At 38.1% G+C, this 72,089-nt stretch overlaps 3 protein-coding genes and 1 long non-coding RNA gene across 4 annotated transcripts; 2 read left to right on the forward strand and 2 right to left on the reverse strand.

The window, feature by feature from the left end:
- Positions 1-1,825: 1,825 nt before the first annotated feature.
- LOC135154867 (uncharacterized) lies at positions 1,826-3,701 on the reverse strand. Its single transcript, XR_010294284.1, has 3 exons — positions 3,611-3,701; positions 2,850-3,047; positions 1,826-2,271 (listed from the first exon to the last, which is right to left on the reverse strand). It is a non-coding gene; the product is annotated as an uncharacterized LOC135154867 (long non-coding RNA).
- A 28,225-nt stretch (positions 3,702-31,926) lies between these two features.
- LOC135155211 (mucin-2-like) lies at positions 31,927-36,029 on the forward strand. Its single transcript, XM_064104108.1, has 5 exons — positions 31,927-31,932; positions 32,510-32,638; positions 32,982-33,768; positions 34,077-34,825; positions 34,923-36,029. The coding sequence occupies exons 1-5, from the start codon at positions 31,927-31,929 to the stop codon at positions 36,027-36,029; spliced, it is 2,778 nt and encodes a 925-aa protein (XP_063960178.1).
- A 1,858-nt stretch (positions 36,030-37,887) lies between these two features.
- On the forward strand, positions 37,888-41,007 carry LOC135155212 (uncharacterized). Its single transcript, XM_064104109.1, has 3 exons — positions 37,888-38,353; positions 38,871-39,082; positions 40,171-41,007. Exons 1-3 carry the CDS (start codon positions 37,888-37,890, stop codon positions 41,005-41,007), a joined length of 1,515 nt encoding a protein of 504 aa, XP_063960179.1.
- Positions 41,008-41,740: 733 nt separating this feature from the next.
- On the reverse strand, positions 41,741-57,103 carry LOC129266316 (intraflagellar transport protein 57 homolog). Its single transcript, XM_054904160.2, has 11 exons — positions 57,002-57,103; positions 54,092-54,506; positions 52,559-52,723; positions 51,327-51,499; positions 50,194-50,284; positions 49,061-49,132; positions 47,677-47,775; positions 46,355-46,450; positions 44,885-45,016; positions 44,340-44,469; positions 41,741-42,704 (listed from the first exon to the last, which is right to left on the reverse strand). Exons 2-11 carry the CDS (start codon positions 54,188-54,190, stop codon positions 42,529-42,531), a joined length of 1,233 nt encoding a protein of 410 aa, XP_054760135.1. The 5' UTR covers positions 54,191-54,506; positions 57,002-57,103; the 3' UTR covers positions 41,741-42,528.
- Between the last annotated feature and the right edge of the window lie 14,986 nt (positions 57,104-72,089).

Here is a 72,089-nt window from a genome sequence, read left to right on the forward strand (position 1 = left end):
ACCATCATCACCACCACCACTCGTCACCACCAACTTCATCATCACACCATCAGCAGCAACAACACCATTAAAATCCTCATCACCACCAAAGTCATCTTGATCATCTTCATGATTATTTCGTCCAAATCAGGAAAAGGGAATTAAGACTACTCTTGTATCTTTTCTGTATATCTTTAATTTGCATGAAATCACCTGGTACCTTGGAAAATCACATCAGGAAATTACATAAAAATATAACACACTGAAAATCTAATACTCGATTGGCATTTTATAACATATTGTAAAATTACAAATATTTGTGAAATAAATAAATACTTATTCCAGGTTTTGATATCTTGCCACATTCTTGTATTACAATACAATAATGGCCTATATGAATAATCATTAGTGTTCATTATTAGCTGGTGTTTTTCTGGTTGACCGAGTCAAGCTCTACTCGTTAGGCTGCCCGGTTTCCTCAACTAGGCCATCAGGTTATCCTTGGGGGGTCAATTGAAATTATATTTTTTCCAAGGAAATACATTAATTGCCCTTTTGTTTCATTCATGCCCCCTAAATGTGCATGTGCCAGGCCAAGCTAGTGTTTTCCCAGTTGCCCGAGTCGAGCTCTATTCATAAGGCTCAGATAGGCTGTTGCCCTGTGGACACATGAAAAGAATACATTTCAACAAAAAACAAGGTGAACCACGTGTCTCGCCTGATATCACGATCAATAAACTATGCAATATGATCTTTTGACCTTATCATCCTCTTGGACATACATGTACATGTGGTATTTAATACCCAATGGTTATCTGTGCAAAATGTAAACACAACTAATACAAAAACAAAGAAATTAGAGCAATTTAAATTGATGACCCTTGACCTCATCATCCTCATGGACACATATGCATATTTTGGAGCATGCAATAAACTAAGTTCTAAACATTTGAAAAATACAATTTGAAATATGTGAGAATATTTTACATGAAAAAGTAAATGAGAAATTTACATTTGATGCTTCGTGATTAAATAGTGTTTTTTTTAACAAACTGTTTAAATTTAAAAATCATTGAAGATACATGTAGTCTGTAAAAGAAACTAAATCTGATAAAAGTTAATTTCAAATACTTAAAAAAGAAATGGATTAGATAATTTCCTTTGTATTCATGTGAAATTCTCAAAAATCATGTGCTATTTCAACCCTAAAACCGCGGGGGGGGGGTTGAATCAACCCCCCCCCCCCACCCTCGACATTTTACACGACCATTCCACTGTGAGAAATTATACGACCGTGCCGCTCGCCAACATTTTATTTTGAAGTCTTGCACATCTTTTGAGACCAAATTTACGATGCCTGGTATGCACATCAAGATATGAAATATATTATAAAACTTGAATTTTTACAGAATTCACAATTATAAGTCTTCATTGAATTGAGTTCAGGTTGCCACAATGGTTTTTTACACAAATTTCAGGGAGAAATCAAAGCATACCGGTACACCTGTATTACACATTATGAGGCGAAAAAAAATCATATTTAATGATATATTTCAAAAGAAACGGTGAATGGAGAACGTCACTTGGTCGCTCATTTGCATAATGACCAGGATGTGCACAGATGTTTTGTGAAAATAACTTATAAGCAAAACTTCAAAATGTCAGAACTTTCTCATTTTACATCAAATTTTAATGAAAGTTTCAGTGTTATGCTCATTGGACTTTTCTCTATTATATCAAAGAAACTCTTTGTTGGGGTGGACTTGCCCTTCAAAAAAGTACAAAGCTTGTGTTCCTCCAGGAATTCTTATTATCTTATATAGACATGGGTCCCAAAACTCCCATCGATCACACCTATGACTATTGAATTCCTGTAGTACTGGTACTCAAAATAATAATATAGGGTATTTATATTGCGCACATATCCACCTTATTAGGTGCTCAAGGCGCTCCTATATTACCCGGCTAAGCTAGGCGTTCACAGCTTCTTGAGGAATTACTTCCTACCGGTACCCATTTACCTCACCTAGGTTGAGTGCAGCACCGTGTGGATCAGTTTCTTGTTGAAGGAAATTACGCCATGGCTGTGATTCGAACCCACGACCCTCTGTTTCAAGGTCCGGGAGACTAATCCACTGGGCCACAACGCTCATACAGTTGTTGTTGGGTAGCCTCAATCTCATCTCTGGTTGTTGAGGTTCTCACAAAACCTTTCTTCTTGCTATGGCTTGCGAAACATCTTTGATCACTCAACAGCTGATGTCTCATCACCATGTATTCCCTGAAATTATCCTGTAAATGAAGATATATTGCCAGAAGTTGCACATTACTCTGTGATTTTATTTTTTCAGATGACAAAGAGAAAACAAGAAATAACTATTTCATTGTCTTTACATTTAAAGATTAAAAAAAAAATCATTTTTGATCCCATATGGAATCCTTTAAATATCATAGAACTCAGTTTAACATTACTTTACTGGTCTAAAGGCTAAACTTTTCCCAACCCCATAAACAATTGTGTGACAAACATACATTGAGCAAATCAGATGCAATACTTTTTTTCAAATAACCAAGATAATTATACAACCTAAATGTAGAGTATGGATTTTGGAAGAATCTGTCGACAATGGATGACAAAACTTCTAGTTTTAATTTACATTTCTGATTGTATTTTCTATTTTTTTCAAAAATATAAAATAATAATCATAGGCTCAGTTCATTGTGAATTAAAAACAGGCAGTTGCCAAAACTTATTATCACTTTTTACATTGAGTTCGATTTCTTTTTACAGCAACATCACTAATATTTGCATACACTAGGCTTGTCTTGAGATGTTTATGTCATAACTTTCTTATAAAAGAAATACTTACAGCATACAAACGCAGAATTGTCGATATTTGCAGATACAAAGGTAGTCGATCACTAGGCCCTTTGTCCCTCCTCAGGCTCAGATCATCTTCAAGCATGTTGATAAGGTAGCGTGTGGTGCTTGAAAGCTTCATCCTCGTACAAGTCACAAAGGTTCCTCCTGTCAATGACTCCTAATTGCAGTTCTGGTTGGCATATTCCTAGTGAGTTTAGAATAGAGTAAGAAGCAAAAGAAAATATTTTAACAACATTGAATAAACAACAACTATGTATTTACTACCTTTACTGCATATTGTCGAAATTTATTGGCCTACCTTTTGAGAAATCTGCATATTTGGTCAGTTGACTTATGAATTCCTTATTTTGCCAACCTAATCACATTGTCATTCTCATAGATTTAAATTGATCAACTGGATCTACAAAAATTTTGACATTTAGGCATGTACTCTATTAGACAGGAATAACCGTCGTTTCTGGGGATTTCCTTAGCAATTTCTGACATTTCACTATAATCCTTTACGCAGTTCAGCGGAATAACCAAGCGGAGACTGAAGCCTTTGGTCTATTACTCTATGACCATTGATCATGTGACACAGAATTAAGATTAGTTCAGTAACTGTCAGATGTGTACGTCAACCAAGTTTGAAATTGATCAAAATACATGCTTCTTTATCATGAAACCAATTTTATGATTAATTTTTTTAGATGGTGACAAAGAAAAAAAAAATAGACAATAGTCCACATAGAAAAAAAATAAACATACCTCTCTAACAATCCTCCTTCATTCTTCAGGACAGCCTGCACATGTTGTAAGATGTTTTCATCCATTCGAAAATTTACTGCGGAAATTAAAAAAAAGTACAGACCTGTAGATCTACATGAAATTACTTTTTTTTTTAATATAATGGACATAATTCAACATCTCTCAAATCTGCCAGATTAAATGATAGTATTTCCAACCAAAATGTAAATTCATAATATCATTTGCTAAAATAATTTATTCAATGAATTGTTCTATAGAATGGCGCTTCATAACGTAGCTCATCGTATTGTAGCAACATCATATAAACTAACTGAGTCAAGATCAATCCTATGTATTATGCAGGGTGAGCAAGGGATGGCAAGATTTTGTAATGGCCACTAGTCACTAGATCGGTCTGGTAAGAAACCTCTAATTTGTCATGTTTTCATTATTTAGGCCCTACATAATATTTGTTATTCCTTTTATATGCTTTAGTTTAGGTGGTAAAAAGGTATAAAATTTAAATTAATTCCATTCAGTGTATTCTAACCAATTTCGAAGGGGATTCCATCATTGACAATTTTACCAACTTCTTCGACACACACCGACACAGCCCTACGCAGGCCTGCCCTAGCCTAGGCCTAGCGCGTGCTCCGGCTCCATAATGATAAGACACTGTCAACTCAAAATTTTAAAAATATCATCACAGAGTCCTCGTCCTCGAGCCGAGGCTAGATCTAGTTCCAACATTTCTCCAGTTGGATCTGAATAAGTAAATTTTGAAGAAAAAAAATTGCGAAAACTATTATTATAGACAGGATCTACAAACAATTAACAATGACTAGATACAGTTTATAGGAAGTGTTTTCCCATTCACTAAATTTACCCAACAAGGCAATAACAACACAGCCTCACAGGCAACATGCCCATTATTAAGTGATGCTGTTTGTGCAGTTACTTTAATTTATACTAAAAAAATCATATCAAACTAAGGTATAAATAAAGAATAAAATTTTCTTGAATTTTGCACAATTGTGGTTGAAAGTCTGACTACTACGGGGAGGCAGTGTAGCTCAGTGGGGAGGCAGTGTAGCTCAGTCGGTTAGAGCGCCTGTTCTGGATAAGATCGTACTTTCGTAGATCTCAACGTGCGTGGGTTCGAGTCCCGCAGCATGCCGGAAGACGTCTAACAAAAAAACTGATGCTAGCGTTGTGTGTTAATAACGTGCCTCACCGCTGTGTTCAGTGCGGGTGTGAATGCAGTTGGAAAACACTCCGTCCATCGGAAAGGACGCAAATGTTGGTCCCGTGTATAGGAGAGTCACAACCTATGCACGTTAAAACCAATACACTATTCGTCAAAGAGTAGGGTGTTCACCCGGTGTATTGCACCTGCCGGTCCCCGGTACTACAATACTGCAAGAATCTTCAGGATTGAAGGGGGCAGTGTAGCTTGAAGAAGAAGAAGAGTACTTTGGCGGCTTTGTCATGCATCGCTTCTCCAGAGCTGAGCTAACCAAGGGAGCTCCGGCCATGTTACTTCCTCTTTTCTTTTCGTGTCTTCACCGGGTTAAGACATACGAAGCTAAGTCTCTCTCCAACATTAAAATTGTTATGTTTGGAGACTTCTTGCTTATGGCTTCTTGTTTTTTATTTGGCTCATTTTTGTCGTATATCAATTTGAGTCTAGGTTGAACACACTAGCGCGAGTTTTCGTGTATTTTTAGAGCATTTTGGGGTCTTCTACTTTTGAGCTTTTTTTACCGTCACAGGTCGCTCGTATGGATCGAGAGCTCAAGAGAGCTTCTCCCCCGCACCTCTCGCGCGCCTATTACCTTGTGTTGGTAATCCTTTGTGCGGCGCTGGACTTGAAATGTTTTCTTGCTTCACCTTGAATTCTTTTCTGCGTCTTGTCTTGAATTAATTCTCGTTCTGACTTCTCCTCCGTATTTAGGTGGAGTTGCCTTGCGTCGCCATTTTTAGGTGATCTGTCAATCGACAGATCAACTATTAATTTCGTACGAATTTTCTTTTTTATTTATTTATTTATTATTTTTCCGCCCTTTTCTTGTTAGCAGAAAATCTCCAAATCTACATCATCAATTATCTTCAAAATATCATCAGATATGGGGACTTATCATGTGATGTGAATAAAACAAGTTCAAGGTCAAAAGGTCATCATGACGTCATCTAGACGCCATTTTGTAAAATCACGTTATCAATCATATTATCAGAAATTATGAGTATTTACATCATATTAACTTCAGGTCAAGGGTCAACTGTACATGTCATCAAAGGTCATGTAAAGGTCACGACGTGCGCGTACGCGCGCGTCAAAATTTTAAAATGCTCAAAATCACTTTTTGACCAAATTAAAGTACGAATCGGGTCATTTTAAGCATTTGAAAATTTTGATAAGGCATGAGACTTGCTTTCTTAAGGTCAAGGGTTCGAGCCCAGCGGGCAGGGGTGAACATGAGAATTTTTTTTTCTTTTTTTTTTCTTTTCAACATTTCACAAATGGTCCTTTATGACCATTACAATGTATATGAAATAAAACATTGGACAATAAAAGATATTAAAATCCCTTTTAATGTACAATGTTCCTGTACAATATGTGTATGACCTACACTTTTTAATTTCCCTCTTTTTCAAGAGTATTCAACACGTTCTTTTCGTGAGAGAAGTTCAGTTTTCATCATGATGATCATGTTGATCTCAATAAACATGCTGATTGTCTTCGTGATCATGAAATCAGAGACAGATCACCTAATTCGTCCTCATGGCGAATTAAAGTTCTAGTTATCATTATTGTTAGAGACTCTCGGTCTCTCTTCTATAGAGTGACTGTCTGATTCCTTGCTAGGGTGTTAATACTATCGTATTGTTTTAACTGTCCTTTGTTTACAATTAATTCATTTGAATTGTATAACTTCTTAATTCATCCGTGTGATTGATTTTTGTTTTGTCACTGTCTTAGACATTTTTCTTCTTTTCTCAGACGGTCTCTATTGTTCTTCGGTTGGCTATCGGACCTTTGTTCTTCGAAGCCACCTATTGTTCAATTAGCGATAATTATCTCGTCTTAGTTGTTGATTTTTACGGAGCCTTGTTTTGATTAATTAAACGTCCTGTTTCGTGTAATTAAAAAAATCAGGTGAGCTTCCTTGTTTTGTTGATTTTTGCGGAGCCTTGTTCTAATTAATTAACGTCTGATGTAATCAATTGATATTTTTTTTTTATCACTTGATCTTATTTTTTGTCTTCGGACTCGATGTTTTAGAAGTTGGTCCTGCTTATTAATTACCTGAATTATTAATGTTATTATAAATAATTTCTAGAAAGGACCATGTTTTGTCTACCTTTCTAGAGACGCGTGAATACGACCCCATCAAACTCACGATAATCTGGTCAGGATGGAACCGCGTCCATGTGCCTGAACGGCTTGATCAGATTCGGGTGACGTTTCTCATACGAGATATCACGCCCCCCCCCCCCCCCCCCCCCCGACGCCCGCAAAGAAGAGGAAAAAGAAGAAGGAAATCTAGGGAAGACTTTCTGATTCTTGTGCCGATGGCTAGGCGTCGGAACTTACATGTTACACCAGAACGCCTCCGAGCAGATTTCTATCATTGTGCTCCCCATCAGCTAAAGCCGCCATGTCAAGCACCAGGCAGGTCAAGCAGGCACTTACCATCTCACACCTCGGAGAGCCGCCGGCAATTTCATTCAATCGCCGGCTCACTCACCTGCAAGGTGTTACCGACATACTGACGTCGCCTCCATTATGTCACCAGACTCCCGATAACTATAATGTTGCTTCAAACGCCCACGAGCGGGTCATTTCCCCCACGCTCCCTGTCGGCTTCAGCCAACGTGCCAAGCACCGTGCGGTTCAAGCAGACACCTGCCATCTCCCGTCGGCCCTTTATTGAATCACTGGCCCGCTCACCTGCACTATGCAGGTGCTCCCGACTTACGGTTCTCAACCCCAGCATGTCGGCAAGCTCCCGGTAACCGATTGCTGGGCGTTGCATCCTTACAGGTTGCATCAATACATCCCTGAGCATGACGGGTTCTTATCCTCATGTTCTCGGTCATTTTAGACCGCTGCTACGTGACGGCCGTGCTTATCAGCAGTCTCACACCAGCCACCGGCTTTCTCTAGGACATTTCTCTATGAAATTCACCTGCACGGGTGATCTCTCGCAATGTACAAGTGCCGCCGACATATGGGTCTCATCCCCAGCAAGTTGGCAAGCCCCCGATTGTCGCTGGTTGGACGTTGCAGCCGATTTTGTTGCTTTACCACGCCTGTGAGCAGAGCAGGCTTGTACCCCCATGTTTTCTATCATTCTATTCGCTGGTGTCGGGCAATGAGCGGATCGAGATTTCTCCCGCCAGCCCGCACTCTGGGGAGCCGTCGGCGATTCATCTGAATTTTTCAGCCTGCTCACCTGCATTGGTATCCCAAATTAATATGCAGGTGCTTCCAATTTTCTGGATTCGCTCTAGTCTACGTCCACGATCGCTCTTTCAGCGGTAACTCCCTCTAATCTACCCACGGGCGGGCCCGTAGATTGGAGGGGAAAAAAATTTACATACCGCATGACATCCTCCTCTCGTGAGAATTTTTGGCTGCCTTCGAGTGGGCAACCTTTCACGCCAGCGTACCCTCCGCCAAGGCGACGGGACCGTCAGCTTTTGGCTTGAACCTCACTTTCTATATGAAAGTTATGGTGCTCTCTCTTTGTATTAATTCCTACACTTTCCATCTAAGGTTAGAGTCAAGGCTGGTACAGGAACCTATCCATGGAGGATAAGTCTATTGTTATAATAACAATAGATAGTAACAATAGATAATCCATGAACATGTCCATGGGCTAGTATAGATACCCGGTCTCCAGCGGCCACCGCTGTAGAGAAGGCGACTCTCCGATATGAACGCCAATACCGCTCAGCGGCATGGCTCATTATTTCTCTTGTAGCTCTGCCGAGCTTATGAGCTCAAATATCGGAGTTGAATGTCACGGCGATTGATAGCTCTCCTATACTTAGTAATCGCTATGCTACCACTGTCCGGTGCGCTATGGTTGTGATTAACCTCCTTGTCTGCAGCCGCACCGAACACCCAGAGGGAATCGGCTATTTCAATGCTAGATACCCCTCCCGTTGTCATTCACAGCTTTTTCCCGGTTGTGTAAGCACCACCGCGGATGAGAGTAACGGCCGCATATCTCATTTAGAATGTCGGCTGTGTACGTACGTGCGTTCAGGCGTGTTTCAAGGCCCAGGTTTTTCCTCCGTCGGCATTTCTATGCCTGCCTCCTGGGCGCACCTACCCCATTGGGTCGGCGAGTTCACACGAGACCAACGGTTAATTTTCCCGTGGCGGCAAATGCAGAAGTGAGCTGTCCGCCGCCAGGCCTTCGGCCAAGTTCAACAGTCTATCTGATAAACTGCTTTCTGTGTGGGTCAAGCTTGCGGGCGTCTCCGCCGCTTCCTCTTCGTGTGGGAGTGAGTTATAGGTCCATGGTTACGGTTGACGCATTCAACGTGCCCGTCGGGCGAGTTGTCTTCTTATTTTAGAAGCTTCTTCACTCTGCACAATTGAGTCGATTCGCAGGCCGCCTTCATCCTCCATCCATTCTACGATTGTGGCCATGGCCACTGCAAGCCGGGGAGGATGTGATCGTGGAGAGAAATATATGTATATATATATATATATATATATATATATATATGTGTGTGTGTGTGTGTGTGTGTGTGCGTGTGTGTGTGTGTTTATCTGTCTACCCCCCCCCCCCCCCCCCCCCCCCATCGCCGTGACCCGCTATCTCTCGGGCGACTGGACGATCGAGTCCCTCCGTTAAAATGATCCACTTCACCAGAGCTCTTCTTATTGAAAATGTAGATTCTCATCCCACGTTTCTAGAGGCGTCGGTTTTGCCGCACCCCCCCCCCCCCTCCCGCGACTTTCGTAACTCCGCAACTGGCGCCGTGGATGTTCACCCTTGCGATCACCACTTTGGCGACCTACTGGATTAACCAAGTCTTGTGGCTGGTGTTTTTTTTTGGTAAACAACTGCTTTTCGTCGTAGACTTCGGGAAATAAGATGATTATTTCCCTCACATTGTTCTACTCCTTCGCTTTTTTTCAGGCGAGGACACTGTTAGCCTATTGTCTGTTGCTTTGTTAGCATAGGCCTATTATCAGGCAAATTTTGCTTGACCATGTTTCATTCATATTTTACGCATAAGATCTCATATGGAAGAAGAAAAGATAGTCATTCAAGTTATGAACTTTTCTCCGAATAGATAGCGGTAAAAGTCAGAACAATCTACTCAAACTCGTAATTTTGATTGTTCGCCGCTTTCCATTGTGCTAAGTCATGTGTGCATTATGAACATTGAGGTTAACTGTAAATGAAAAGGGGAGATGCATATATTTTTATTGATGTACACCTTTTAAATGATATTAATTATTATGATGACAAAAAATACACTTAATTACAGTTTCTATTTTTCTGTATATGCAACCAACGCTGGTTGAAACTTCATGTCTAACAGCTTTGTTACAGCCAGGTTGTGGTCAATCCGATCGAAGGCCTTTGAGAAATAAGTAGCCAATTTTTGACAAACGTAACAGAAAATTGTAGAATTCATCGCATTTATTGTCTACAATGTTAGATTTGAAGGCACTCGACAAATCACAGTCAAGGAGTTTAAGGCCAAATTCACGAATGGCACTGCCCTTCATTGGTTTTGTTATTTTTTTTACTCACGCGATTCATTTTAGCCGGGGTAAAGTCACTTGAGGACCAAAGGAGTGATTTATGATCACATGATTCTAGTACAGGTGACATAAACATTGTGACTTATAGTATAGACGTAAGTGATGTTTTCGTCTAAGATTCTGGCTCCCCATGTTGTCTTGTCTACAGCTTGGAGCAAACTCATATCCGATGTCAAACAAGATATATCAAGGTCATTGAAGTCTCCCATGATTAGAAACCCAACATCAAGTTAACGGGAAGAAATATAATCAGTTGTTTACAAGGAGTGATTTATTAGACTTTCCTCATTCTCACTGTTAGGGGGGCGGTAAACCACACCTATTACCTTTATTAAAACCTGGTGCACTTTGTGATTTCTAAGCCGCTGGGAAACTCAATATGTCAGGCACAAGTTTGGGGGTTAAATGGCACCTGGGACTGTTTCTCCCCCACCCCTTCTGTGTGTGAACCAAGTATTCAGAGTCCAGCAATGTCAACATGCATATCTAAAACTGAAAGAGCGAAAAATCAAGAGGAAATCAGTAGGGACTTGATGTAATTAGCAATGGGAAAAACGTTTCTCATGCATTTGTATTCACAGTCTAGTTCCCATTCTGTTCATGCTTTTGTAAGGAAGGGTTTTTTGCTAATTTGGCATTGCTGATACCACAACTAACTATTGAGCGGTACACTTCAGTAGACATCCTTGTGAGAGAGCATTGTACCCTAGTGTGCAGAAGTTGATGTCTACATAGTAGAGACATACCATTGTCCACAGAATGACAGAGCAATAGGTGGCCACAGCCACAATGGAAAAGGTCTTGTCTCAATGAATGGAACTATAAAAATTTGCTCAAGAGAGTTAAACATCCATAGTATGTGTACTTGTCAAAAGTAACAAACTTGAAATCAAAATACCACTGTTTTCATCAAAACAGGTGCACGGTGCCCCATGATATTCGTCCTCCAATGTCCATGAGTAGTAATTTCCATGGTAGTACATTAGTGTTAAGATGTTATGTGCCCTCGAGTCGATCTTGACTCCTATGGTGAGCCCACGGACAAACATTTTCCATGCTGTTCTCTCATGTGAAAGCATGCCTATTTCTCTCAAAAATTTTCCAGTTTCTTTTGTTATTCCTTCCAAGTATCTATTCCTTTATTTTCCTCTTCTCTTTCTGCCTTGTACCTTCCCAGGCATGATGTCCTGCTTCACACCTTTTGATCTGATAATGTGTCAAAAATATTTTAGTCTCTGTCGTCTCAAGGGAGTAGCTCGATTCTACTTCTTCAATGATTTTCTTATTTGTTCTCTTTTTAGTCCAAGAAATCCTCAACATCCTGCGCTAACGCCATAGTTCAAAGGCATCTAATGTATTCCTCTTGCCTTCTAGACTTTCCAGCATTCGCTTCCATTTAATAGAACGGAGAATACTAATGTATTTATCATCTCTACCTTTGCTTTCTTGCTAATATTTCTATTTTTCATTAGCTTGTTGAGTCTAGCCATCGCAGATTTCCCAAGAACGATTCGCCGCCCTATTTCTGAGACACAGCCAGCATCCTTTTCTACTTTGGATCCAAGGAATACAAAACTTTTTACAACTTCGATGTTTTTATTTCTAAATGTAAAGTTTTTGAGATTGCAAGAAGTCATACCCTTTATATATATATATACATGTATATCTATATATATTAACGTTTAGTCTGATTTTTCGACTTTCTGCTTGTACTTTTGAAATTGGTGTCCTCGAGTCCTCCTCGTTCTCTGCAATAATGTTGTATCAACGGTATACAGCAGATTGTTCACAGTAATACACCCTACTTTGATGCCTACAATTGTTTCCTCAACTAGTCTCATGATATGCTCACCATGTAGATTGAAAAGGTACGGAGATAAAATTCACCCCTGTCTCACGCCTTTCTCTCTGTTAAAGTAATTTGTTTCTCCAATTTCAGATTTCTAATAAGTACTGTGAGATGTTCAGGTACTCCCATAGTATGCCAAACATTCCACAGTGAGTCATGATCCACATAGTCAAAAGCTTTGCTGTAATCAATAAATATAAATATTCATCTTGTTGATACTCCCTTTCTTTTGTCCATTATCCATCTCAGGTTTGCATTCTGATCTCTTGTTCCTTTACATTTCCGGAAGCCAGCCTGTTCATCTTGGAGTTCATGTTTGATTATTGGTTCCATTCGCTTCTGTAATTTCTTAAGTAGAATTTTGCGTATGTGGTATAAGAGCAATGGTTCTGTAATTTGAGCATTCTGATGGATCACCTTTCTTGTAGATTGGTATGAACACTGATCTTTTCAATTCATTGGGCCACACAGTGGTTTTCTTGATGGTTTGGCATAGACTTGTGTTTATCTTGATGGAATCTTCTTCAGCTTTCAAGAGTTATATTGATATGCCACCAGTTGCTGAAGCCTTTCCATCATGAATTCCTTCTATAGCTTTCCTCACCTCTATGAAACATTTGATTCATTCTCAAAATTATGAGGTTCATACGATTGGGTTATACTAGCATTCTTTTGTAGAGATAGCAAGTATACTCTTGCCATTTTTTCTTGGTGTCTTCTTTTTCAGGGTAGGTCAAGTACTGATAAATTTTAATGATACCCATTCTTGATACATGCTTACCACTTCTTCTTGCATAAGTCTCTAGTCTTTCCTTTTCTGTTGTTCTCCTAAATTTGTTGGCATTACCTATTAATATATGATTATTTGTCTCTTCTTGCCTGTTGTTGAAATTTACTATTTAGCTTTTCACTTCCTCACAAATTGTATCTTCTGTAAGCCACTTTGTTTATCTTTTTTGTTTCTTCTTTGGAATGTATTTCCTTGCCTTTTCTTGAATAATGTGTCTAATTTCTCCCCATAGCTCGTTAGAATCCATTTCTTTTTCCATCCATTTCGCTAAGAATAGCAAAAGTGTATTTCACCTGTACTCCATATTCGCTAGGAATTCATTGGAAGTCGTAAAAATCCCTTGTTTTAGTTTTAGTATTTTTTTTCAGCTTTATTTTGATATTTGAGATGAGTAGCTGAAGATCTGATCAACAGTGGGCTCCTGGAAGGGTTTTGCAACTATGATATTTCACTTTTCCACCGACTACTACTACACATGATATAATCTATACGAATTATGTACTGTTTGTTTGGGAATATCCATGTGTGCATTCGACGTCTAGGTTTCTGGAAGTTAATTAGAATGTTTCCAACGCAAAACGCAAAACTCAATAAGTATCTCATTTTGTTCTCTATTTCGTTCTCCAAGTCCATATTTTCTAGCCATTCCGGGTACTCTTTCCTCTCCAACTTTTGCAGTATGGTTTTCAATGATCAGTAGTAGGTCTCTTTTTTGTGTAGAGTCTATGACCTGTGGTATTTTTTCATAAAATTCCTCTGTCTCTTCTTCTGATTCCGAGGCTGGAGTATAAACCTGTACAACTGTTACATTGGTAGGGTGTCCCTTTAGTCTTATTGAGATGATTCTATCATTGATTTGATTGTATCCCAACACTGTCTTATTGAGGTGCTTGTGTATGATCAATGCTACGCTATATCTTTTGATGGTATTGTTCCCAGAGTAATACACTGTATGATCATCGAAGTGAAAGTATCCTATTCCTGTCCATTTCAGTTCGCTTATTCCCATCAGCTTAATGTTGATACGCCCCATTTCAGACTTTACAATTACAAGTTTACCTAATCCCATGCTTCTGATATCCATGTTCCTATCATATTGATCTTGGCAAAGCTAGTACTCCTTATTTCAAGTCTGGTGATATCAGCGGCTGGACTTCCTTGCGAGTTCAGCAGCGTCATCACATACAGGTTTATGTGGAGTAGCTCTGAACTTTTCCCCAGTATCTTGTCTGGTACCTTTAAAGCCTATATATCTATATTAATGGCAATAGATGAATTACAAATTCAAGGAAAATGATATCAGCAGCTCTACAAAGTGTGTGCATCCAAGGGGGCCACTACATGATTGTTAGGATAAGAAGGGGAAAAAGGAGGGGAAAGATCAGAGAGGAAAAAGGGAAAAGACGGAAAATAGAAGAGGGGAAAGGGGCATGAGACAGGACTAGCTGAGTTTGCAGAGGGCGAAGGAACCATCCAACGTCCCACCCCCCCCCCCCGGAAATGCGACTTGAATGGAAGTGAAAAGGCGAAAAGGACAAATGAGGAGAGATGAAAGAGACAATGCCGAAAAAGCCCAACACTCCGTCCTCCATGAAGTAGCGGGGAGGGGATATTTATTTTGTTTTATTAAGCAGATGCAAGCTGGGACCGCCACTTCTCACGTTGGTGACTTACCTCTCCAAGTGATGTAAAGAAAAAGACAGAGCATGAAAGGGAAAAAGGGAAAATGAAGAAACATGACACGGAATAAGGAGAGAAAGGAAATAGAGTGAGAAAGAAAAAAACAGGAAGAAGAAAATAGAAAAAAACAATAGATATAGCCTTGTAAAGGAAGAAATATCTGTTAATATTTTCCTTGAAATTATGAATAGTTAAGCCTGGAAATGAGAGGAAAATACATATACAAGAAAAAAAAAGGAAAATTGTAATGGCAGTTCTTTCAAGTCAATAAATCAAAATGAACATTCCGATCGCGATTCGAGCTCACATTGCTTGTTTAATTAGATTCATATCATATTAAAGAGGGTTAAGATGGCGTTCAAAATATCCTGTTATTGAAAAGCAAAAGAACGGTGCTTGAAACCAACTTTTGTGGGGGTTAATAGATAAGAAATAGCGCTTCACGATCTCAATATTTGTCTATAAATATCCATCTTGTTCATGCATGCCCAGTCCTTTATCAGTGAGATCTGTATACCAATCATGAATTCTTACAGACAGTCCTAAAAACTTATGTTTTTCATGTCAGGTCGAGATTTGAGAAAAGTAGACTGCCTTAGGCAAATCGTGTTAATGCTGAATTGAGAAGTGCTTTAACATAATTTGAGGGCACTGAGTCCAAATTTGCTGTTTGCCAACCTTGATTTTGATGTTAAAATCCTCAAAATGGCAAAACAATATGACCGCCATTCTACACCGATTTTTACTCTATTTTGACCCCCAAAACGTGTAACAAAAATGTTTTTCAACGGTTTTTGGTACTATTTGATCTCAGAAATAACATACTAAAAATCCACCAAAATCCGTATCCGGGAGAGTGGTTATTTTCAAGATGGCGTATAAGATAGCCGCCATTAACTGAAAATTTAAATAACCGGCACTTTATCTACCCCAGACACCCTTTTCCGTGCATACATGTATTCAATGGTGGAGGGCGAAAAAGGAAAGAGTGAAGCACTCCAGGGTACCTGAAAATCCAAGATTGCGTAAAAATGGCTGCCATGGCCTAAAAATTTATAATTCATCTATTACGTATTTTAGTGTCTTTATTTGGGTTTTATTCATTGGTGATTTCAAGGGTCAAGAAGTAAACCGGGACAAGTTACACGGACATTGAACAGTCCACTATGTCCAAAAATCCAAGATGGCTTTCAAAATTGGAGTCTAAAATAGCTGTTGTTATCTATAAAAAAAAAACCTAACCCGACATAGTTTGTTTAATATCTGCCTTGGAGATATGATGTTATTGTCTAACCCATGGTTTAATGGGTCAAGAAATACGTTGGGACAAGTAAAAAAAGACAGTCTATGGTCCTCCATGTCCAAAAATCCAAGATGGTTTCCAAAAATGGAGTATAAAATGTCTGTCTTTAATTACAAACCGACACAGTTTGTTAAATAACCACCTGGAGAATATGATTTTTTTTAGTATAACGCATGGTTTAAAGGGTCATTATTTGATTTGGACAAGTTACAAGGACAGTTAGTGATTCCAGTATGTCCAAAAATCCATAATGGCTTCCAAAAATGGAGTCTATATAGGCCGTTCTTACCGAAAAACTGACATAGTTTGTTTAATATCAGCCAGGGGTATATGATTTTGGTGTTTAACCCATGGTTTAAAGGGTCAAGTAATAAATTAGGACCAGTTACAAGGACAGAGGTTCAGCATGTCCAAGAATCCAAGAAGGCTTCCAACATTGGAGTCTAAAATTGCTATTGTTACCTAAAAACTGAAAAAGTTTGTTTAATATCCGCCTTGGGGTATATGATTATATTGTCTAACCCTTGGTTTAAATGGTCAAGTAATACATTAGGATAAGTTACAAGGACAATCAATGGTCCTGTATGTCTAAAAATCCAAGATGGCATCCAATTAAGGAGTCTAAAATGGCTGCTGATACTTAAAAATTGACAAAATCTATTTTGAATCCATCTTGGAGATATGATGTTGGTGTCTACACTACGGTTTCAAGGGTTAAATAATCTCTTGGATTAGTTACAATGGTATGAAGCTGTCCATTTTGCCTATTATTTAAAGTTGGCTTTCAAAATAAGTCTAAAAAGACTTCCATCACCTAAACATAGTCATAATTAGGTGAACAAAATCTACACTATTGTGGTTTAAAGGCTAAAATAATAAATCGGGACAAATAAAAGGATGGTTAGTTTCTTTTTCGTCGTAAAAAGTCCAAAGTGACTTCTAAAATTGAGTAAAAAGATGACTGCTGTCCCGTAATCATGAAACCATAGGATAGTCCTAAGCACAAAAATGACGTGTCTTGAAATACTTATGAGTGAATTATGGAAATTTTTAGGTGAAAGTGTACCTTATTTTTTAAAGTTTGTTTTTGGATGTTTACTTATTGTTGCACCACTATCTAATTATGTCACTAATTCTTGTAAAACATATTTTCATGAGGCTTAGAATCAGAGACACCAAAATAGTGGCACTAAATGGGATATAAAGTATTGTCATTTTTGTATTTTTGTAACAATGCTGGCCAATTTGAATGTAATTTTTGGAGCCTTCTTTATTTTTTTTTACAAAATGGACAAAAGTGTATCCCTGTAATTCGTCTTAACCTATATCATTTGACCCTTTAAATCATGAGAAAGACACAAAAATGTTCTTACATGGTAGGTAAATAGTATGAACTTTGCAGCCAGATTTTTAAGAAATAGCAACTATTTTTTAAGCCATCATCATTTTTTGTTTGCAAAACTGCACCACTGATAAACCTTGAAATTTTTCCAATGTAATTTTTCCCTTTGGAACCACGATTTTTTATACGTTTTATTTTATTCTCGGTAGACCCCAAAGTTATTTCTACCAGGTGGATATTATATGAATTTGGACCATTTCAAAGTTACAACGTCCATTATAGACGCCATTTTGGAAAGTCATCTTGGATTCTCTGACACATTCACTGACTATCTTGTAAACATGTCCTGATTCATTATTTGCCTTGAAAGCTTTTTGATGATTTTGATTGTGAGGATTTACTTTATTTTTGGAGTTGATGGTACAACGACTGCCGTTGTGGACGCTATGTTGGATTTCCAGGTAACCTTGACAACGTTTTGTAACTACAACATGTGTCAACAGACGTTGTTTAATCCTAACATGCCTAAGTTTCATGAAATAGACATCTATACCCTAAAAGTTGTGACATTTCAAAAACTTAACCTCCGTTAACTTTTGATGTTGACTTCGCCGCCGCCGTCGGAAAAGCGACGTCCATGTCTTGCTTCTGTTATGCAGGCGAGGAAAAAATGGCGGACACGTTGAAGATATCACAATGTGAATATGCCAGCATCGCCCCCAAATTATCAAACATTTGGCCATATTATTTATCAAATCAGCAGCTGTGAATCATGGCAGCCATCTTGGAATTAAAGATGGCTGAGGAATCAGACACATTATGTTTGCAACCCTTGGAATAAAAAATAACGCATAGATCCCATTTTTTGAAATATAATCACCCATAAAAATCGTTTAATATGGGAAACTGCATTAAAAATGCCGCCATTTTGTTTATGCCGATTTGAGGATGAAAACGTCGGAATCAAGTTTGGCAAACAGCATTTTTGGATTCAGCACCCCTGAATTACTTTAAAACTATTGATAAATCAGCATTAACACAAAATGCCTAAAGCACTTTTTCTGAGCACATATTTTAAAATCTGGACCTGACTAATATAAAATATTTCAGTTCGCGATCGAGATGTTTATTACTTATCTCATTCCAGATAACAAACAGTGAAAAGAATGCCTTGATTTGTGATCTGAATATCAAGTCCCGTCAAAGTTTATCAGCTCGCGCTGCGCACTCGCATTCTGATAAGAGAGATATGTATCCTCTTCATGAATTCCTTCAAACAGTTCGACTTGGAAATGTCCCATTTTATATCAGTATATAAAAATTCTGACTCCGCTTCGTGGTTGCTTTAATGAGATATATGTATATAGTGGCGTAATTAGCCAAAATATTTGAGGGGGCTAGATATGGCTTATCGCGTAAAATTTATAAGAAGTTGTGAGCAAGGAAAAAATTTCGACAATTTTTTTCTGTTTTTTTTCCTTCTTTGGGTCATGAAAAATTGGGGGCAAGAGCCCCTGCAAGCCCCCGTCTGTATGCCAGTGCATGTATATCTCTTCACAATTTTCTTACATTGCTTTTTAATAGCAAGAATTCCCTTTTCTGGTTAATATATAAAAAAATATTGCCTCGTGCATCGAGCTCGCATCATCATGTTTCCTTATGTGCGCATTATTTTCTTTATTATAAAACATGTATAAAATTTCCCCTTTTCAGGTCAGTATATGAAAGATTTTTTGTATCAGTCACCGGACAGGCCTTTATATTCCACCCCTCCCCCCCCCGAAAAAAAATTAATTAATTAATTAATTGATTGATTAATTAATTAATTGATTGATTAATTAATTAATTAATTAATTAATTAATAGAAATAAATTGAATAAAAAATTTGTAATAATAATAGTAGTAATAATAATTATAAAACAAATAAAGAATAATTAAAATGCTCTGATTTTTTTCAAATTTGCAACCCCTCCCTCCTACAAATTCTGTTTTCATCACTAGAGCTTTAATACTGCCCATGCCATTTTAGGGACTGTACGTTTTTTAACCAAATTATCTGTGTGTGTTTTTTTTTTTCAATTTATATGCAGATAAACAATTTTCTTCAGGTACTGATAGCCTTCCCTCAACAAGTCATCAATTCATCTCAAACTTTCGTGCTGCAGATGAGGGTAATATTCAAGGAAATGAAATCGTGAATGAGAAGAATGTTACATACAATATTGGGTAGGTTTGGATACAAGACCTGTTGTCAATTTCGTAAAGATATGCAACTATTTTTTAATTCGCTATTATTGTTAATTCGCCACTATTGTACCTTCCATGGAAACCTTGATTGTGATTAGCTTCTGAGCCCTGTTTCCGTGGCAGTTACCCTAACGTCATGACGACAATGTTACAATAGTTGTAACTTATGAAACGGGGGCCCCAAGATAAAAATTAGTGGGAGCATCGTGGTCTAGAGGTTACGATTCTCGTCTTTCAATCAGAGGGACGTGGGTTCGAAACCCAGCCATTGCGTGTTTTCCTTCAGCTAGAAATTTACCCGCATTGTGCTGCACTCAACCCAGGTCAGGAGAATTGGTACCCGGTAGGATTTATTACTGAAAGCTTTAGCGCCTATATGGCGGCTCAGCTACAGCCGGGGTGATACCAAGTATCAAGCCCAGTAGAGTATATGCAATTTTATTAGCTGCGCTATATAAATGGACCATATTATTTTTATTATTAAAGTGTTTGTTTTCTTTTATTTCCCTCTTTTTCGAAAGCGCCTGATAGACCAGCATACAAGGATATGGTCATAGTTACTATCATTCCCGATATGATTTGGATGTAGTCATTTTTCAGATATGAAGGTGGTGAAAGGGGCACATTGATTCTGTGTCAAGAAGCTTGTAAGCTTTCCTGATTAGAGATTCTGGGTGCTGCTCTCGCCATCAACAGTAAATCTTAACGATAAATTTTGTCCTTTCTCTGAAAATAAAAGAGCCTATTTCATATTTTTATTGAAGTTGGACATAAACCGCTTTTGTTACTTGGTGCTTTGTTAATCGTGATGTCGCTTAATTGCATAGTTTCGGACGGGAGCAATCGCCCGAATAATGGATTGTTGCGTTATACTCGCAATGAACTTTTCAAGTTACGGAATAGTTTACAGCCAGTACCCCATTTACCACAAGATGTCTTTTTTACAATACATACTCTTGGTATTGCACGCAGAAAAAGAGGATGTCGGGCTGGCAAGAAAACAAGACGGAAAATAAGCGTAGTACTTGATATGTATTCTCGTCAACTGTTCTTTCCACAATCTAAAAGAGAAAGAACTTTAATTCATGTTAAGACTGGTGGTGGTTCGTCAGCATTGCCCTCAATACTACTTCTAAATGCCAGGTCATTGTGCAACAAATTTGACGATTTTGAGGCAACTGTTGTCTCCCAGTACAGTGGTATCAGTTTAATCGCAGTAACTGAAACTTGGTTCACTCCTGACAAGCCATCATCTTGCTTTGACTTACATGAATTCACTTTACATCGGGGTGACCGTGTGGATCGAACTGGAGGGGGTGTCGCGTTGTACTGTAGAAATGACATAAAATCACGTCTGGTGTACAACGATTTGCTTCCATCATACCTGGAAATTATTTGGGTAAAACTGAGTTCATCTTCGACTGTTCATCTAGCGAAGAACATTTATGCTTGTGTTGTGTATGCTCCGCTTCGTTCTCCGTATCGTCAGGAAATAACTGAGCACATTATCAAAATGACTGATTTGAACAACTCTACAGAGGAAGCCTTGATCCTAGTCATGGGAGATTATAATGATCTCGTCACAGATGTCATTGAACAGAATGCTCTTTTGACACAGGTAGTTACCGAACCAACCAGGGGTGATTCAGTTTTGGATAAAATCCTGACTAACATCCCTGACTTGTTTGAAGACCCTGTGATACATGCCCCGATTGCTTCTTGTGACCACCGAGTTAATGTTATGCGCCCACATGACTGTATACAACCTCTCAAGACTTCCAAGTTAAAAATACGACCCTTTCGTGATTCTTCTGTTCGGGAGTTTGGGCAATGGATCACCGACTTTAGCTGGGAAGAGCTTAACGCCACTTGTGATCCTGACGAAATGGTAGATATTCTCCACTGTACGCTCATGACGCAGTACACATGTTGCTTTCCTGAGAAATCTTTTAAACGGAGAGAAAGAGACAAACTGTGGTTCAATATAAAAATTCGAAGTCTGATTAACCAGCGTGAACTAGCTCATAGAAGTAGAAAGTTTGATCGATACCATCAACTAAGGAATAAAGTTCAACGTGAAATTAGCAGAGCTAAATCAACCTATTTCCGTAACAAGGTCGAGCATCTGAAACAATCAGAACCAGGAAAGTGGCACAGACAGATACGGTCTCTTACTGGAATGACCAAGAAGCCGTCATTTTCCCTGGGTCCTGAGGATGAATCCCCTCGTCAGATAGCAGAGAATCTTAATGTTCATTTTTCCCAAGTCTGCAACGTGTTGCCTGCATTAGACTTGTCAGCCCTCCCAGCGTATCTCCCAGCCCCTTCATCCCCGCCGGTAATCCAGGAACATGAGGTCTATAAGCGTCTTAAACGCCTCAACTCATCGAAGGCACCTCATCCCAATGATGTTCCTACTCGTCTATTCAAGGAATTCGCATTGGAAATTTCAGGACCGTTGAGCAAGATATTCAATGAATGCCTGAAAGTCGGTTATTTCCCTGCGAAATGGAAGTGTGCATCGGTTTGCGCTGTTCCTAAAACTCAACGAGTCACCTGCCTTGACCACCTTCGTCCAATCTCGATCACCTCTGTCCTGTCGAGATTATTTGAGAGCTTTCTAGCAGACTGGTTGATGACTGATCTCAGGCCTCACATTGATCCTTCTCAATATGGCAATATGAAAGGAAGCTCAATCAATCATTATCTTGTAGATATGCTGGATCTCATCTACAGGAGTTTGGAACGCAGTGGATGTTACGCCAACATTTGTACAATTGATTTCACAAAGGCCTTTGACCTTGTCAATCACACCAAGGTTATTGAAAAGCTGATCAATCTGGGAGTAGATGCTTCTGTTTTACCTACCGTCTGTAGTTTTTTTGTCGGAGCGTTATCAAATGGTTCGACATCAGGGATACTCATCTAGTCATCTGCGTCTCTCTTGCGGAGTGCCCCAGGGTACGAAATTTGGGCCTATCCTCTTCCTGGTACTCGTCAATGATGCTGCTATAAGTACAAGGTATCGATGGAAGTATGTAGACGACTTAAGCGTTGTGGAGGTTTTACCAAAGAACCAGCAAAGCTCCATGAAGGACCATGTTAATTTGCTGAGTCAAAGGTGCATCTCAAATGACGTTACGCCTAAACCCGAAAAGTGCAAAGTCATGCAAGTGTCCTTCCTGAAGGTCCCTCCACCCCAGCTAGACATCACAATCAAGGATGTTCACTTGGAATGTGTCAACTCGTTAACCCTTCTTGGTGTGATGATTTGTTCGGATGGGGGATGATCAAGTCCAACACATGATTTCACGCTCTTCAAGAAGACTGTATATCCTCTGCATTCTAAAGAAATTTGGTGTTGATAAGCATGATCTCGTAAATATCTACAAAGTGTACATTCGTCAACTGTTGGAGTTTGGTGTTCCGGTTTGGGGATCTGCAATCACTAAAACACAAAGTGACGAAATTGAAAGACTCCAAAAACGAGCTCTTCGTATGATTTTGTATCCGTCATCTCTTTCATACTCTCAACAACTCACTCTTTTTGGCCTCCCTTCATTATGTGAACGCAGAAAGGATCTCATATTGAGTTTTTGGACTTGGTCTTCTCAAATCTCACCGCCATCGAGACATGTTACCCCCCACACGTCAATTTGTTTCGCGACACAGTTCGGCCTTACGTAATGCGCATCTTCTGGACTTACCGCGATGCAGAACTCAGAGATACAAGAACTCAACTATCCCTCATGTCACAGCATTATTGAATGCTGCTCTGTGATATGTGCCTCTTTATATGCCATTAAACTCAATGTCAACCCTTGTTCATGTTCGTATATAATTTATGTGTAAAAGTATGACATTGTTTTCTTCCCTTCACCCTTCACCTCCTTTTTCATAATTTACAAGTCCCCCCCCCCCCTCAGTTTACATTGAAATCAATCAACATAATACATATCCCAATATCTTTGTGTGTTTTTTATCGGTCATTCTATTTTCTCTTTATATAGCATTATCCCCTTAATTCTTGATTATATTTCTGAACCTCGAGTGCAATATTTAATCTTACTATTATGTTCTTATTATATTTTGTTAATTCGTAGGTATATAATTTAATGTACCTACTTTGTATGTGTCAGTCTTCGGACTGTTTTACAATGTCTTTCATAATAAACCGAATTGAATTGAAAAAAATTGAATTGAATTGAATTGAATTGATGGTAATCAAGTGCCACTGGTCATGTAGCGTCATTCGGGTAACATTTGGGATCCGCGGAAGAACATTCTGTTGGCCGGGGAAGGTTCCTTGCTAAAGTAAAGGAAATAATTTAAACTTTATTTTTGTATTGCCATTGAAATACTTAACCAAGGGACTGGTTTACATTCCACATTTTCAAGATGATTCAAAAATCATAAGTTACTTTTCTGTGAAGATCGAATATGATGGTAATCATAATAGATGAATGTTATTTCAAGTCAATTTGTCTAGGTCAGAGGTATTTTCGGGTCATAAAACATTGATGAAAGTTACATATTATTTGAAAAAAAAGATATTAAAAGAAATTAAATTAAATTAAACATGTGTAAGATGTGTACTTCAGCCCAGTGGAGGTGGTCATCTCCCTTCTGCCCAAATTGGGGAATAAAACTAATAATTGGGTAATAGATTTGCTCAATGGGATAATTTCCCAGAATATTAGACCTTAAAAGGGGTAATCACTTTTAGTAGTCATGAAAAGGAAGCATATGTCACGAAATTTATCAATAATGCCTACCAATAATAATAATATATACTGTATATAATGTGTGTGTGTGTGTATGTGTGTGTGTGTGTGTGTGTATGTATATATATTTTACCAACATACATTACCCAACACAGTGGACAGTATGTTGCCCAACATTTTAAGTGTGGAGGATATATATTTGGTGTATATTGACTTGAAAACGTGATGTTTTGTAGTACAACAGGATTGTTTATCTCATTGAACAGACAATGCGAACAGCAATAATGTTTCATAAAGTTATGAACAAAATCTGATGTAGTATAATTAAATATCTAAAACATAATATAGTATCCAATCATTTCTTCTTCCCCCACTACGTTCCCTCTTTTTTGTCCTTTTTTTTTTTGTTGTTTTTTGGGCTGGTCGATTGGGGAGCACGTGCCCCCCCCCCCCCCCCCCTTAGTTACGCCACTGGTTATCTATATCCGCCTAACAATTTTGCTACAAAGAGCTTGAAATACAGAGCTTAAATGTATCCTTTTTCAGATCGGAATATCAAATATTTTAAGCTCGGGCTTCACGCTCGGTTTGGTGTGCCCCCCAGCCCCCCCCCCCCCCTGAAAAAAATTGGCAGAGCAAAAACAAGGGGAGAAAGAAAGAAAAAAAGGGGAATATTAAAGAAAAAAAGAAGAGGAAATTAAGAGGAAGAAGTCTAGTGAATAAAATAAGGCGAGAGGAAGAAAAATCTTTCACGTCAGTGTATAAAATTTTCGCTCGCGCTCGCATTGCCTGTTCTATGAGATTCATATCTTGCTCAATATAGGCTGATATGGTTTTGAAGTCAATATACAAAGTATATTTCAGCTGGGATATCGAGCTTTCATTATTTTCTTTATTCACAAATTGATTTTTTTCAGGTGCTCTGTAAAATGTCCGTTTTATGGTAAACATTTTCAGCTCACGCTGCGCGGTCGCATTATTTGATAAGCAAAGTTCCTATTGTCTTCGAGTATTCCATAAAGTTCTCGAAACATCCCTTTTCAGATGTGATTGTAAAAATGTAGGCCTACCAGCTAGCGCGCGCATTTTAATTGATGAGTTATGTATACCTCTTTATCAATTCTATAACAATCTACTTAAAATCCCATCTTCATTACAGTTCATAACAAAAAACAAATTCGGCTCACTATTTGCGCTTGCATGAATGTTAAAAATGTATTGACCCATGCGTCCAATTCATTCACTACAAAAAGCTTAATATGTCCAGTTTTTCAAGCTTTGATAATCAACAAATTCCACGCTCTCATTAAGCATATTATATTAATGAATAAAAAAATATTTTCAATTCCTATAACTAAATTTGCCCTTTTTCAGAATGGCATATCGGCAAGTTTCATCTCGCGCTTAGAAGTAATAGGAAGATAGTCATCATTTCCATACATGATGACAAAATGTCCTTAGAATGTCCCGGTCCTTGGTCAAAATAATAATACAAAAATATTAGCTAGCGCTTCGCTTGCATCATTTATTAAGTGTGATCCACAAATTCCACATCCACTTCACAATTTTCCTACACGGTGCTTGAAACAGTGCTTAAATTGACCCTATTTAAGATCGAAATATAAATTTGTTCAGCTCACGTTTCGAGCTGGCATTATTGATCTATAGGAGTAAAAAAAAATATACAGAATGTCCAGATTCTAGGTCTAAATCTAAAACAGGTTCTCGCATGTTTATTGATATAGGCAGCTTGTTCTTTATTTAAATTATCCAGTTCCAGATCAGAATATCAATAATTCTCTGCTCGCGCTTCACGCTCGCATTATTAATGTAGGGAGATACCAAATTAACCATCCTTTTCATGATTACAAAACATGAATAGAGTGTCCTGTTTTTAGGTCTTAAATCTAAATTTTCTTCCGCTCGCGTTTCGCGCTCACATCAAGTTTTTACATATCTATCCCTTTCATGATTACGAAAAGTGCTTAGAATTATTTTTAAAAAATTAGGTTGGAATGCCTTCATTTTACATTCAACATACTCAGTGAATGTCTCTCTAATTCTGTTTTTATGTCACACAGCACATATTACAACAGTAGAAGCAGCAGCAGCGATGGCACTGGATAGAATAGGGATACAACTGATGAGAGTGAGAAGAGCCCTCCAAGAAAAAAGAGAAAGAGCAACCACGAATCAATTGGATAATAGGATCTGCCATAATTAATTTTAATAAGATCCAGCCAGGATCTAAGATTACCCTTTCCTACTAGAACATCTAGTTCTTCTAATGAATCAGGGGGTATTTCATAACGAAAATCAGTTTTTTTTTAATAATCATCATCCAAATATTAGACTTTTTACCGTAATCGAAATCTGGAAGACATTACAGGTGGTGTATCTAGTCGTACATAAACTGACTTTGGAGTTCAGGGGCCCGTTTCTCAACACCGTCATAAGTCTAACTTCTTGACTAACTCGGAGATAGTGAGCCACTTGTCCGCTTACCGTTTCACGAAGCCCTCTTTACCAAGATCGGGTACAACAACCTCACTAAATATTTATGACACCTCCGCACCTGTCATAACTTCTTTCTTAATGACGTAGTGGCATCACGTGGGTAGACTATGACATGCAAAAGTGCCTAGGAGTTTTTTAAATGATAATCTTACGTAATCAATCATAGAGGTTGAAATTACATCACAAAACAAGTGGGTTAATGCATTCAATGATAATTGTAATACAAAGAAACTATGAAAACTGTTGGTAAAACGCCACAAAACCATTCATTTTGAAATAGTGAAATGATTTAATCGATAAAGATTCTACCACGTCAGGCCATCCATAACTGAACTCGTATTTGTTGTTTTCAGACCCCTATTAACAGTTGGATAAATTCTATCTCTAATTTATGCATATGATTTGTCAAATATCGTATGTTTCGGTATCAATGATTAAAATGTTTCGTTAAACTATATTTTGTTGACATTCAGAATCTTAAAAGACCGCATAATTATCATCATTTTACAAAGAAAACCATTATGATTTACTTTCGTAAACTATTAAAATTTGATATCCCGGGGGTACCCATCTCAACTTCCACAAGTGATTTTTTAGTCATGAAATGAATTATTCATAATTTAATTTTCTCTGCAATTGAATGCTCAAGTCTTCATGGTCTAAGTATGTATGATGCATAATTCACCTGTGCTATTATTTTGAAAAGATTTATTTCCCAATTTATCACAATATTTGCAAGTTTGTCATAATTTTTCTTTTGGAATATTATGCTATTTTGTGACTAAGGCTACGTGTCGTTTGCTCTTTTTACCGATAGTATCGATATCTAGGTATTCTAGTTAGGAAGCCTTTCGAGAAACAGGTTTAGTAAGATTGGAACTAACTCCGTGGTTGGTGGATAAAGATATGACTAACTTGTCCATGTGTTGAGAAACGGGCCCCTGGAGACAAAAAAACATGTAACAAATGTGATTGATTTAGTTTGAATTAAATGAAATATAGTAAAGCGTTATGGTGCAAAAGCGTGATATAATTATTTTGACCACTTTATATCAAGTATTGAGAAAAAAGCTGTTGATCATCTCATTTCGTAGTTTGACCCATTCTTAAACCCTACGTACATTTCACAACATTTTCATGAAAAATCTTTTATCTTCCGTTTGTTGAAATAAGGGAACATTGTCACTGATTTTTTTTTTCATTATCTCTAAGTCGTCTTCCGAATTTGGATGTATTCGAGAGTTTTCCCAATGTTAAACTCGCGTCAATAGGGTGATGAATTCATGATTATGCCCTAAAATACATCCCATGATCTATGCTGTATTTTGCCAATATTGATACTTGGTTTTATTGTAAGCTTCCAGTGAACAGAGACTGTAGTGTAGTATTCTGAAACCACTTGTATATAACATTGATATATTCACTGTTTTGTTCATGTTCGTCATGAAGGAGAATATCACACCCTACACTGTATTATGAATAGCGTCGGGGAAAAATCCATTCATTGTATAATTATTTGTTTTGACTTCGTCTGGGAGAAAGTCAAAGCTTCTTTTATTTCATTATTTAGCATATTATGAATGAGATAATTACTTCATTCACAATCTATTCCTTTGTGACTGGAGAAAATGATTGTAAATGTGGTTTGTGTATTATGAATTCTCCTTATTGTTATGGTAGATATACTATTAATATCTTATTTCTGGTTTAAATGTCATGTTTTAAATTATGTCTTTATACAAGACACAATAAACAACTAGTCGTCTTCCGATTCTCATTCACTTTATTTCCACAATTCTTCTTTGTCTTGCCCGAAGCTGTAAAACTCATAAACGCCCCCCCCAAAAAAAAAAAAAATATATAATAATAATAATAATAATAATAATAATAATAATAATAATAATAATAATGATAATAATAATTATAATAATAATAATAAATGAATAAAGAAAGAAAGAAATATAGAAATAAAGAAATGAATAAATAAGTAAATAAATAAATGAAAACATAATAATAATAATAACATTAAAGAAAAAACTGTCATCAATCCAGCATGGCCTTTTATTCTGCTATTCAAAATGAAATTAATTGTATATCTCTTAAATTCCCAATCTTGTTGAGCCCCATTGCAAATTTCCACTCATAGTTCCTTTCGGAAGTGAAGTACACAATCAAGGTACAAGAATATGAATATTCCTATTGTCCTTTAAAGAGAAAATTCTCACAATTTCGCTTAATTCACAATCTTGACTCATGATCAATGTGGTACTTTCTGTCCATGGATTTTTTTTTATTATTCATTTATTTCTAATTGCTTTTATCTTTGTTTATTCGTGTGATATTTTGTTATGTATTTTGATGTTTCCTGACTATATTTGTATCTTTTTTAAATTGTAAATTGTCTACAAGTCAGCAAGTGGCTGCGAGGTACATTTTGAAATAAACCATGAATAATAATAATTTTCCATGCCTCTGCCCACCACGGGTGGTGCTGTAAACATTATGTTTCTGGTTTCTTCGACCGTTTGTCTTTCAAACAGAGACCCATAGGGCAATGTACTTTATACGTATATTACGTCCCGGAAAAACATAACCGATAATTAAAGAATGATTTATCACAACCAAGCCACGAATATGAATGGCAAATGACATATCATCATTAAGCTAAAGGCCTCTTTCATATGGTGTAAATCTTCATTTAAGATAATTCTTCATGGTTAAAAAGCTTGTATCTCTATTAACATTAAACAAAAAAGAAGAAATTTTTTAACAAAATTGGCAATTAGCACGTAAAATTTCTTCGTTTATGATTTGATATTCAATATTTTTTTAAGAAACAGAACTTCGTCGCTCCTTGATCATTTTCTTTGATTGAGAAACTATTAAAAAGCAGTATGGAACTCCTGAAATAGTTGATTTTCTTTTTCAAATTAAGAAACGGTCCGCCAGTCTTCAAACTGTTGTACTGTCGCATGCCTGAAGAATATATTTTAGAATTTACACCAATTTTAAATGTATATAAAGTCAAAATTTATGAATGCAAAAGTTATAGAATGCTAAATTATTTACATCCAGTTGGGGTAGAAATAGATATTATATACAGGTATGCCCATTATTTACATTTTGTGCACATTCTTTTAGACAATTTAACTCAATATAAGGCAAGAAAACTATGTTCAATAAACAATGTTAATTTGAGAAAAAAAAATAACCAAGCTCCGACTGAGCGTTCATAATCTACCGATAGAAACAGGGAGGTACAAAAGACGGGAGAAGATAAAACCTAACCTGAGATTTTGGGAAGATTGTAATTTGAATTTGGTCGGGGATGAGTTCCACATTATAATGAAATGTAACAAATATGAAGATTTGAGTAAAGATTTTTTTTTTAGATAAATACCTTCGATATTAGGTTTGTTGAAATGGAGTACCAGGACAAATTTATCTACATCATGAAATTCGAAACTGAAGTTTTGATTAAATCGTTTTGTTTTATATCCAAAACATAATTGCTATTAGGGGTGATTTCTGAAGATAAAACATCAGCAAGAGTACTAAAGATATCAACCTGAAAACATTCTGTAGTATATACGCAATATTTTTACACATCGTGTTTACATGTAATGCCATTCTTCTCATTCTTCCCCTCTTTCCCGCTCTCTCTCTATTCTCGAACATCTTTCCTCCTTATTTCCCTTTTCTCTCTCACTTTCTTTATCTTTTCTGTGCCATCAGTCGTTATCATCGTCAAAATATCTATCCGAATGATTCCTATATTGATTGTATATATATATATATTTATTTATTTATTCATATGTGTGCGTTTGTGTATATAAGTATGTGTAAATGTATTTATATTATGTATATATATAGGTGTATATGTATATATATATATAATTATGTATATATGTCCCCTGCATGCTTATCACTCTCTTATATTATTTATGCCATCATGCATTTACTATTTATAAGAAGACATAAGTTGTTTTTCCTTATTTGACGAAATACTATTATTTTGTTTTTGTTTATCTGCTTATGTTCCTTGAATTGTATAATTGTTTTGTATTATTATGTACTTCTTGATTTTATCAAAATATTGGCGAATGCCAGTGGCGTTCTAATAAATTCAATTCACATTCATAAGTAAGTGAGTACATGTATACATGAGTATAATGTTTTGATTGTAAAGCTTGGAAAACAATATTCTCTGTGATTTACGAAGTGCAGCTTATTTTTTGTAATTTCAGAAATATTTTTAGTACCATTGCTAAAGGTTTAGCGTAGGAAATGTATTTTCTATTATCAGATGTTATATAATTTTAAAGCACAATGCCTTTTTAATTGATCATTGCATTTCTCATGATAGTGATCCTATTGATGTAAGGCCTCAGATTTTTGTATATGATGCATACATACAATGTAAACTTGATTGTAAAACTTTGAAGACCATATTTTCTACGATTTACCGAGTGCAGCTTTCATTTTTTGTAATTTCCACATATTAATGCATACATGTATATAATGTAAATTCGATTGTAAATCTTAGTATTATCTATGATTTACCGTATGCAGCTTAACTTTTTTTGTGATTTCAAAAATATTTTTGAAAACCATTCCTAATGATTTTCCTTTGGAAATATATTATCCATTTCTTGATGTTATAAACTTTTAATGCAGTATGACAGAAGTTGCAGCAAACAATTACTTTATGATAACGTCTGTTAAATCAGATTAATTGTCAAAACATTATCATACATCTAGATCTCGTACATAAATGCAAACTTATCCTTGTAAAATCATCAAATCTCAGCTCAAAATCGATCATTCTGATGATCACTAACAAAGAAAGAATAAACAAAGACAATGTACTAATATTGCTTCAAAAAATTCCCGACATTTGATGGAATTCCGTGCTTATTTTGCTCATTTCTCAGCAATAACACATTTTCTTCCAGAGCTATTTGGCACATATTTTTTTTATTTATACATACAAGCACTTTGTTGGTAATTTTATTGGATTCTGTTCGAACTCATTTTTAGATCGTTACCACGACTAGTATTGATCATCAATTGCTAGATTAGTGAACCTATGAATGTAAGGTCTATAATTTCTAAATAATTCTGTCAAAAGTAGAGCCTCATGGTTGCAATTGGCAGCGCAATTACAGATTATACGGAGTTAAGAATACTTTTCATTATTCCCCAATTAACACACATCAACTCTATGTACTCCCTCTTTCCACAAAAGACGTTTGATAAAAATTGTTTCGAATATGGAAGTTATATTTTTACCAAGACACGTTCCGATCATAACACATACGTTATTCTAGTATGTAGATGATCGAAGAATTAAGGCCGATAAAGAATGCAGCTAGTTTGGAATTTTGTGTATGTCTTCATGACTGAATAATATCACCTATTTTTTCATAATTATTCTGTAATGTACAGTATGTCCATTAAGTATGTTTCAAGGAATAAACGTTTTGTATGAAATTATACTGTACATATATTCTGTCTCATATTGTAGAAGACTGTCCTCAAGAGCAAAGAGAAACGGGGGTACATTGAAAGTTGTAGGGAGGAAAGAAATTTAACTCCAAAAATGTCAGGAGGGGGACTACATGAGTCTATGAAATATCTCATGTATACCTGTGCTCTTGTATCAATCAAAGCGTCGAAGGATAATAGACGGATTAAGTGTGAAAAATGAGGGAAAAGGTCTGCAGTCGAGGGGTGATACTCTCACCGGTAATGAAGGGAGAGATGAGGGTGTTGGTCTGCGGGAGAGGGGTGATAGTGTGGTACAGGGAAGAGGGAAGAGGGAGTGGGAAAGGGGTTATATTGTGAGACAGAGGAGGAGGATTTGGGAGAGGGTGATACTTTGGTACAAAAGGGAGAAGTGAGGGCTAGGTACTGCGTGAGAGGGGTTTGTTGGAGAGGGGCGATAGTGTGCGAAAGAGGAGAGGAATGAGGATGAACATGGGTTTGCAGGAAAAGGGTTTAAGTATACAAATTATTGAGATATTTCCTCACACACATCCATCTCAGTCAGTCCCACATCCTCACTCATTTTCCTCAGTACATCCTCGTCTATCTCCCTCGTTCTAACACCCTCATTCCAAGACCCTTATCCATCTCCCTCAGTCCCACACCCTCATCGACCTCCCTCAGTCCCACCCTCATTCACCTCCCTCACTCCCACATCCTCATCCATCTCCCTCAGTCCCAAACCCTCACCCATCTCCCTCGCCCCACACCCTCATCCATCTCACTCAGTCCCACACCCTCATACATCTCCCTCAGTTCCACACCCTCATCCATCTCCCTCAGTCGCACATCCTCATACATCTCCCTAAGCCCCACCCCCTCATTCATCCCCCTCAGTCCCACACCTCACGTACCTGCATCAATCCCACATCCTCACCCACCTCCCCCACCCCGCACCCTCTGTCCCACACCCTTATCCATCTCCCTCAATCCCACCCCTTCATTCATCTCCCTCAGTCCCACACCCTCACCCATCTTGCTCAATTCCACATCCTCACCCACTTCCCTCACCCCACACCCTCATCCATCTCCCTCGCCCATCTCCCTCAGTCCCACACCCTCGCCCACCTCCCTCAGTCCCACATTCTCATCCATCTCCCTCAGTCCTATACCCTCACCCATCTCCCTCAGTCCCACACCCGCATCCATCTCCGTCAGTCCCACATCGTCACTCATTTTCCTCAGAACATCCTCGTCTATCTCCCTAGTTCTAACACCCTCATTCAAAGACCCTTATCCATCTCTGTCAGTCTCCCACCCTCATTCATGTCCGTCAGTCCCACACCCTCATCCATCTCCCTCGGTCCAACACCTTCACCAATCCCTTTAAGTTCTTCACACTCATCCATCTCAGTCAGTCTCACATCCTCTCCCATTTCCCTCAGTACATCCTCGTCTATCTCCCTCGTTCTAACACCCTTATTCCAAGACCCTTATCCATCTCCCTCAGTCCCACACCCTCATCCATCTCCCTCAGTCCCACCACCTCATCCATTTCCCTCAGTTCCACACTCTCACCCATCTCCCTCAGTTCCACACCCTCATCCATCTCCCTCAGTCCCACATCCTCACCAATCTCTCTCAGTCCCACACCCTCATCCATCTTACTCAGTCCCACACCCTAACCCACCTCCCTCACCCCACGCCCTCATCCATCTCCATCAGTCCCACACCCTCATCCATCTCCCTCAGTCCCACACCCTCATCCATCTCCCTCGGTTTCACCCCCTCATTCATCTCCCCTCAGTCCAACACCCTCACCCACCTCCCTCAACCCACGCCCTCATCCATCTCCATCAATCCCACATCCTCACCAACCTCCCTCACTCCACACCCTCATCAATCTCCCTCAGTCCTATACCCTCACCCATCTCCCTCAGTCCATCACCCTCATCCATCTCCCTCGGTCCCACACCCTCACGAATCCCTTTCAGTTCCTAACACACATCCTCACTTATCTCCCTCAGTACATCCTCATCTATATCCCTCATTCTAAGACCCTCGTCCATCTCCCTCAATCCCACCCCTTCATTCATCTCCCTAAGTCCCACACCCTCACCCACCTTGCTCAATTCCACATCCTCACCCACCTCCCTCACCCCACACCATCATCCATCTCCCTCGCCCATCTCCCTGAGTCCCACACCCTCGCCCACCTCCCTCAGTCCCACATCCTCATCCATTTCCCTCAGTCCTATACCCTCACCCATCTCCTTCAGTCCCACACTCGCATCCATCTCCGTCAGTCCCACATACTCACTCATTTTCCTCAGAACATCCTCGTCTATCTCCCTTGTTCTAACACCCTCATTCCAAGACCCTTATCCATCTTTGTCAGTCTCCCACCCTCATTCATATCCCTCAGTCCCACACCCTCATCCATCTCCCTCGGTCCCACACCTTCACCAATCCCTTCAAGTTCTTCACACACATCCATCTCAGTCAGTCTCACATCCTCTCTCATTTCACTCAGTACATCCTCGTCTATCTCCCTCGTTCTAACACCCTTATTCCAAGACCCTTATCCTTCTCCCTCAGTCCCACACCCTCATCCATCTCCCTCAGTTCCACAAACTCATCCATCTCCCTCAGTCCCAAATCCTCACCAATCTCTCTCAGTCCCACACCCTCATCCATCTCCCTCAGTCCCACATCCTCATTCATCTCCCTCAGTTTCACCCCTCATTCATCTCCCTCAGTCCAACACCCTCACCTACCTCCATCAATTCCACATCCTCACCCATCTCCCTCACCCCACACCCTCATCAATCTCCCTCAGTCCTAAACCCTCACCCATCTCCCTCAGTCCAACACCCTCATCCATCTCCCTCGGTCCACACCCTCACGAATCTCTTACAGTTTCTAACACACATCCCCACTCATCTCCCTCAGTACATCCTCATCTATATCCCTCATTCTAAGACCCTCATCCATCTCTCCCTGTCCCACATCCTTACTTGTGATCTCCGTCTGTTACACACCCTCATCAGTCTCCCTCACTCCCACACCCTCATCCATCTCCCTCATTCCCACACCCTTACCCACCTCCCTCAGTCCCACTCCTCATTCATCTCCCTCAGTCCCACACCCTCATCCATTTCCCTCATTCCCACACCCTCACCCACCTCCCTAAGTTCCACTCCCTCATCCATCTCCCTCAGTCCCACACCCTCATCCATTACCCTCATGCCCACACTCTCATTCATCTCCCTCACTCCCATACCCTCATCCATCCCTCAGTCCCATGCCCTCGTCCATCTCCCTCAGTCCGACACCATCACCCATCTCCCACAGTCCCAAACCCTATTCCATCTCCCTTGGTCCCACACCCTCACCAATCTCTTTCAGTTCCTCACACACATCCATCTCAGTCGGTCCTACATCCTCACTTATATCCGTCAGTACGTCTTCATCTATCTCCCTCATTCTAAGACCCTCATTCATCTCCCTCAGTCCCACATACTCGCTTATGCTCTACCTCCGTTACACATCCTCATCCATTTCCCTCATTCCCACACCCTAGTTCATCTCCCTCGATTAGTCCCACACCCTCAGTTGAATACCCTCATCCACCCAATCAATCCCACTCACTCACCCATATCCTTAGTTCCACCTCACACATCTCCACAAGTCGCACGTCTCTAAACAAACCTCTTAAGCCATTGTGCTCCTTCAGTCCCACACCTCAACTTATTTCCCTCAGTCCACACCTTCACATTTGTCCCACAGCTCCACAAAATTATCCATCTCCCTCATTCCTACATAACTTCCCCTAAGTCTAGGGCACGTTTCGCTATCCATTGTTATACAATTCTCAAACAAATTGTAAAAACATTTCATATGAACATTTCAAATTGTACAATGCTGACTTAGCTTGTTGTACAGGAGCAAATGGGAGGCCGATTGTCAAACATCAGCACCATTGCACGCGCACACATACCATCCAAAATGTCCCTCAGTCCCACACCCTCATCCATCTCCTTCGGTCCCACACCTTCACAAATCCCTTCAAGTTCTTTACACACATCCATCTCAGTCAGTCTCACATCCTCATTCATTTCCCTCAGTACATCCTCGTCTATCTCCCTTGTTCTAACACCCTTATTCCAAGACCCTCATCCATCTCCCTCAGTCCCACACCCTCATTCATCTCCCTCAGTTTCACCCCTCATTCATCTCCCTCAGTCCAACACCCTCACCTACCTCCATCAATCCCACATCCTCACCCATCTCCCTCACCCCACACCCTCATCAATCTCCCTCAGTCCTATACCCTCACCCATCTCCCTCAGTCCAACACCCTCATCCATCTCCCTCGGTCCACACCCTCACGAATCTCTTTCAGTTCCTAACACACATCCTCACTCATCTCCCTCAGTACATCCTCATCTATATCCCTCATTCTAAGACCCTCATCCATCTCCCCCTGTCCCACATCCTTACTTCTAATCTCCGTCTGTTACAAACCCTCATCAGTCTCCCTCACTCCCACACCCTCATCCATCTCCCTCATTCCCACACCCTTACCCGCCTCCCTCAGTCCCACCCCTCATTCATCTCCCTCAGTCCCACACCCTCATCCATTACCCTCATTCCCACACCCTCACCCACCTCCCTAAGTTCCACTCCCTCATCCATCTCCGTCAGTCCCACACCCTCATCCATTACCCTCATACCCACACTCTCATTCATCTCCCTCACTCCCATACCCTCATCCATCCCTCAGTCCCATGCCCTCGTCCATCTCCCTCAGTCCCACACCATCACCCATCTCCCACAGTCCCACACCCTCTTCCATCTCCCTTGGTCCCACACCCTCACCAATCTCTTTCAGTTCCTCACACACATCCATCTCAGTCAGTCCCACATCCTCACTCATTTCCCTCAGTACATCCTCGTCTATCTCCCTTGTTCTAACACCCTTATTCCAAGATCCTTATCCATCTCCCTTAGTCCCACCCCTCATCCATCTCCCTCAGTCCCACACCCTCACCCATCTCCCTCAGTTCCACACCCTCATCCATCTCCCTTAGTCCCACACCCTCATCCATTACCCTCATACCCACACTCTCTTTCATCTCCCTCACTCCCACACTCTCATTCATCTCCCTCAGTCCCACACCCTCATCCATCTCCCTCGGTCCAACACCTTCACCAATCCCTTCAAGTTCTTCACACTCATCCATCTCAGTCAGTCTCACATCCTCTCCCATTTCCCTCAGTACATCCTCGTCTATCTCCCTCGTTCTAACACCCTTATTCCAAGACCCTTATCCGTCTCCCTCAGTCCCACACCCTCATCCATCTCCCTCAGTTCCACATTCTCATCCATCTCCCTCAGTCCTATACCCTCACCCGTCTCCCTCAGTCCCACACCCGCATCCATCTCCGTCAGTCCCACATCCTCACTCATTTTCCTCAGAACATTCTCGTCTATCTCCCTAGTTCTAACACCCTCATTCCAAGACCCTTATCCATCTCTGTCAGTCTCCCACCCTCATTCATGTCCGTCAGTCCCACCACCTCATCCATCTCCCTCAGTTCAACACTCTCACCCATCTCCCTCAGTTCCACACCTTCATCCATCTCCCTCAGTCCCACATCCTCACCAATCTCTCTCAGTCCCACACCCTCATCCATCTTACTCAGTCCCACACCCTCATCCACCTCCCTCACCCCACGCCCTCATCCATCTCCATCAGTTCCACACCCTCATCCATCTCCCTCAGTCCCACACCCTCATCCATCTCCCTCAGTTTCACCCCCTCATTCATCTCCCCTCAGTCCAACACCCTCATCCATCTCCCTCAGTTCCACACCCTCACCCATCTCCCTCAGTTCCACACCCTCATCCATCTCCCTCAGTCCCACATCCTCACCAATCTCTCTCAGTCCCACACCCTCATCCATCTCCCTCAGTCCAACACCCTCACCTACCTCCATCAATTCCACATCCTCACCCATCTCCCTCAGTTTCACCCCCTCATTCATCTCCCTCAGTCCAACACCCTCACCTACCTCCATCAATTCCACATCCTCACCCATCTCCCTCACCCCACACCCTCATCAATCTCCCTCAGTCCTAAACCCTCACCCATCTCCCTCAGTCCAACACCCTCATCCATCTCCCTCGGTCCACACCCTCACGAATCTCTTTCAGTTCCTAACACACATCCTCACTCATCTCCCTCAGTACATCCTCATCTATATCCCTCATTCTAAGACCCTCATCCATCTCCCCCTGTCCCACATCCTTACTTCTAATCTCCGTCTGTTACACACCCTCATCAGTCTCCCTCACTCCCACACCCTCATCCATCTCCCTCATTCCCACACCCTTACCCACCTCCCTCAGTCCCACTCCTCATTCATCTCCCTCAGTCCCACACCCTCATCCATTTCCCTCATTCCCACACCCTCACCCACCTCCCTAAGTTCCACTCCCTCATCCATCTCCCTCAGTCCCACACCCTCATCCATTACCCTCATGCCCACACTCTCATTCATCTCCCTCACTCCCATACCCTCATCCATCCCTCAGTCCCATGCCCTCGTCCATCTCCCTCAGTCCGACACCATCACCCATCTCCCACAGTCCCACACCCTCTTCCATCTCCCTTGGTCCCACACCCTCACCAATCTCTTTCAGTTCCTCACACACATCCATCTCAGTCGGTCCTACATCCTCACTTATATCCGTCAGTACGTCTTCATCTATCTCCCTCATTCTAAGACCCTCATTCATCTCCCTCAGTCCCACATACTCGATTATGCTCTACCTCCGTTACACATCCTCATCCATTTCCCTCATTCCCACACCCTAGTTCATCTCCCTCGATTAGTCCCACACCCTCAGTTGAATACCCTCATCCACCTCAATCAATCCCACTCACTCACCCATATCCTTAGTTCCACCTCACACATCTCCACAAGTCGCACGTCTCTAAACAAACCTCATAAACCATTGTGCTCCATCAGTCCCACACCTCAACTTATTTCCCTCAGTCCACACCTTCACATTTGTCCCACAGCTCCACAAAATTATCCATCTCCCTCATTCCTACATAACTTCCACTAAGTCTAGGGCACGTTTCGCTATCCATTGTTATTCAATTCTCAAACAAATTGTAAAAACATTTCATATAAACATTTCAAATTGTACAATGCTGACTTAGCTTGTTGTACAGGAGCAAATGGGAGGCCGATTGTCAAACATCCGCACCATTGCACGCGCACACATACCATCCAAAATGTCCCTCAGTCCCACACCCTCATCCATCTCCCTCGGTCCCACACCTTCACCAATCCCTTCAAGTTCTTCACACACATCGATCTCAGTCAGTCTCACATCCTCACTCATTTCCCTCAGTACATCCTCGTCTATCTCCCTCGTTCTAACACCCTTATTCCAAGACCCTTATCCATCTCCCTCAGTCCCACCCCTCATCCATCTCCCTCAGTCCCACCACCTCATCCATCTCCCTCAGTCCCACATCCTCACCAATCTCCCAGTTCCATACCCTCATCCATCTTACTCAGTCCCACACCCTCACCCACCTCCCTCACCCCACGCCCTCATGCTCCTTCAGTCCTACACCTCAACTTATTTCCCTCAGTCCACACCTTCACATTTGTCCCACAGCTCCACAAAATTATCCATCTCCCTCATTCCTACATAACTTCCACTAAGTCTAGGGCACGTTTCGCTATCCATTGTTATTCAATTCTCAAACAAATTGTAAAAACATTTCATATAAACATTTCAAATTGTACAATGCCGACTTAGCTTGTTGTACAGGAGCAAATGGGAGGCCGATCGTCAAACATCCGCACCATTGCACGCGCACACATACCATCCAAAATGTCCCTCAGTCCCACACCCTCATCCAGCTCCCTCGGTCCCACACCTTCACCAATCCCTTCAAGTTCTTCACACACATCCATCTCAGTCAGTCTCACATCCTCACTCATTTCCCTCAGTACATCTTCGTCTATCTTCCTCGTTCTAACACCCTTATTCCAAGACCCTTATCCACCTCCCTCAGTCCCATCTTTCATTCATCTCCCTCAGTCCCACACCCTCATCCCTTACACTCATTCCCACACCCTCACCCACTTCCCTAAGTTCCACACCCTCATCCATCTCCCTCAGTCCCACACCCTCATCCATTACCCTCATACCCACACTCTCATTCATCTCCCTCACTCCCACACTCTCATTCATCTCCCTCAGTCCCACACCCTCACCCCTTTCCCTGTCCCATACTCTTACCCCTTTCCCTCAGTCCCACGCCCTCATCCATCACCCTCAGTCCCACACCATCACCCATCACCCTCAGTCCCACGCCCTCATCCATCTCCCTCAGTCCCACACCCTCTTCCATCTCCCTCAGTCCTATACCCTCATTCATCTCCCTCAGTCCCACACCATCACCCATCTCCCTCAGTCCTATACCCCCCATCCATCTCCCTCGGTCCCACACCCTCATTCATCTCCGTCAGTACATCTTCATCTTTCTCCCTCATTCTAAGACCCTCATCCATCTCCCTCAGTCCCACATACTCGCTCATGATCTCCCTCCGTTACACATCTTCATCCATCTCCCTCATTCCCACACCCTAGTTCATCTCCCTCAATTAGTCCCACACCCTCAGTTGAATACCCTCATCCACCTCAATCAATCCCACTCACTCACCCATATCCTTAGTTCCACTTCACACATCTCCACAAGTCGCACGTCTCTAAACAAACCTCTTAAACCATTGTGCTCCTTCAGTCCCACACCTCAACTTATTTCCCTCAGTCCACACCTTCACATTTGTCCCACAGCTCCACAAAATTATCCATCTCCCTCATTCCTACATAACTTCCCCTAAGTCTAGGGCACGTTACACTATCCATTGTTATACAATTCTCAAAGAAATTGTAAAAACATTCATATGAACATTTCAAATTGTACAATGCCGACTTAGCTTGTTGTACACAAACAAATGGGAGGCCGATTGTCAAACATCCACACCATTGCACGTGCACACGTACCATCCAAAATATACCCCCCCCCCCCCATTGGGGAGAATGTGGTGGTGGATAAAATGAACAATGATGTTCAACTCATTGAACTATTGTGGAAGGATATCTATTATTTTTTTTGTCTCTGTCAATGTTGTTTCAGTGACATTACATCAATGTACCTCTTGTGGTGCAATTATCGACTGTAGTTGAGAGATTGGACTCGAAGCTGGAAATACTATTAAGCTGTTAAATTTGACGGTGTATATTCGGAATGACAATTGGACTGAAGATTTAATTGCAGGGGTCGATCTGAAACCAAAATTACCACATTTATACTCATCACTTTTCTTCTTAAATAGGTTTTTATTCACACTTTACAACTCTATTTTCATCTACATCTGTTCATAGAAGACCTTTATTTACATAAAATATGTAATATACACAGCGCAATACATACATACAGAGTATAAGACACAAGGGCTTGTTTAGGTAAAATGATCACCATATTCTGGTAGTAGCATACAAGTCTAAGAAAGATGCAATAGATCAGATAAATGGTAAGTTTGTAACTCTTGGTAAGGCGGGGCCCTGTTCTAACAAAATTGCTTTGAGTTGGTTATTTATTCAACTTTTTGAAGGTTGACTTATGCAAAGTTGAGTGTAATAACTTTTAGCAACCAGGCCCTGGAAATAAGCAGTCTGTGGGAAGTCACAGGAAAATAATCTAGAAATGCTGAAAAAATTTTATCAAAGTAGAAAGGAATATCATTCAGAATAGGGCCTTTAAACAGAAAAAAAGTTGTAATCCATTATGGATATATGTAGCAAAATAAAGAACTCTTATTTATGTCTGAAAAGACAGATCCCATGATCGATGATTAATTTCAATCATCAATTTTTTCAACTATACATTTATCAAGTCCCCAGCACATCTCTCAAGCGTATTGTTGTGGGCACTAACTTAGCAAGATTTGTTGTAGCCAGATAAATGTTTGGTGACCCTAGCACTTATTCCATCAATGAAAAGGTCATCTCTGGTCTTAATGACGATTATTTAGTCAATGAAATAAGTTTGTAGATATCTCTTTGCATGTTGCTTTAGAATTGCTTGAAGGGCTGCTGTCCGACCTTTCAATAATCATAATCATTGCCATTTCCTATAGGTTTATTCATATCTCTTTGCATGTTGGTCTTATCTTTCAGCTTAGCCTGGAGAAGGTTTTGCTCCACGACCCCGACCCTGACATCCATCTGAATAACCTCATTCTTCAGACGCTGCAGCGCTTGCTTGATCTTTACCAACGGAGCTGAAACAGGAATGAATCATTAAAAAATAAATAAATAAGATAATGAACAAAATCAAATAATTGATAAAATCAATAATTAAATGAAATGTAATTTTGATCTCTTAATCATGGATTCATTTGTCACATCTTAATTGCAACATTCAGTCACGTGAATTTCAAAATAATTTTTTTTTTTAAATCATAACCATAAATACATGTTTTGTGTTAAATGATGATGAATGTAAAATTATGAACAACTTAAATATTCTCAGTTACTTTATAATCGATTCATTTTTCACAACACCTGTTGTAATATTCAATGACATGAATGACAAAATAATATCCATATATGTATTCTTGTGTGTTGAATTATGTTGAATGTAAAATTTATCGAATCAATAAGATAATCAATTGGAAAAAAATAATTGAATTAATTACTAAAGAATTACGATTGTAAGACGTGGATTATATTATAATCCATCTCCTAGACCCTATCAAGAATAGGCTTAAATAATTTTAATGTAATCTTAAAGCGACCTTTCATTGACAAATCATGGGGAGATCAAGGCTTATCTCAGAACAAGTCGTTCACTCGGCTGCATGCCTGGGGGTGTTATGTAATAGACGCCGGCATGTCTGGGAGGTCTTGAGAGCAATAGACTAACCAACCAGATGTAAACTGCGTGTTTTCACTTTGAATCATGTAACTTCACAGTGGTTATTTATTTTGCTTTAGCAATCAAGAGACCTGCCCTGAGTCTAGGAATTGGGATTGTTGGAAACTGGAACTGCGATGATCCGAAGTAAATAACCATCACGAGTTCGGTCAAGTTCGTGCTGTCCGAACTTTTATCACATTAGTCCGACGGGCGCTCATGACGGACGGATTATATTATGCAAGTCAATTGGCCTTTTGCAAATTTTGTATTTCCCCATGATTTGTCAGTTGCTTGGCCCTTTAAAGGAGTCATTTCTCGTCACTTGCTAATTCACCAACAGTACGTTAAATTGATATATGTCAATTATCAATTATTTTAATTTGCAACATCATTTATTCAGCTCAATTCTAATTTTTCAATTTGCAGCTTTTGTACTTTGAATACTTTAATATGCAGATATCATTTCATATTGCATTCTGGAAACAGCATATCATATGGATTTCCATAGGAGATTCAATTGAATGGGTTAACCTTCCTTTGTTTCAAGATAAAATGAAAATATGGTTGCAGTAAATACTGATATCATGTAAAAGTCTGTAAAAAAACAAGATTAACTGTCACTCTATCACCGTGGATCCTGATCTGGGACAGTTAAATTAATTGAATTTCATGAAATCATGTAATCTAAGCTTTAAAACATTCACACTGTAGATTTGACGACACAAAAAAGCAGATGCGGGACAGTGTATTATTGTCATTACTTGGAAAAATACCAGACATTCGGGTCAAATCCCATGCTTAATTTGCTAATTTCACAAGAATTACACAATATCTTCCAGAATCCTTTGGCATATATATCTAATCTATGCAAACAAACACTTGGGTGGTCATTTTATTAGATTCTCTTCAAACTAATTTTTAGATCATTACCACAATTCACATTAATCTACCATTAATAAAACTATATTTTTTAATATAAACAGGTAGTTGAACTTACATCCATCTGTCATGCTTGACCCCCTCTCCTCCATCTCTTGTTTTATCCGTTCCAATTCTTCTGTCACTTCAGCAAGTTGTCTCGTTCGATCTGTCACTCCACCACTTGCCTGCCTGTATTGCTCCTTCACCTGTAGGATAACATCATGGTAAAAGGATGGTAACAAGTGGAAAATGGAATAATATGGTGGTAATATGATAGTAAAAGGTGGTCAATTAAATCAGTATTAATAATAATAATAACAATAATAATATTCTGCTTTGATATAGCACTTAATACATCGTTATGCCTCTAAGCACTCCCACGACACTTGCTCCAGCAACAATTGCACAGCTATGAATTCCACACAAAAATTGAATAAATCGACCCTTGATTTTACACTTTAGGTTACCCTAAACCTAAAATAAATCCTTTTTGCAGCCCTAACCCAAACCCTACATCTTAGATGAAAAAAAGGCCTGGGCAATTGCTGCAGAAGCAAATAAGAAGCCCTGGAATAGATGACAATGTTACACTACAAACACAGACATGTTCTATAGGTTTACCTCGGCTAAACCATCTTGGGTTCCTCTGAAGTCCTGTAGTAAATGCTCCAACTGGTTGTTGATATACTTCTCTCTGCTTCCTATCTTCTCCAATGTCCTGGTGATCTCCTTGTGAAGTTTATCCAGGTAACCCTAATGATGGATCAAGAGACAATATTAAATATGAATCAAAACAACCAATGCTAACTGGATGTTCTTGGTTCTGAGATTTTTTTTCCATAAATAAAGCATAGTTTTCCATGGTAACCCTGGTGAGAAAGCAATTAAAAAAGACCTTGTCACATAAAATGATATATCCAATTGTAGCTGGGCATTATCTGTGTTGTTGTGTTATTTAACGCTCACAGTCACAAAAAAATGGTGACTTTAGCACACTGGTAGCATACAGATCAGTTGATAGATATACAATCAAAGTTTTAATTGATTGTACAGGTTTGTCATAGACATATTGTATAACACTTAGCAACTTGTTGTATGCAAGCAAATAAAAGGCTGAACATGCAGCATTCATATGACTGCACATGTACTTTCAATAATGTACCACTGCACAGCCATGCAAGTACAATACATGTACTGGCTATAAAAATGCACCTTGCTGCTACAGTTGCACACTTGAATCATCAATCGCCAAGGATGCTGCTCAAGGATTTTACCTCACTTGCAATAATTAGTTCATTTTCCTATATTACTGTTTTAAATTTCCTTTTAGTTCAATGGTAGGATATTGAGAATTCTGTGAGAGAGTTGCTCTTTTCAAAAAGGCTTTACCTCAATGGCTAGAGCATCTCCCTTCAGCATCATGCAAAATCTTGTACCATTACGCTAATACCTATTCGCTATTTGTATGCTGATACACTTTATTACAAGTGATAGCAATTGATAGCATCCTTCAAGTTACAGGAGCTACATCACAGTTAAGTCGTATGATAGTAAATTGAGCTTAACTTTACACTCGGAGCCAGAGTAATGAAATGGTCCAGTGACTTCATTCTGTTTTGGCCTCTAGTGCTTTGGTCGGGTGTGGTTAATGTCATAGATTGCTAACTCTCAATGTAATTTTCAATTATCCTTCGTTTAATCTTGACCATTTTCGTGTCATGCATAAATCTATTTCTGCCATTTTGCAATAGTTTTTTTTTGCAATTTACAAAATCAAACAACATATCCCAAAATTTGTTGGGGGTTTGGGGGGGGGGTTTGGTCATTCTATTTTCTCTTTATTTTATAGCATAATCCTGGGCCCTTAATGATGTTTCTGTAATGTGTATGAACCTCAAGTGCAATTTTGAATTTTACACTTATGATCTTAATTTGATTATCTTTTTGTTAATTTGTAGGTATATCATTTCATGTATTTTTCCTTTTTTTCTGTTAACTTTGGAGTGTCAGTCTTTAATCTGTTTTTACAATGTCTTCATATAATAAACCAAATTGAATTGAAGTCTTCTAGTCTTCTGAAGATTTACATACCTTCGTCTCTGAGAGAGCCGTCTCTATGCCATCCTTGTGTTGGTGCATCTGATCAACATGAGTTCTCCAATCCTTATTGTCTGTCCTAATGTGAACCTAAAGAATTATTATAAATGGTTATTTATCATAGCAAAGAATAGATGTTAATCCTCTCTAAATACTCTTCATAATGAGTAGTCAAGGTACATGAAACCATTTTTAATATTTTGATGAGCTAGTGATGTTATTAATTCAATACGGAATAGGAGCATAATTTGCTTTAACTTATTTTTAATAACTTTTTATTTGCTTTAAAAAAAGAATTATAGAATGATTTCTTCTAAGCCATGTTAACTCCAACACATATAAATTATCAACTGCTTTTCAAGGGATTCTAAAATTTTGTTTGTTTATGGTTTGTTCCTAGTACTATGTGTTCTTTTCTCCAAATGCAAAAATCTTTTCTGTCACTGTGAATATCATTTTAACATGGTTAAAAAATTTATTTAAAAAAAAATCATTTTCATCATGATTTTTTATCTAATTGTTGCGATGATGGGGCATATTGAAGCCCTTTTGCATTATACTTTGTGCAAAACAACTAGGCCTGGGACAGAGCGCTTTTTGCCAATCAATTGTTCAACAAGGTGACAATCAAATAGTCAAACAATCAAGTTCCTGGTTTATCAAAAACAATAAAAAAGTTGGCCTATTTACACATCCTTCCAGTGACCACACATAATAAGCAAGCTGACTCAGAGCGCGGCCGTCATTAAAAGAGTTACCATGTTTGGAATTCATTAAATTTTATTTATCTTGCACTTTGTAGTCAAATATCAAAGCTTATATTATAACATTATATACTTTTGATACTAGTAATCGAATGTCTCAAATCAGTAGTCAACATTCGATAAGTGTAAAAAGTAGTATTTGGTTGCCAATTGTTAGTAAACCAATCAAATGCATTAATTGTTTGAGTTTTACTCCAAGACCTAATAGGGCATTTTCCTCATAACTACGCAGATGTTTTCTGAAATGTTGAGAATCTATTGTCAAAAGCCCTTCATGGCAAAACAGCATTTGTTGAAAATCAGTGACTCAAAACAGCAGCATTGTCCTGAATTCTAGACAAACAACATATTTCCTTTTTTTTTTCTAGTACAAATCTTCAACTTTCGACAAAAACCTCTCAGATGTCCATTGTGGTTTGACTTGCCTTCCTTTTCAAAGGAATTGGTGCATTGTAGAAAGCATCTGCGTAGTGATTGCTTAAATACGCTAATAACCCGACCTCAATACCAAAGGTTAACATGGTAACATGAAGTGATTGAATTTGGAATTACCTTTAGGGAAGGTGTGACCCTTTCAACCTCTAACCTCCATTCATTAGCATCAACGGACGACTCCATGATCTCCTCTGGTCTGGAGCTCTCTGCTGTTTCCTGTACATAGGTCAAAGGTCAAGCCTTGTAAAGGTTAAATGACTTCTGGGGGCCCCATAACAGATGGCTCAGTGATCATCTTTGAACTTTTTTAATGAGTTATTGCATTGATTACAATGTACAATCAATCATGAAAATCAAGTTTATGATTAATCACTAATCTTTGTGTAACAGGACCCTGGGACTTTTCATGAAAAAAAAATTATACCATTGACCATACTGAACTTAACATTAATACTTAAAGGTGTCCATAATCAAAATGAGAGCATTATTCTTCATTACATATTAGGAATAATAAGCATCATAAAATTGATTTTATTAGTACTGAATTTAATTAAACTGTTAATGGATGACTCCACCTCATCTGGTGGATGTTTCATAAAGCTCTTCTTAAGTTATTAGAGACCTTACAAATGACTGGTGATCCTTCATTAGGAATTAAAATCAACGCAAAAAAATGAAAATATGATGTATATCATTCACCAGAAGAGAAGATCTACATTCTTTTGTAAAGTTGCTTGTAAATTACAGCTAGCTTAATGAAACACCCACATGGGGGAGCCTTTCATCAACATTTTCGTCTCACAAGTTGTTACTGGACCTCTAGGAAGAACATAGCTATTATATCAATGGCTCTGATTAGAGTGATCCATCCGAATCTTTTTAAGTGTTTACATACATTTATTTATATTTAATCTTATATCTTGTGCAATGTATTTTGTTGTGATTTTTATACGGTAACTAAAACAAAACCAAACCAAACCAAAGATCTGACAAGTTTGCCTGATTTTGATCGGCAGGGAATCATTGTTACTATGGTAACTACCGGATAAAACAGGACTTGTCAGATAAAACTTCTGACAAGTCCTTTCACGCCATACTCCCCTGGGGGCCACTCATAAAGCTGTTTGTAAGTTAATAGTGACTTGAAGAACTGGTGATCATTTCTTGTGGTGAATGAATTAACCACTAAATGATCATAGGTGATTATTTAGCGCGTAAGAAAGGTTCACCGGTCGTTCTTGACACTCTTTACTTACAAACAGCTTTATGGAACACTCCCCTGGTCTTGAGCGCTGCTGTTTCCTGCAGATGGTTCGACAATTAACTGTCTACTTGAGGGCTCTACAGGACTAGGATCAATAAAAGCTGCTAATGCTATAGTTACAACTGCGAAACTGACTCGAGATTGACCAAATCTATTATGTTATTTCCAATGACATACCAGCAAGACGGATTTGAGTCAGTTTCAACAGTGTGACTAGCATCTAAAGCAAGTACAAACCTTGTTTGTTTGAAGATTCCTTAGCCCTTCCAGATCAAGAAAGCTTTCATCTTCGTCTACATCCTCTTCCTCCTGAGAGATGATTAATATTAATACTTATTAAATTATAATTATAATTATAGTCATAGTATTATGTTTATGTACAGAGTGTCTAAAAAATATAAAATTTTGAAATGGCTCTAATTACAGTCAAACCTGTCTTAGTGGCCACCTGTCTATAGTGGCCACCTGCTTATAGTGGCCACTTTAAATTCCGTATGCAGGAAATTCATGTGTTGTAGACCCTGACTATAGTGGCAACCCGTCTAATGCAGCCAGTGGACACTCATTTTGCGACCCTTGGTACATAACCCACCCTCTATAGTGGCCACTAAAAATCAGCTTCACAGAATCTTTGGACTCCAACAGTAGCTGAATGGCTAGTCCTGCATCTAAACATGAAATCTTTCTCTTAAATAACAATCATACATGCAAATTGCAATCAACATAAATTGATGGATTAAAATAGATGCATTTTGCAATATACCCTATACAAAAAAATTAGGTCTAACTCATTAAAAACGCATACTTTATGTCCAGTGCATTAATTGCACACTACATTTCAAATCCAAGATGGCAGCCAACCTGTCTATAGAGGCCACTTTTGTTGTTTTCCCTTCGGTGGCCACTATACACAGGTTTGAGTGTATGTCACCATGGGGAAAGGTTAATTAAGAGACAGAGAAAGCCAATAAACAGAAATTTCAGATGACCCCAAAAAAATTGGAAAACTATTCATGCATGAGTGAGCACTGCCCAATTATATAAAGATTATGGAAATTAGCCTGGGCAGAACTTAGCCTTCTAGTTTTTTTTTTTAGTTTTTGAAAGGCAAGTTCTTTGAAACTTGCAAAGTTGAATTTTGAATTGTTAATCATAAATCAAATTCATCTTTTCAGAAAATTTTATGAGTTATTAAATCTAAAAAAAATCCAACATGAGAGAACAAGAATTGCAATTATTAGTATAACATTTAAATGTTATCTTGTAAATTTCAGCAGTGTGTACTGATCATTGAGGAGATGATGACAATGATGCTGCTCTGGGATGACAATTATGGCAATAAAAATAAACATGCAAAGTGATAAACTTACAGCTATTTCATCATCTACTTTGTCTAGAGTGAGTTCCACATCATCATCCACAGTAGACTCTTCCTCAGTCTCCTCCTCTGGATATAAAGGCCTGAAAGAGAGAGTTAATGAATATAAAGAATGCATTGGATTTAATGTGGACAGCGCCGCAACAGGAGATTTGCTCCTGTCACATACTGATATCTTCATCCAGTCATGTAACAGCAAACAATAGGCATAAGAACAATGTTGAATGAAACAACAGTACTCCAAAACGAGAATGTACCATTCAGTGGAGCGTTGTGGCCCAGTGGATTAGTCTCCGGACTTTGAAACAGAGGGTCGTGGGTTCAAATTCCAGCAATGGCGTAATTTCCTTCAGCAAGGAATTCATCAACAGTGTACTGCACTCGACCCAGGTGAAGTGAATGGGTACCAGCAGGAAGTAATTCCTCAAAAAGCTGTGTGCACCTGAATCAGTAGCCTAGCTTTGGCGGGTGATAATAATAGCAGGCGCCGCTGGGAGAACAGTTTTCGGAACTGAAGTGGCTAAATATACCGTTATTATTATTATTATTCATTTCCCTGTTTCAAAATGTTACAGAGCGTTACATTTCTCTTCAACAAAGTGGAATCCTTATGAGGTCGGAAAATCAGATTTAAGTTTTTGTCAAACTCACACCGCAGCAAGTTTAATGGTGCTATGTTTACTTTAATAAGTATGCAAACTCTGTCAAATTGTGCCCCTTGGTGAGATAAAATTCTAAGTACTCATGAAACAGCATAAGGAGACTATAACGTGTTGAAGGACTACATGTACTTGAAGTTAGCTTTAAGTGTGATGACTTCGGCCCACATTATCAAAGGTGGTTTCAATTGCACCATGGAATAAACGTATAGAACATAGAATATAGAATACTTGTAGACATTACTCTTCATTGAAGCATGACTTTAGCTCCCTTAGCTAGAGGCGGGCATTAAATTGGGCTTTTCTTAGCGAATGCAAGGGAATACAATTATGTATTCAAAATCCCCATAGTCAATGGATCTTTTACCATGGTACAATTGAAACCTCTTTTGAGAATGCAGACCTTTATGTCGTACTTGCTTAAAACTGTGTGTGAAGCAGACCCCCATATCGAAATTTTACTCACTTTCCCCATTTGAATCCAGATTTCTTGAGAGCCTCATCCGCCAGCTTGTCCAAGACATAGATGCAGTATTCCCCATGGCCAGTCTTGAGTTTGTTTGGAGGGAAGTCTGTAGCTGCCCCCAGTTGGCGGACCTCACCAAGGATGTTTGCTATCGTGGCATTTGGATCATCGTACTGAATATGGAAGACAAAAGTATTGCTAATGACTACTTGGTATATGTGTTCATCCTCTTGGTCTACATGTACTTCCCTTTTGGTCTTAGCAGAGAGCTGCCTAACTGAAGAACATTTCAGTATTTTCAAAACTGAAAAATAATTTTTTTGGTAAGGAAATCAGTATTTTCAAAGATATACCACAGGACAACACATAAACCTGAAACTTTAGAAATCAGTATCTTGCATGAAACCATCAGTATTCTTCTCATTTTCAGTACTAAATATAGAAAATCTGTACTATTTGGTAGCTCTGTCTCATGGTCTATCTCATGGTCTAATCCTGGTTAATCTACAACAAATTTGTCTATTCATCACTTGGTCTAATTGCAATTTAGCTAATTTAGAGAAATGCAAAACCCATTTATTTTTTACATGTACATGTATGTGTACATCCACTTGGGACTACTTCCCATTTGGACTCCTCCCACATGGTCTAATCCTGGTTCATCTACATGTACACAATCAATTTGTCTATTCATCGTTTGGTCTAACTGCAATTTAGCTAATTTAGAGAAATGCAAAACCCATTTATTTTTTACATGTACATGTATGTGTACATCCACTTGGGACTACTTCCCATTTGGACTCCTCCCACATGGTCTAATCCTGGTGCATCTACAACCACTTTAATAATAAAAATATAAAAACATTTATAGAGCGCTTAATGTGGGCGTTTCTAAGCGCGCTGTGTTCTGAATTTAACTTGCATGGGAAAACAAATTCAATGGGCATAATAATAACTCAAAGTGTGACAGAAATCATTAAGAGAGAGAAAAAAAAATACTAATAGATTAAAACACCTGGTGTGCACCTCTAATGACCGACCCACAACTGGGATTCATTGATTGAAAAGGAATGTTTTGAGCAGGACCTTTTAAAACTGACTGACGGACTTGGCACTATGCATGTGCATCATTTGGTCTAACTGCTATTCAGCTTATTTATAGATACACAAAACCTATTTTTGACAAATTTTACACAGTGCAAATAATAGGCAGATGAAATAGGTTTACATACCTCTTGTGGCCTGTCAAACTGCTTGCCACTTAGACTTATCAACCAGGCTGAGAGTGATGTAAACATGTAGAACTGCTCCCCAGGGTTAGTGGCAATCGCAAAGTAGTGCCTGGAAAGAGGCTTGAAGCCAAGTTCTTTTAAGAACTCCTCCTCATAGCTCAAAAGCTGTGAAAAAAAACAAAAATAGTGAACAATATGACCACAATGAAGAATAATGATAAGTGAGCCTCGAAAAACAGCATTGAACAAAATATTGCATAATTAATTTGATGCTCAAGGTCCGTGAACCTGACGGGCCAATGTAGTCACATTGTACTGCTCTAAAAAATACACTCACAAAAATGGGGGGGGGGTTTGTTCTACATGTAACAAATAAGTTCCAAACTGCATACCAGCAAACCATCAAATAGGCTCATTATCATAATTATTATTATTATTATCATCATTATTATTCTTATCACCATTGTTATCATCATTATTATTGTTATTATAATTATTTTTTTATTATCATTTTAATATTATTATCATAAAAATTGGTCTATTGGGTACACTTTATATCACACAAACAGAAACAATAAAAGAGGTGCAAAAAGAGTATCCCACGCCAAAGAAAGAGGCATCAATGCGCACTGAGGACAATCATTAGGAATTGGTTTAATTTAAACTCTATTCATTTGTTTCCAGACTTGCCCTTTGCCACTCACCCTGAATAAAAAAGCACAAGTTCAGTGACCTCAAATGACTTTTGACCGTGACTTCATGACATTAATTTCATATCATCTGTAGTTTCGGAAAACCATCTCACCAAGTTCAAATTTCATATCCTTTTCTGTCAAAGTTGTATCTTAACCTTTGATATTGACTCTGTGAACTGAAACAATACTTGTCCCATCACTGATACCTGATAACCATTTTGTGCCAAGGTTTCACAAAATAGGAAATTTAAAACTTATATTGAAAATTCAAAATCTTATATTGATACCACAACATGATTCAGGTTTATTGACCTCTATGACGTTTGAGATTGTAAACCTGTAACTCTGTAATTATATTCATCCATTTGCTGATGCTTTTTAACTATCAAATCTAAGCTTTAGTGAATAGGGACTTATACTCTCAAAATTATCCTGAGACTTTAAAATCTTCACCATTGCTTAAATTTTTTATGGACTTTCACTTTTAAAGATAAATGCCAGTTGTGGCAACACTTTCATAATAAATTTGTGGCTTTAGTGTTTATATAAACGGGTATTTACTTTCACTGTATATATTTCTTATAAATGTAATACTATTAATGGTTTTACATGTTTAATATGGCTTTTTTTATGTTTATTGACTTGGAAGTTGTGAACAAAACAAATTTCCAATAAAGACGAACTTGAACTTGAATCCAAGATCAGTCTAAACCTGGGATGAAAATGGTTTAATTAAACTTGGTTTCACAGAGCTTCTTTATATGAAATCAATGTTTGCTGCAACCATGACTGCAGCTACTTTCGTTTATCTTTAATATAGACAAAGTATTACACGTACCTTTAGTTTATCAAGTAGGTCTTCCATGATGATGTAATGCTGATACATCTGGCCTGGCCCGATCTCACTGCTGTCATCTCTTCCTTTCTCTTCCCCCATCTTGATTAAGAGTCTCTTGGGATACTATATCCCTGGGTTCTTGTATGGACACTGACTTCTTACACCAGTATCCCCAGTGTCCAAAAATTGCTTATAGAGGCTGTTCAGTGTAACCTCTCAGAATCAAACTTTCAGTTAAAATTTGATGGTAATTGTAAAGAAAAAAATTTCAAAAAATTGTATGAAGATCATACAACTGGGTATCTTTCAGCTTACAAGCTGTTGTGATGCCACTTCATATGAAAAAAATGTCTGTTGATGATAATGGACGACACAGTGGATTCCTATGACATTGCTCTTCTCCCAGAGTAGGATGCTGCAACAGAAAGAGATATAATTGATAGTTAAATAATAATATTCTGCATTTATATAGCTTTTAACACATCGGAACGATGTTTCTAAGCGCTTTACAGATATATTATTACCCCGGTCATCGCATCCTTGCATGCCCGCATACAATGTATGCACCTTCTCCGCTCCTTGGGGAGCATTCCAACAAGAGTTCCCAGACTCAATTGCTAGGCATACTGCATAGTTTCATAATATATGTGCCACCAATATTCATTATCTATCTTACATGTGCGTAAACAAATTTTACCTGACACACGCAAATAAAATGCAAGGGTCAGGAGTGACAATTTGAAGAAAAAAAATTATTGAACAGAAAAATTAGTCCGAATTAGAGAATACGGATTAAGTAGCACAAGTTAGAACGGAGGAAAACTGTAGTGTTGACTCTTGACAGTTCTGTCACATCTAATCATTTCACAGAATTTTGACAGAGCCTTTATAATACTTAGCCAGCAAAATTCAGGTAAAGTCAATCTTTACATTCATATGCTATTCCACGTTTGTTAGCATACATGTACACACTTCTGACAGTCCTTTCTCGTGTTAAGTACTGGTATATCTATATATTTTGTTTTAATACCATGGATACTGTACTACCACCAGAGGAGATACTCGTGTTAAGTATCGGTATATCTATATATTTTGTTTTAATACCATGGATACTGTACTACCACCAGAGGAGATACTACGATCGATGAACAGGCACTCAACTCAAGCCTACAGCATCATGGACTTAAAGTAAAGTAATAATCAAAACAATGATTGCAGGCATTAACAGAAAGACAAGAAAAGACTAACAGTACTGTCTGGCCAAACGTCTTTCATTTTGAAGCCAACCAAGGCCCTATTTAGTATTGCATGGAAGTTACAATTGAAGTTAACTTTGCTGTCTAGTCAGTGATTTTAATTGTAACATCCACGGAATCCTTGACATTTACTGGCCATTGAGCACATGACAGCAAAAACATTTTATGAATCTCTTTTAATGAAGCAGACCCCTGCACATGTCAATGGAATGCATGTACGAAGACGAAGTGATCCATTTTTTGACCTTGACTCAGTCAATTGAAACACTGCATGAGCATGGTTTCATCTGTCTCACTGAGCTTGACTGTCTTGACTTGAGTCAGTGGACAGTGAGTGATTGATAATGAAAAACTAACATTGTAAAAAAACTCAAAATAATTTTTTTTTTTGTCTTTTTTAAAAATAGACCTAGATTCTAGGCCTAATTCTAACTGCGCGAAGCTTCAGTCTCCCTGTACGCCGCTAGCTGCGGCCAGCCGTGCCAGCAGGCGCTGCAGAGCCGCCAGAGAGGAGCGCTCACCGAACACGGCCAATATGGGAGACTGTCTCCCATGAGAGAGATTATTTCCAATATTAGAGACTTTTGTAAATTTGGGTATCCAATTTCAGAGAGTCTCCAGTTTGGGAGACCAATTTCCTTTGCTTACATTTGCTGCAAAAGGATTAGCTTGGCAGCAAATAAAAATGTGATGAGCAGATTCCTCATGAAAAATTACCCCTTTTCAACGTCTACTTTGAAAATTCACCATCTACTTTTGTTTTGATAAGGATTTTTGTTGTCATCCACACACAAAACAAATGGGCTTCTGACCTCAGTGAGGCAAAATTTTGGGTGGAAAAAAAATCTGCTTTTGTTGGTGTTGTTTCTTTTGTTCTTTTGCAAAGCAAGTCTCCAATATGGGAGATTGTCTTCCATATTGGAGAGAGTCTCCCATATTGGCCATGCGCCTCTACTGACAAGTGACAGTGCTAGCTAGTGCTAGTCACGTCCACAACAAATCATTAAATGATGACATTGACAAGAGAAAGACAGAGATGGGATGGTGTAAAACTAAAAGTGAGTTTTATTTCATTCTTTTAACAAGTCCATGTTTCAAACATGTCGCACATTCATTGTATTTAGTCGAACAATAGTTAGATCTAGTAAAACGTTAGATCTATTTGATTTTGAGTATTTCATCAACTCAATCAAGTTCTAATTCTATCTTATCAATATGATATCAAGACAAGTTTCTGAGTCTGACTAGTCTGAGAGACTCTGTCAGTCTGTGTTCGTGTATAAACCGCAACCCCCATAGATGATTCCCCGACTAAAAAAGGTGCGGTTTATATTCCGGAAAACACGGTAAGTCTAAAGTCGGTGTCTGCAGTGCAGGAACGGGTCCAAGAAGGCAAGACATAGAGCTCCTCCGTCGCCGCTTACCGGCGGAGCTCGGAGCGGCAGCTTATTTGGTTACCCGCCCGGCCGGCGGCTGCCCCTACCGGAGCGGCACTGCCACTGGCGCTGCGCTCGCTGCAACTAGTGCAGCTGCTTTGGCTTTGCATTGCAGCTCAATTCCATATTCAAATCCCTTACACTTTAGTAGAAACATACGCTGTGAAAAAGAGGCTGGTAGACTTTGAAAAAATATATACATTTAGGGTATATCTTACCTCAACAACAGTGTCTCAAAGTGTTTAATGGTACCGATATATCGAACATTTCACAAAAATAACTTCACCGCGTCCATATCGTCAGGGAAATATTTGACCTTTGACCGAAGCGCAAGCCTAGGTGGTGAAGATGCGATGATATACAGTGCAGTCGTTTTTGTTTTCACTAATAATCACACCAATTATTACTTGGGAAATATCTCACTTTTCGGGTAGAAAATGATCAAGTTATATTTTATGTTATTATTTATTGTTATTAAGTATTATGTTACACTTTCATGGTATTACAATTTGCCAGAATATAAAGTATTTGAAATAATGCACTTAAAAGTATCTGTTTTATGAGACTATACCATCACATCTTCTTCTTATGTTGGTTTGAGTGGCGATTAGTCATATTTGACTATTGTCGCCAACTATATAATCATTGAGATACTAGTAATATATACTGTGGAGTATCTCTATGATACCATCTTTCGACCTCCATGATGATACTATAATATATCTCTATATGTACCATCATGACTACCAATTAAGGCATCCGAAAAGATTGAACCAAAAGAAGAAAAACAAGGTATAGCTTGTTGGCTGTGAGCAATATGAAAGTGTGTACTGGAGACGTGATAATAACGGATATAGGGAAAGTTTATGCGTCACCCACCAAAAAGGCATTTAAAAAAACAATCAAACAAAAATATGGATTGAAAATTCATGAATTTAAATTTTTAGCTGTATTTATTTTATTAATCATTCTTTTAATGCCTCTTTGTTTCGTCTCTGTTTTCAATGTGTTTCTATCTGTTTCTAGCTGTGCCACAATCAATGACCCCCCCCCCCCCCCCCGGGCGCAGCCAAGGAAGATTACTGGCCCTGGGAAGCGGGGATGCTGCGTGTCATAGGCAGCACCCCTTTCGAATTTCGTTAGGTCTGCAAATTTTGAGAAATGTACTAAAAATGCCAATTTTTTTTTTTTTAACCTATAGCTCCCCCACCCCTTTTTTTTTTACTCGTCAAAAATTGCTCCAGCACCCCCACCCCAAAATCGTTCCCAGGGCCCTGCATTTTCCCTGGATGGAGATCATGTATTACACCCGTCATATTTTTTTTATGTGAGGGTTATTATTCAGTTTTGTCATACATTTTAGAATGAAATTCATTAATGAAATAAGAAGTGGGGGGGGGCTATACATGTATGCGTCAAAACTACCCTTTTTTGTAATCTTAATATTTTTTTTATTCGTTGTTATGTATCTCAACACATGATGGCAATATTTTTTTTGTCTCGGGTCCAAAAGAAAAAGGTGCCGGTCAAAATCCAAAATGGCCGCCAATCCACGCCCCCCCCCCCCCCCCAAAAAAAAAAAAGTCACAGACGTTTTGGCCACAACTTCTTTATTTGGTGGTCTTTTTCTGAACTGCTTTTTGTGTCTATTCGTATATGTTTAAGGGGGGAGGCAATTTGTTTTTCCCCAAAATTAGTACTTTTAAACCATTATTTGTATAGAGTTAAAATGTGATATTACCTAAATTTACAAAAAATAGCTTTTTTTCGGTTTAGAGTGAAATGGATCTAATAAAAGTAATGATAATAAACAATTAATAGAGGATAATATTCATTAGAAAAAAATATATGGTGAAAACTATACTTTTTCCATGTTATACACAATTTCAATACAACAAACTTAAGCATGAGGACTACCAGTAAGGATCTCTCATAGCATTGACGATAGGCCTACTATCTGTTTAATAAATTAATACGTTCTGTTTTACTGAATTACTGGCTTCCCAATAAGGAAACTATGGTCTATTACGCCTAAAAACCCCAGAAAAACGTTGATTCAATAGAGAAAAAAACAAGCATAACGCTGAAAATTTCATCAACATCGGATATAAAAAAGGGAATTATTACATTTTAAAATTTTGCTTATTTTTCACAAAACAGTCATAATCATGCAGAACTCAGGGACATGCAAAATGAGAGAGTCGATGATGTCCATCCCGTGTACTCCATCAATCACTATTTCTTTAGTTTTTTTATTGTTTGAATTATATGATATTTCAATTTTCACCAATTTTCCATTAAGGACCAACTTAACTGAGTCATAATGAAATGCTATATAATGAAATAATTAAAATATTCATAATTCATATAGGCCTCATTACATACAAAAGAAATACGATGAGAGAGTGATGTTATCAGTCTCCTCATTTGCATCCAAAACGGCAAGTAGGTTTGTTTTGTGAAATTAGTCGAAATTTCAAATGTCATAATTTCCTTATTTACATCCGATTTTGCTGAAATTTTCAGTGTTATGCTTGTTGGATTCTTCTATTTTTATTTAACTCAACTTTTAGTTGGGGTGGAGTTGTCCTTAACTCGTCTGAGACCATTTCATAAAATTTGATAAGATAGCAATTCTTGCTGGAATGTCAGATTTCATTAGAATCACGAAGCAGAATTTTCACTGTTGTCATGGTAGTTGACACTCACAGTAAAACACTGTTTAAGATTTCATACAACGCTGTTTGCTACATGAACCTTACAGTATCTGTTTAACCGTTTAAACATTTTAATTTATTGAAAATTAGATATTGAAAATTAAATTTTGTTGCTTAAGATTTAAACACTTGTTAAAACTGTTTAAACAATTACTGTAAGGTTCATATAGTAACCAGCGTTTTATATATTTTGTTACTGTGATACATAGGCGGATCCAGGAGGCCCGAGGGGCCCGCCCCCCCCCCCCTATTGGCGGAGCAAAGAAAAAAGAAAAAGGGAAAAGAGAGGGGAAGAAAGAAAATGAAAGAAAAAGAGGGGAGGAAAAAAAGAAGAGGAAGACCATGAAGACAAGTGAGGGAAAGACATGGAAAAAAAATCTTTCATATCATTATATGAAATTTTCGCTCGCGCTTCGCGCTCGCATTATATGTTCGATTAGATACATATCTTGCTCAATAGACTGATATGGAGCTTAAAATGTCAAGTTTTTAAGTCATTATACCAAAACAAAACAATCAACTTTGAGCGGCCGATCGGGGAAAATATGGGTGAACAAAAATTTCGCCCCCCCCCCTCTCCCTATATTGGCGAAAGCTGGATCCGCCCCTGACTCTATCAAGAGTTACTATCTTCTCAACTGTTCAAGGTCTATTATTATTATAGGGATTATGGTTTCGGTCGTTTCGGTGATATGGGCATGATATTGTTTCTGCCTCAAGAGGGCGCAAGCCGCAACACTACAAGGCCCTATAGAATCGACATTTTCTCTTTTATCCTGCATTCAAAGAAATGGAAATGCTGTTGTGCACTTGTTGTTTTTTATTATTTTTTAAAGTTTACCGAGAAACTATTTTCCCCATTAACCCATCTACCATTTTTGACAATCATATGGAGTGTTCACCGCCACTTGCCACAGGGCCCTGGGGACGATTTTTAGTGGGGGTGCTGAAGTGAATTTGACAAGCAAAAGAAAACACACAGGGTTTTCATTACGAAATGTGGGTGGTTTCGGTCCAGAGAAATGTGACAAGCAAAAAAAGAAAGAAAGAAAGAAATTAAAAGGGGTGGCTTTCCTACAAAATGCATTTTTATTACATTTCTGCCATTATAAGGTTATGCCTATCGGATTTCCAAGGGTGCTGCTCATGGAAGATAGCACACCCAGCACCCCCAAGAGTGCTTCACCACCAGCACACCCGCTTCCCAGGGCCATGACTTCCCCCCCCCCCCCCTTGTGTGACGACGTCCCTGCTTTGGTGTTTGCGGGTGGTTTCCTTTTTTCTGTCTGTCTGTCTGTCTTTCTTTCTTTTCATTAGGGTGTTTATAGCCAAAATATATAAAATAATAGGAGCAACGTTGAACAGTCACTCAATATAAACCATATAAATATATATAAATATTGGTTAATGTGGTTTTATGGAAATTTACCCACTTTTTTAAGTCATAGGCGGATCCAGGGGGCCGAGGGGCCCCTACCCCCCCCCCTTATTATGGAGCAAAAAAATATTTAAAAAAAGGGGGAAATAAAGAAAAAAAGAGGGACAAGAATGGGAAAAAAAAGGAAGAGGATGAAGACGAGTAAATAAAATAAGACTTGGAAAATAAAATACATATATCTTATGTCACTATATAAACTTTTCTCTCTTGCATTAATTATCATTAATATCTTGCTCAATATGGAGCTTTAAATATCGAGTCAATGTACAAAACATATTTCAGCTCGGAAATTGAACTTTCATTATTTTGTTTGATTTACATTTTTTTAAAGCTCTATAAAAATGTCATTGTATGGTATGAATATCAACATTTTCTGCTCGCGCTGCTGCTCGCAAAATTTGATTGTCAGGTACCTATTATTTTCGTATATTCAGTTCTCAAAATATCCCTATTTATGTATGATTGTCAAAGGGTATCAGCTAGCACTGCACGCTCATATTTTGATTGGTGAGTTATGTATATCTCAATATTAGTTCTATAACTTAAAATCCCCATTTCATGACAGTTTATCAAAAAATAGGCTCGCGATTTGCGCTCGCATTATTTGAAAATAATAATCATGCATTCTATTAATATTAAACAGCTAGAAATTCTTAGTTTTCAGGCCATAAGATCAAGTGCTGTCATTAGGTTTATGAGATTAATAAATAAGAGCTTAAATTGAGCCCTTTTCAGATCGGAATATCAAATATTTAAAGCTCGCGCTTTATTGATTTTCATGATAGAAAATGGATTTAGAATATTCTAGGTCTAAATCTGAAACACGCGTGCGCATGTTCATTCCCGATACGCAGCTTGTTCTCTATTCAAATCATTATTCAATTTCAGATCAGAATTCCGCTCGCATTATTAATGTATGTAGGAACTTCCCTAATTACTTAATATCCGTTTCATGATTTACAAAAAAAAATTGATAGAGTGTCCCGTTTTTAGGTCTAAATCTCAAATTTTTCCGCTCGCGCTTCGTGATTGCATCAATGATTAGTATATCCTGTTCACGATTACAAAAAATAGAATTTCCATTCTTTATAGGAAGTAATGTAAAAAATGTTCAGCTCGCGCTTCGCGCTCTCATTATTTGATTGTTGAAATATGTAACGTGTTCATGGGTAACTGTGAGTCCATAACAGGTACTTTAGTTTCGATCAGTGGATGTGTTGATCAAGCTCGCGCTTTAGTAACTCGCCTTTAATAGCCGGTGAGAAATGCATATCATGAACTCCTAAAACAACCATAAAGTCAATTTTCAGTTCAGAATAGGACCTATCAAAAAGTTCCAGCTGACAATAATATTATTTGATTATCGCGCGGTACATCTCCTGTACATGACTGTCCTATTTTAGGGCTTAATCTGAAACAAAAATAATTATATCTCGCGCCTAGTGCTCATATTATGAGTATTTAAGAATATCTTTATCACTTACCTGTGCTTAATGCACTGCAGAAACTTTGGTGTTGATGACCACCAGTCCGGAATCTATGTCCACACCAGAGAAATATTGAAAAAACACCAGTTTGGAATCATACGATGCTGTTTTAATACTAATTGGTGTTGCATTAATACTTATCTGGTGTTAAACAAAAACCAAACTGGTGTTGTTTAACACTTCTCTGGTGTGGACAAAAATAGATTCCGTGCTGGTGTTAAATCAACACCGGAGTTTTGCAGTGTGGGGGAGCGAACTGACCAACACTGTGTTATACTTGTGTTTTTAAGATTGGGAAAAAAAGTAATATTTACAATGATGTACACTTAGAGAAAAATTAATGTGATGGTGAGCGAGGCAACCTAGCGCCAGAAAATTGTAGAGCATGATTACTGAGATAGGCCTTTTTATTTCTGCTGATTATAATTATGTAACTTTGGTAATATACAGATTTTTCTTCATTTTCCCTTTTCATAGTTCTCTTTTGCTGGTTCTATGCGTCCCCTCAAATTGCCTTTCTCAGCGGTTATTTTTCTTTCAAATCAATGTTTAATGTCAAAAAAGCTACGTCCGAGCGAGTAATAATTTTTACCTTTTTAAATAAAATTTAACTCTGGGATAAATTTTGACAAGATATTTTCAAATTTGTATCATATTCCACTCCTTTCTCCGTTCCTTTGTAGTAGGCCTAAAGGTTTTTTTTTTTTTTTTTTTTTTTTTTTTTTTTTTTGAGGGGTTCCATTGCTACAGCAAGACGAGGTAATTCGTAAAAGCGATCGAGCTTGAAGCACAAGCTGAAATTTTGAAGGTATTCCGAAGGTTCGCTATTCTGAAGGTTCGAATATTCCGATGGTTCGTTAATCCGAAAATGGAATTAGGTTCGTTAATCCGAAAATGGAATTAGGTTCGTTAATCCGAAAAATGGAATAATCCGTAAAATTGTACCAAAATTCAAATTTTTACATAAAAATGCCCTTTTGCCCCCCCCCCCAACAAAAATACATTCCGCCACCGCTGCCTTCCCATTTTTCCTCATAACAACCAAATAGCAATTACGGAGTTTCTACCCCATCCCCCTCTACTACGCTTGCCCTTCCTGTTTTCCCGGCTTCGCCACAGATTATTTCATTTATCAGAATAACGAGCCTTTGGAATAACGAACCTGATTTCATTTTCAGATTAACGAACCTTCCGGAGGGGGGGGGGGGGGGGCAATCAAATATATTGCTGTGCACATTCGTGACAAAAAACGCGTTTAAAGGGGTGGTTTTTTTTCAGTTTTGGACGCTGGCCGCGCGTGCACTCGTTCAAAAACACAAATTTTCAAAGAAAAGGGTGGTTTTGAAAGACTGGTCAATGGTCAATCGCGGGGTCAAACGTATTTAGGGTACGTTTATTTTTCCAAAGCTTTTTTTTAAGACTAGCTAAACGCGTTCAGTGTATGTTTTTTCCCCCAAGCTTTTTCCCCGGGGTCATATTCTGGCGACAACTTATAGGCCCGAATTCACAAAGGTGGTTTCTGGAGAAACCATGGCTTCAAACGAAACCACCTTTGTGAATTCGGGCCATAATGTTTAGGGGCCAAAATGTGTAAATAGGGGGTTATTTTGTACCCTGCAGAGAAAAATTCGTTTAGAGGGTGTTTGGAAATAATTTGGTCACGCATGTGTACATCAAAACATTTGACTGCCCCCTCCGGCTTATTCCATTTCCGGACTTATGAACCTTCGGAATTACCCTATTTTGTTTTCGGATTAGCGAACCTTCGGAATACCGAAGCTTCGGAATTTACGAATTTACGCCACAAATGTTCGGATTAACGAATCCTCTTTTCGATTACGGATTAACGAACATCGATGTATATATAGCCAATATGCAATTTACGTGTTTCGAAATTATACAAACCTTCAAAATTAAAGACTATAACCGAAATTTTTGAAAGACTGATCTGAAAATGAACTGACTCATAGAAGGATAGATAGATAGTTTTATTGAATACAAAAAAAAATAATACACAGGCATATATAGTAGTTTTAAATTTGCGCCTTGAATTTACATTAAACGTACTGACATTGACAGCTCAGCTGCATATTGGTTCTCCATGGTTACATCCCTTAGTACACTTTCATTTCTCATCTCTTTTGTATTGTCCCCAATTATCTTATATCATGAACTACAATCAAGAAATTTAGCAAAAATCAAGTTGTATCCAAAAGGGTCGTAAAATAAACTGGGCACAAATCATTTCAATTTTCTGAGAAAATTACATTTTATTGATTTTTGTTACCACTCGATATATTATATAGAGAGCTGCGAGCGCCTGTGACGTCACAAATCAAATAATTAAAGTTCTAATAACATTTTAATACTTTGATGGATTTTCCTCAAACCTTCTCCAATATTTTTCTTCTTTTTCTATTTTTACAATATTTTTGTTTGTCAGCGTAAACTTATAAAAACATAAACATGAACAACTTTTTTTTTCTTTTTCTTTCTCCCTCCATCTGTTTGTACTATGACATGTTCCGAACGGGATGGTTTCATTCAATAGCAATGAATTAAACCACCATCACTACCATCACCATGATAATCATTATTATTATTATTGTTGTTTTTATTTTATTATAATTATTATTATTATTACTTTTAACAAAATTATTATTATTACTATTACTACTATTATTATCATTGTTATCATTATCATTATTATTATTATTGTTACGATTATTGTTATCATTAATTTATTATTATTATTACTATCATCATAATCATCATCATCATCATCGTTATCATCATCATCATCATCAACATCATCATCATCACCATCATCATCATCATCAACATCATCATCATCAACATCATCATCATCATCATCAACGTCATCATCAGCATCATCATCGTTATCATCATCATCAACATCATGTTTGTCATATGATTCATCCTATTGAAATATTATGATGCTCGACCTTAAAATTTTGGAGTATAACACAGGCCACCCCCCCCCCCCTGATTGGGGGACATATCCCCCATCCCACCGGATCGGCACCCATGACGTTACACTTGTTAGATTTTCCTGTATGGGTTAAAATTAACATATTTCAGGGGTTGACTCGCGACCTTCGATATTGCTAGACTTACTGAAATAAAAAATGGGAAATTTTAAAGCACATTTTGTCATCGAAAAAAGGAAACTTGTTTGTTTGCTTTTATTACTGCGTTCAAAATAATACACTATCAAATGTGACATAATTATAAGCAATATACCAAATGATCCGAAACATAACCAATACAACTAGATTACATGATGAAAAACGACGGAGCATAAACTTGACTTTTCAATAATATAACAATTACTTAATGAACGCAGGAGACCGCCATCGTGAGCGGTTAAGTTGGAAAAGTGGCGGCCTCATAAAAAATTAAATCTTGATATCTGATTAAAAAGGTACCGGTAATACATATGCGGGAGCGGAAAGCGAGTTGGAGAGTTTTGTTAGTCAAATCTGCAGCAGGCCTTAAATTGATCCATGGGCATGGATCAGAAATCAAGAATGTGATTCATCTGATTTATGTAGGACCTACAGCCCCACGAAAGTGTGTGAAACTGACAAAAATAAAATTTGTTTCCAAATAAAAGAAAGGAAAAAAGTGCTGACAAAACGACTGTTTTAGAGTCTAACGCGTCTTGTCAATTTGCATCACAGCGGAGCTGAATTAATTTTCGGTGAATATCTGGGCATCGGAAGACAGTCGAAATCTCATACTATTTTCGCAGACCGAAGCAATAAGAGGTAAGAAATTCAACATATTTTTATTAGATACACAAGCAATCAATTGATATTCTATTTAATTTCTGATACTTGGTGTTTTTTAACTCAACATTATCTCATTATTTTCCGGAGGTGTTCGGGGCTAGCTTTTGCTGTGTATACGCCCCTACGTAGCGAGTTCCGCGCAGTCGATTTGCCAGTATTTTAATATGCAAAATGGCGGATAGAGCGAAGGAAGGTGACGATGAAAGGACAGGTTCGGTCGACTTTACATATTCATATTTTCGATTTTTGAAGTAATTGATATTCATCCTAGGGCATTTAAACTTCTCTATTTGTTTTCTACTTTTTATTTAATTTGGAATGATTTAAACTATTGAAGAAATCTTCTGTGGAAAAGAAAATGAAATGAAGTTGAGTCGAGGAACATTTTTATTTTGATGAAATTGGTGCATGGTGTGGATCGCATCTCGCACGGATCGAAGAAGAGGGTTGCTCATGAGATGAGTGTGTGTATGAATGGTGTTTGTGTGTGCGTAGACTGCTTTCAGTGACATTGCAATGTTATATCAGTGGCAGTGTGCATGTGTTTGTTGTTTGTTGTTGTTTTCTTGCCTTAGTCTTAGACTTAACTTTTACAAGATTGTTGTTTGCTTTTATAGTTTACTACAAATTTACAAGTTTGGTAGATGAGATTGAAATCTGTGCTGAGAATGAGCTGAATTGAGATTGAGAAAGGGAGCCTTAGAATTAGATTTATATATAACCAGAATTCCTAAAATAGTAAAAACCTTATCAAATTTGACAAAGAGAATATTTATAATCAAGTGCTTACTTGATGACAACCAGAATTTTACTCTATAAATATCAATTTACTAAGCGTGTAATATTAGATCAAGAAATACGATCTTTGTAGAGTAAAATTCTAGTTTGATGAGGGTCTTTGGTAAAACGAGAGTACTGTTACATTAGTCTAGTTTGCATCTCAAAATTATAAAAGTTTGACTTGTACGAAACAATACAAGTTTGAAAAGTAGAGCATTGTAATTTTGTAGCCTTTGATTTATTAATATTCTGAACTGTAACTCAAACTGACTCAAAAAGGCAAAAGATAACAAAAATTTCAAGTAAGTAGGCCCTATAACTTGTAAAAAAAAATATCAAAGTCCATAATTCCTTTTCCGAGTACTTAAGAATGCAAGACAACTCGATTGTCTACTAGTACATGTATGTATGTAAGAAGACGTCTGCTACATAATGATGATTATTATAATTAGGCCTAGTATAATTGCGATTGTAATTATGAAATTATTAATACACTGGTTAGAACGAGGCATAAATATCATGGTAATTTTGCCATCGAATGGTACTATGGTCAACAGCTAATAAAGGATTCCATGCAAGTTGCCATTGCATGGCAAAGTTTAATGCTTTTCTGCAACATGCCCAAGATTCTTCTCTTTTTTTTGTATCTTATTTAGTACAAAAAAATGTTTAGCAAAACATTGATAAATCTAATAATGGTGTCTTGATATGAAACATAATATGAAACAACTGCCAAGCAGGGGAAAGCATGTCTTCCAAGTTGAGAACTTGTTTGCAGTATGGAGAGAGGATTGTTCCAGGCAGAACATAATTTTTTTTACTATAATTTTGATTAATAGTGAAAATAATATCAGAAAAACATGTATTTTGTAAAAATGAGATGAAAATAAAAAGTGATGAATTTTCTACGTATGTAGTTTGATATTTTATATTTTAATTTCTTCAGTGTCAAGCTTGTGAATTTTTTGCCATGGAATGACTTCTGAAGATACTGTAATCTACGGCATTGTGGTAATGTGTGTGAAAATTGCTGTTTACAATTTATATAATGTTGCCATCAATGGAGTCATAATGACATAATTGTACCCGCTACTCAACCATTAATTAACTAATTATACTGGACTGTGGTGAAAATTGGGTAAAAGGGGAATTTCAAATGGAAAGCTGTTTAAAAAGGTTAGATTCCCTATGAAAAGTTTTATGAATGGAACTTTAGAAGGTACCAAGTACAACAGATAGTATCAGGGGCCACGGTAACGGGGGGTAAGGGGGGGGGAGGTGGATTCAACCCCCTACTTTTTTCTGAAACTGAACAAAAACATTAAAATTACCATGTGATTTTGGCCTTTTTGGGCATGGTCAGACCCCCCCCCCCTCTTTCAAAACCATGAACCGCAGCCCTTTGCTATTTTGACCTTACAGTACTATTAACATTTAAAATTAACAACCATTTCATTTGAAGTCATGTCAATACTTAAATAGTATTTTGGGGGCAAAAAAATTTAAAAACAGTAAGTGAAAAAGAAAATATTTCCCAAGGTTATTGTAGTTGTGAATCTGTGTTCTGAAATAATTATTTACAACACACGTTCTATATGTATGCATATAAACGCTTAATTAGCATGTACATAAAGAAATAGTCAAATAATGAATGCATGCCTTTGTTACCGAGAGCCCTATTAAAATTTACGCTTGCTAATGAGTCCGATGTTATGTAGATTAATTAGATGAATAGTGAACTCGGTAATGAATTCAAAATGTTAAGAACTTACAATATGCAATATTAATTGTTAGGTACATGTTTTGAAAAATGAACATTGATAACAAGTATAATGGGTAATGGGTAGTTGGGTACTGATTCGAAATAATCTTAGACAGTCATTTCTCTTGTACCGGTACTTACTGTAAGTTTCTACATGTATATGTCCATGTATTACATACAGGTATTTCTTTTCATGTTTCTTTTATGTGGCATGTACATGATGTACATAATGTAGGTTTACTTCATGTAATTTGCACTCAGTTTTGTGGGAAATCCTATTTCCAGTTGCAAGCCTCTCTGTAAACAAATTTCTAAAAAAATCAAAAGTTAAATGCCAATCGATGTGAAAATGCTGCAATCTTTGGTGAATACCAATTTTAATGTCAATCTTCATCAACACCACCATCACCTTTATCATTTTTACAATTGTTGGGAAATTGTCAAAAATATTGTTTAATGTCATCAATTATTATGCATTCATGATGTGATCTAGCAAACTCATCTTGCCTGCTTTGCTCTGACTGACAGCAACAGCAGTGGCGGTAAACATGAAGCTGGTATTATCATTGAAATCTTTATATTGCTTTGTGTTTAGTTTTGTAAACTTTCATTGTTTGAATGACATGAGTACCAGTTCATATTCCATGAAATGTAGACATGAATGAAGTACTGTAGGATCACTGTCCTTCACTGATCATGAACATTGCAAGAATTTCTGGTTGCATAATTCAGTCAAATGACATGAAAATCAGCAAACAATCTCACAAAAAGTAAATCAATATTTCAAAGATAATTTTGAAAGAGCATTAAAGGACAAGTCCACCCCAATAAAAAGTTGATTTGAATAGAAATATAGAAAAATCCAACTGTTTAACACTGAAAATTTCATCAAAATTCGGATGTAAAATAAGAAAGTTACAACATTTTAAAGTTTTGCATAATTTCACCAAATAGTATACTTCTATGCATATCCCGGTCGGTGTGCAAATGAGGGAACTGATGACATCACTCACTATTTTTTCATTTTTTTTTTGTTACATGTATATGAAATATTCTACTTTTCTCCTGATTGTCCTGTGAAATAAAGTTTTATTTCTCCCTGAACATGTGGAATTACCATTTAACATTTTATGGTTCAGTCAAGCTGGTCCTTACTGTAAAATCTAACCTTTTTCCTGTTCAATTATACTTCCAAATATGGCTCAAATTATTCGTTGAAGGAGAATCCCCCACAAATGCAAAGGTCATTTAAGGTCAGTACTGAGTAGTCTTTGATGAATGACACTTCAGACCTGTTTTGTAAGAACTCCACTATTTTGGAAACTGCAAACTACATGCACAATTGATGAATGTTAATGTTACCAACCATGGTATTGGCACCTTGGCTTGTTTTATCTCATTCTTTATGAAACAGTAACAGGGTTTGGGAATTGGGATACCAGATGAATGACAGGTACAAAGGCTTGCTGCCTATTTAAGGTATAATTCAAGGTCAATAAACTTTGTACAATACAGATAAAAATATACTTGGCTTTAAAAAAAAAATCTATTAATTTCAAACAGCTCCCTTTAGCATAATACAGTGTAAAACTAAAAGTAAAGACTTTAATATACTATGGAATTACATTGTGTGCATTGTGCATGTTCATGTATGTACAATATAAGAAGTAGGCCTATATGCTTTTCACACTGCACTTTTTAACCTTAACCATTGGAAATTGGTGGGGCTAAGAGGGGGGGGGGGGGGGTCTTAGCCCCACCAATTTCCCGGGGTTAAGCTTAGCCCACTTTGTTTTCACACTACGTACAAGCAAAGTGGGCTACATATAGCACGGTAAATAGTACAGTACTATCTGGCCCTGCAAAAAAACAGGTTAGCCGACTTATTTTGGTGCTAGTGCTAAGAGATGTAGTGTGAAACGAAGTGGTGGGGCTAAGCATTAGCCAATCACAGATGTCGAAATTGCATGTTAATCACTTTCTGTCTGGTAAAATCATCAATATTCATGAGCTGTGTGATAGTCCGGGGTTAAGGCGTTGGCTGAGCAGATAGTATGGGGTTAAGAAAGGCAGTGTGAATTGAAAAAAAAGAAAGTAGGATAGTTCGGGGTTAAGGATAGTATGGGGTTAAGGAATGCAGTGTGAAAAGCATAATACTGTCCAATCTTACAAATTTACATTGAAGGGACACATTGTCAAGGGTGACACAACATTCGCTCCTGCAACAATTGCTCCAGGCTAATGTCTAAAGATTTTAGGTTAGGGTTGCAATAGGGTTTTATGTTGTTTGGTTTAGATTGAGGGTAGGGTAGAGGGATGGTCCAGGCTGGAGATATTTCAATCTCAATAAATAGAATAAAATTCACAGAGCAAAATATTGAAAATTTGATCAAAATGGGAAAACAAATAAAAAAGTTATTGGATTTTAAAGTTTATCAATATTTTGTGAAAACAGTTAAATGCACATCGTCATGAATATTATTCATCAGGTGGGCTGATGATGTCACATCCCCACTTTCCCTTTTCTTATGTTATTATATGAAATCAGAATGTTTCATTTTTTCATACATGTGTAAATGATGTGTCTCCATTATGATAAAATAAGTTGCGGCAGTAAATAACTAATGCACTATCAGTTGTCACTCCAATTGTTTTAGTTCTTGGTAGAAATTGTTTGAATAAACCTAATTTCATATAATAAAATACAAAAGAACAAGTGGGGATGTGACATCATCAGCCCACCTAATGAATATTCATATTTCATAAAGACATGCCTAGAATTGTTTCACCAGAATAATGCAAATCTTTAAAATTCAACAACTTCGTTATTTTGTTATCCAATTTTGATCAAGTTTTCAGCATTTTGTTTTGTGAATTTTACTCTATTTATTGAGATATAAATATCTCCAGCCATGACCATCCCTTAGAAGTCTGCCTGCCATACTTAGGGGGCATGCACACTGTTCATGAGATCAAGATGCATTTTTCCCTTTTTTTTTCCATTCTGAATTCAATCACATAGAGCCTACCATTGCCAATTATCGCTATTCCATTTTAAAGTTGTGGATACTCTTTAAATCTAAGAATTAGGGCCTTAAGTTTGGGTATATATATTCTCTGCATTGCAACATTTTTTTTTTTTTGGGGGGGTTGCAAATTCTTAGTAGGGTACTTTTTTTAGTGCAACCATCAATTAAAGATATTTTTCTTCAATTGCATAATCCATATGTCTCCGTTTGGCGTGTTGGCCTTAAATTGCAGGACGAGTGAGGAGGATGACTTTCAAGGGGGGGGGGGGGTCGTTGGG

This window comes from Lytechinus pictus, chromosome 8 (assembly GCF_037042905.1).
Source record: "Lytechinus pictus isolate F3 Inbred chromosome 8, Lp3.0, whole genome shotgun sequence".
In the NCBI taxonomy this organism is placed as follows: domain Eukaryota; kingdom Metazoa; phylum Echinodermata; class Echinoidea; order Temnopleuroida; family Toxopneustidae; genus Lytechinus; species Lytechinus pictus.

Bases quoted from the DNA above. Each gene is read 5' to 3' on its own strand.
- LOC135155211 (XM_064104108.1), top strand. The intron at 33,769-34,076 runs GTACATCCTCGT...CATCTCCCTCAG, and splicing joins ATCCTCTCCCATTTCCCTCA to TCCCACACCCTCATCCATCT. The intron at 34,826-34,922 runs GTCAGTCTCACA...CTTCTCCCTCAG, and splicing joins CTTCACACACATCCATCTCA to TCCCACACCCTCATCCATCT.
- LOC135155212 (XM_064104109.1), top strand. From the start codon at position 37,888: ATGTCCGTCAGTCCCACCACCTCATCCATCTCCCTCAGTTCAACACTC. The intron at 38,354-38,870 runs TCAGTTTCACCC...ATCCATTACCCT, and splicing joins CACATCCTCACCCATCTCCC to CATGCCCACACTCTCATTCA. The intron at 39,083-40,170 runs GTCAGTACGTCT...ATGCCGACTTAG, and splicing joins CTACATCCTCACTTATATCC to CTTGTTGTACAGGAGCAAAT.
- LOC129266316 (XM_054904160.2), bottom strand. From the start codon at position 54,190: ATGGGGGAAGAGAAAGGAAGAGATGACAGCAGTGAGATCGGGCCAGGC. The intron at 50,285-51,326 runs GTGAGTAAAATT...TCTCTCTTTCAG, and splicing joins TCTGGATTCAAATGGGGAAA to GCCTTTATATCCAGAGGAGG. The intron at 44,470-44,884 runs GTAAACCTATAG...GTTATCCTACAG, and splicing joins CCCAAGATGGTTTAGCCGAG to GTGAAGGAGCAATACAGGCA.